Below are 70,960 nucleotides of genomic sequence, written 5' to 3'. Positions count from 1 at the left end.
AGACTTAACCATAAGACTTATCCTCAAGATTGTACTCTAAGACTTAACCCTAAGACTTAAGATGAAGACTTAACCCTAAGACTCAATCTATGAGATGTAAACTTAAGACTTAATTAACCCTAAGGCTCAATCTATGAGATGTAAACTTAAGACTTAACCTTTAGGAATTAACCCTGACACTTAACCTTAAGGCTTAACCCTAAGACTTAAGCTTAAGGTTTAAACTTAAGACTTATCCCTAAGACATAAGCCTGAGACTTAACCCTAAGACTTAACCTCAAGTTTAACTTCAAAACTTAACCCTAAGACTGAATCCTAAGACACAACCTTACCACGTAACCCTGAGACTTAACCTTGAGACTTTGCCTTGAAATTTAACCCTGGGATTTAACCCTAAGTCTTAATGCTAAGACTTAACTTTAAGATGTACCATTAAGACTTAACCTTAAAGCGTAACCTTAAGATTTACACTCAATACTTAACCCTAAGACTTAACCCTATGATTTAAACTTAAGGTTAAACCTTAAGACAAAACTTGAAGACTTAATTCAAAGACTTATCCCTAAGACTCAACACTGAGACTTAAACCTAAGATTTAAGACTTAACCCTAAGACTTAGCCCCAAGACTTAAGTCTAAGACTTAAACTTATGAATTAAACTTTAGACTTAACCCTAAGACTCAAGCCAATAAGACTTCACCTTAAGACTTAACTCGAAGACTTAACCTTAAAATTTAACCCTAAAACTGAACCCTAAAATATAACTTTTAAGACTTAACAATAAGACTGAACATTAAGACACAACCTTACGACTTCTACCCTGAGACCTAACCTTGAGACTTAACACTGAGATTTAACCCTAAGACTTAACTTTAAGATGTAACATTCGGACTTAACCTTAAAACTTAACCCTAAGCCTCAACCTTAAGAAGTAACTTGAAGACTTAACCCTGAGAATGAACTCTAAGACTTCAACTTAATAATTAACGCTCAGATATAACCCTCAGACTTAAACTTAAGAAATAACCCTAAGACTTAACCTTAATATTTAACTTGAAGATGTAACCTTAAGGCTTAACCCTAAACTTAACCCTAAGAGTTAACCTTAAGTGTTGACCTTACAGATTTAACCCTAAGAGTTAACCTTAGGACTGAAACGTTAAGACTTAACCCTAAGACTTATCCCCAAGACGTAACTCTAAAGAGTTAACCCTAAGACTTCAACTTGTGATTTAAACTTTAGACTGAACGCTAAGACTTAAAATTACGATTTAACATTAAGATTTAACCATAAGACTTAACCCTAAGACTTCAGGTTAAGTTTTAACCTTAAGACTCAACCCTGAGACTTAGTCGTGAAATTTATCCATAAGACTTATCCCTAAAACTGAAAACTGAGACTTAAATCTAAGATTTAACCTGAAGACTTAACCCTAAAACGTAGCCCTGAGACTTATCCTTGAGCTTTAACCTTGATACTTAATCCTGAGACTTAGCCCTAAGACTTATCCCCAAGACATAACTCTAAGGCTTAACCCTAAGACTTAACCTTAAGGCTCAACCTTAAGACTTAACATTAAGACTTAACCCTGAGACTTAACCATAAGACTTATCCTCAAGATTGTACTCTAAGACTTAACCCTAAGACTTAAGATGCAGACTTAACCCTAAGACTCAATCTATGAGATGTAAACTTAAGACTTAATTAATCCCAAGGCTCAATCTATGAGATGTAAACTTAAGACTTAACCTTTAGGAATTAACCCTGACACTTAACCTTAAGGCTTAACCCTAAGACTTAAGCTTAAGGTTTAAACTTAAGACTTATCCCTAAGACATAAGCCTGAGACTTAACCCTAAGACTTAACCTCAAGTTTAACTTCAAAACTTAACCCTAAGACTGAATCCTAAGACACAACCTTACCACGTAACCCTGAGACTTAACCTTGAGACTTTACCTTGAAATTTAACCCTGGGATTTAACCCTAAGTCTTAATGCTAAGACTTAACTTTAAGATGTACCATTAAGACTTAACCTTAAAGCGTAACCTTAAGATTTACACTCAATACTTAACCCTAAGACTTAACCCTATGACTTAAACTTAAGGTTAAACCTTAAGACAAAACTTGAAGACTTAATTCAAAGACTTATCCCTAAGACTCAACACTGAGACTTAAACCTAAGATTTAAGACTTAACCCTAAGACTTAGCCCCAAGACTTAAGTCTAAGACTTAAACTTATGAATTAAACTTTAGACTTAACCCTAAGACTCAAGCCATAAGACTTCACCTTAAGACTTAACCTGAAGACTTAACCTTAAAATTTAACCCTAAGACTGAACCCTAAAATATAACTTTTAAGACTTAACAATAAGCCTGAACATTAAGACACAACCTTACGACTTCTACCCTGAGACCTAACCTTGAGACTTAACACTGAGATTTAACCCTAAGACTTAACTTTAAGATGTAACATTCGGACTTAACCTTAAAACTTAACCCTAAGCCTCAACCTTAAGAAGTAACTTGAAGACTTAACCCTGAGAATGAACTCTAAGACTTCAACTTAATAATTAACGCTCAGATATAACCCTCAGACTTAAACTTAAGAAATAGCCCTAAGACTTAACCTTAATATTTAACTTGAAGATGTAACCTTAAGGCTTAACCCTAAACTTAACCCTAAGAGTTCACCTTAAGTGTTGACCTTACAGATTTAACCCTAAGAGTTAACCTTAGGACTGAAACGTTAAGACTTAACCCTAAGACTTATCCCCAAGACTTAACTCTAAAGAGTTAACCCTAAGACTTCAACTTGTGATTTAAACTTTAGACTGAACGCTAAGACTTAAAATTACGATTTAACATTAAGATTTAACCATAAGACTTAACCCTAAAACTTCAGGTTAAGTTTTAACCTTAAGACTCAACCCTGAGACTTAGTCGTGAAATTTATCCATAAGACTTATCCCTAAAACTGAAAACTGAGACTTAAACCTAAGATTTAACCTGAAGACTTAACCCTAAAACGTAGCCCTGAGACTTATCCTTGAGCTTTAACCTTGATACTTAATCCTGAGACTTAGCCCTAAGACTTATCCCCAAGGCATAACTCTAAGGCTTAACCCTAAGACTTAACCTTAAGGCTCAACCTTAAGACTTAACATTAAGACTTAACCCTGAGACTTAACCATAAGACTTATCCTCAAGATTGTACTCTAAGACTTAACCCTAAGACTTAAGATGAAGACTTAACCCTAAGACTCAATCTATGAGATGTAAACTTAAGACTTAATTAACCCTAAGACGCAATCTATGAGATGTAAACTTAAGACTTAACCTTTAGGAATTAACCCTGACACTTAACCTTAAGGCTTAACCCTAAGACTTAAGCTTAAGGTTTAAACTTAAGACTTATCCCTAAGACATAAGCCTGAGACTTAACCCTAAGACTTAACCTCACGTTTAACTTCAAAACTTAACCCTAAGACTGAATCCTAAGACACAACTTGACCACGTAACCCTGAGACTTAACCTTGAGACTTTACCTTGAAATTTAACCCTGGGATTTAACCCTAAGTCTTAATGCTAAGACTTAACTTTAAGATGTACCATTAAGACTTAACCTTAAAGCGTAACCTTAAGATTTACACTCAATACTTAACCCTAAGACTTAACCCTATGACTTAAACTTAAGGTTAAACCTTAAGACAAAACTTGAAGACTTAATTCAAAGACTTATCCCTAAGACTCAACACTGAGACTTAAACCTAAGATTTAAGACTTAACCCTAAGACTTAGCCCCAAGACTTAAGTCTAAGACTTAAACTTATGAATTAAACTTTAGACTTAACCCTAAGACTCAAGCCATAAGACTTCACCTTAAGACTTAACCTGAAGACTTAACCTTAAAATTTAACCCTAAGACTGAACCCTAAAATATAACTTTTAAGACTTAACAATAAGCCTGAACATTAAGACACAACCTTACGACTTCTACCCTGAGACCTAACCTTGAGACTTAACACTGAGATTTAACCCTAAGACTTAACTTTAAGATGTAACATTCGGACGTAACCTTAAAACTTAACCCTAAGCCTCAACCTTAAGAAGTAACTTGAAGACTTAACCCTGAGAATGAACTCTAAGACTTCAACTTAATAATTAACGCTCAGATATAACCCTCAGACTTAAACTTAAGAAATAGCCCTAAGACTTAACCTTAATATTTAACTTTAAGATGTAACCTTAAGGCTTAACCCTAAACTTAACCCTAAGAGTTAACCTTAAGTGTTGACCTTACAGATTTAACCCTAAGAGTTAACCTTAGGACTGAAACGTTAAGACTTAACCCTAAGACTTATCCCCAAGACGTAACTCTAAAGAGTTAACCCTAAGACTTCAACTTGTGATTTAAACTTTAGACTGAACGCTAAGACTTAAAATTACGATTTAACATTAAGATTTAACCATAAGACTTAACCCTAAGACTTCAGGTTAAGCTTTAACCTTAAGACTCAACCCTGAGACTTAGTCATGAAATTTATCCATAAGACTTATCCCTAAAACTGAAAACTGAGACTTAAACCTAAGATTTAACCTGAAGACTTAACCCTAAAACGTAGCCCTGAGACTTATCCTTGAGCTTTAACCTTGATACTTAATCCTGAGACTTAGCCCTAAGACTTATCCCCAAGACATAACTCTAAGGCTTAACCCTAAGACTTAACCTTAAGGCTCAACCTTAAGACTTAACATTAAGACTTAACCCTGAGACTTAACCATAAGACTTATCCTCAAGATTGTACTCTAAGACTTAACCCTAAGACTTAAGATGCAGACTTAACCCTAAGACTCAATCTATGAGATGTAAACTTAAGACTTAATTAACCCCAAGACTCAATCTATGAGATGTAAACTTAAGACTTAACCTTTAGGAATTAACCCTGACACTTAACCTTAAGGCTTAACCCTAAGACTTAAGCTTAAGGTTTAAACTTAAGACTTATCCCTAAGACATAATCCTGAGACTTAACCCTAAGACTTAACCTCAATTTAACTTCAAAACTTAACCCTAAGACTGAATCCTAAGACACAACCTTACCACGTAACCCTGAGACTTAACCTTGAGACTTTACCTTGAAATTTAACCCTGGGATTTAACCCTAAGTCTTAATGCTAAGACTTAACTTTAAGATGTACCATTAAGACTTAACCTTAAAGCGTAACCTTAAGATTTACACTCAATACTTAACCCTAAGACTTAACCCTATGACTTAAACTTAAGGTTAAACCTTAAGACAAAACTTGAAGACTTAATTCAAAGACTTATCCCTAAGACTCAACACTGAGACTTAAACCTAAGATTTAAGACTTAACCCTAAGACTTAGCCCCAAGACTTAAGTCTAAGACTTAAACTTATGAATTAAACTTTAGACTTAACCCTAAGACTCAAGCCATAAGACTTCACCTTAAGACTTAACCCTAAGACTTAACCTTAACATTTAACCCTAAGACTGAACCCTAAAATATAACTTTTAAGACTTAACAATAAGCCTGAACATTAAGACACAACCTTACGACTTCTACCCTGAGACCTAACCTTGAGACTTAACACTGAGATTTGACCCTAAGACTTAACTTTAAGATGTAACATTCGGACTTAACCTTAAAACTTAACCCTAAGCCTCAACCTTAAGAAGTAACTTGAAGACTTAACCCTGAGAATGAACTCTAAGACTTCAACTTAATAATTAACGCTCAGATATAACCCTCAGACTTAAACTTAAGAAATAGCCCTAAGACTTAACCTTAATATTTAACTTGAAGATGTAACCTTAAGGCTTAACCCTAAACTTAACCCTAAGAGTTAACCTTAAGTGTTGACCTTACAGATTTAACCCTAAGAGTTAACCTTAGGACTGAAACGTTAAGACTTAACCCTAAGACTTATCCCCAAGACTTAACTCTAAAGAGTTAACACTAAGACTTAACCTTAAGACATATCGTACAACTTAACCTTAAGTTTTAACCCTAAGACTTAAATTTAAGACTTAATCTTAGAGACTTAACCCTTAGACTTAACCTTAAGACTTAACGCTAACACTTATAATTAAGACTTGAGCTTAAGACTTAACCTTGTGACTCAACCTTAAAAACCGAACCTGAGACTTAACCCCATAGACTTAACATTAAGACATAACCTTAAGACTTAACCGTAAGAGTTAACTCTTAAGATTAACCTTTATTCTTAACCTTAAAACTTAACCCTAAGACTGAACTCTAAGACTTAAGCCTTACACTTAAACTTAAAACTTTATCTTAAGTCTTTACCCTAAGGCTTAACCCTAAGACTTCATCCTATCTTAAGACTTAACCTTAAGACTTACCCCTGAGACTTAAAGTTAAGACTTAACCCTGAGACTTAAAGATTTTAACACTTAGAATTGACCCTAGGTCTTAAATTTAAGACTTCACATTAAGACTTAACCTTAAAACTTAACCCTGAGACCTAACCCTAAGACTTAACATTAAGACTTAACCTTAAGACTTAACCTAAAGATTTAACCTTAATAATCAACCCTTAGACTCAACCTTAATACTCAACATTAAGAGTTAACCCTTAAGAAGTAACCCTAGGACTTAACCCTGAAACTTAACCTTAAAACTTTAACACTAAAATTTAAGACTTAACCTTAAGACTTAACCCTGAGATTTAACCTTGTAAGATTTAACCCCAGGACTTAAATTTTAGACTTCACCCGAAGACTTAACCCTAAAAGTTAACCTTAAGACTGAACCCAAAGACACAACCCTGATACTTAATTTAAGACTTCACCTTAAAACTTACCCCTAAGACTTAACCCTGAGACTTAATCTTAAAGATTTTAACCCTAATAATTAACACTAGGTCTTAAATTTAAGACTTAACCCTAAGACTTAAACATAAGACTTAACCCTAAGACATAACCCTGAGACTTAACCCTAAGACTGAACCCTAAGACTTAACCTTTAAAGATTTTAACCCTAAGAATTAACCCTGAGATTAACCTTGAGACTTAACCTTAAGACTTATCCCCAAGACTTAAAATTAAGACTTAAACTTATGACTTAACCATAAGACCTAACCCTGAGATTAAATCTTAAGACTTTAACCCTAAGACTTAATACTTAACCGTAAGACAAAACCCTAAGACTTAACCCTAAGACATAAACCTAAGACGTAAACTTAAAGACGTAACTATAAGTCTTATCCTTAAGACTTAACCCTAAGACATAACTCTAAGACTTAATCTTAAGTCTTAACCCTAAAACTTAACCCTAAGACTTAACCCTAAGATTTAACCATAAGACTTCACCTTAAGACTTAACCTTAAGACTTAACCCTAAGACATAACCCTGAGACTTAACATTGAAACTTAGCCTTGAAACTTAACCCTGAGACTTAACCCTAAGAATTATCCCCAAGACTTAACCCTAAGACTTAAACTACAGACTTAACCTTTAAGACCTAATCCTGACTCAAATTCAACCTTAAGTCTTAACCCTGAGATTAACCTTGAGACTTAAACCTGAGATTAAGCCGTAAGACTTTAACCCTAAGTCTTAAACTTAAGACTTTAACTTAAGACTTAACCCTGAGATTTAATCTTAAAACTTTAACCCTAGGACTTAACCCTAAAACTTAACCCTGTGTTCCCCTGTAGGACAAGGCCTCAAGGACAGGAGTCCAAGTACTGATAGCCTGATGAATAGAGACTTGTTAGAACTTGCAGGGTACAAGCCCTGGGAGCCAAGGAACAAGCTAACTGCAGACCCCTGAGCCGTTACAGCTGAGGAGGCAGCCAGGCGGACAGAGAAACAAGTAGCCAGATAAGGGAACGGATGGCGCCGATATGTAACTTTGTTAATCAAGAAAGCCGCCTGGAAAGAAACCTCCTAATTTGGGAATAGAAATTGTTGCTATGTCAAGGTAAACTAATAAGTTCCTATTGTTTTAACGGTGTGCCTTAAATATCAACCAATCCGTGTTTTTTACGCTTAAGATTTAACCAATCGGTGTGTAATATGTAGAAGGTAGACATGTATACAAGTGTGAGAAAATCACTAATAAACCGACAACTTGCTTGCATCAAGCTGCGTCCTGTCTCTTCATTTGCCGCACTTCACCTTAAAATTTAAACCTAAGCCTGAACCCTAAGACTTAACCTTAAGACTTAACCTTAAAACTTTACCTTAAGACTTAACCCTAAGACATAACCTTGAGTCTTAACCCTAAGACTTAACTCTAAGACTGAACCTTAAGACTAAACCTTAAGACATATCCCTGAGGCTTAACATTGAGCCTTATACTTGAGACTTCACCCTAAGACTTAACCCTGAGATTTAATCTTAAGACTTTAACCTTAAGACATAACCCTAAGACTTAACCCTGTCTTAACCTTAAAACTTAACCCTAGGGCTTCACCCTAAAACTTAACCCTAAGACTTAAACCTTAAGATTTAACCTTAAGTCTTAACCCTAAGACATATGCCCTATAGAATAGTTTTTGTATTTGATGGGTTTTATATAAATATTGCACTGATGACATGAATGAGAGTGGTATAAAAACAGGAACGGTCCAATACACGAGGGCTGAGAAATGAAGATGCAGACAAGTGAAGTGGTTGGGGTTGGATTTATATGAAGCTTCTACAGAGGGGAAAAAATAGTTTCTTGTTGGAAGAAGGGTTCGCTGGGGTCAAGAAGATGCTCAATATGAGTTATGCATCTTGCTCAACTTTATTAGTTTCTAACACTACTTATATAGAACCGATACACATGCACATTCGTAAAGCAGAAATATAATTGGTTAGTAGTCTCTAAATGCGCGCGGTTCTCACACCCCTAATTATCATGACTAAAATAAGCATTCTATCCATGTAGCTAATTGTGTTGCTGTGCTTCAGCCTTGTAGTTTGTTACTCCCTATTTTCCCATACCGCTCCCTCTCTTTCTTGGCCCTGCACCTGCTTTCCCAGCAGCTGTAGCTTGTTACAGCCACGGCCTGTTGGCACAACATAATTACTTGGTCTCAGGATTCAAGAATAGCTCAAGGCTACCTTTCTTGTTAACTTCAGCACAGCAACTTCAGCACAGTTCTGATTACAGGCCAATTCTAATACCAGGCCTGGATTGTGCAGATCTTCAGAGATTCTAAGGCCACGCTTCTGCAGCCATTCTTCTACAGTTTCTCTTTTAGTTGCTATCTAGATTGAAGAGTATTAGTAATGTCCAGCTGTTGATTTCTGTATGTGTTTTGAGGATTCTGAGGGGCCTGCCTGTTCCTCAAAGTTCATGTCAGACAGTGACCTTAAGCTTTCCCTTCTCTTTTATGATATGTAGCCACGCTCCAGCAGTACTGTCAATCATTTTAATCTGTGACTTGCTTTGTATTCTTACTACCAAAATAACAGGCTCCTTTTGAAGATCGTGTGTGTGTGTGTGTGTATATATATATATATGAGCTATCCAGAATTTTGTAAACCTAATCTATCAGTATAAAGGCAGTTGTTATTCTAAAACGAGCTCAGTAAGAAGACTACAAGAGGATGTGATTCAACATACTCTTAAAGTGTATCTCAAAAGAGCTTTCAGATATTTGTATTCATTTAATTGTATTTGTATAGTGAAGAAACAGAACAAAGAACAATCTAATACGAAGTCCTGTCTTCAGTCACCAGAGTAATATTTGCAGTCATACTATGGCTCTTAGATCACAACAGATTTCTTTGGGTTTTGTTAGAAAAAAATACCTGATTGCAGTGTGTGCTTGTGTATTGTTCAAGGAAGAACAATACCTGAGCCTTTTTTATGTGTTAGGAAACAGAAATCCTCATGAACAGCTGCTGATAGTTGAAGGTGCTCAGCTGAGAAAGATGACAAGAGGTTCATCATCTGCGCAGATGCCTGCTGGTGGCAGGCAAAATTTCATACCTTTGGGTTCAATCTAAAGACGGGCCTAATTGTATAATAAAATAAGTTAAAGGCGTATTTCATGTTCTTAGAACTTTCTTCATGCTAATTTAACTGTTTCTTTAGGGCATGGTTGGACAACTGCAGCAGGAGCTTGCTGATGCACCTAAAAAGCAATCTATGCCAGAAGCTTCACTTGAAGTTACTACACGCTACCACAGTGACCTGGAGAGAGACAAGCTGCACTTGCAAAAGGAGTTGGAAAAAAAGTTGAAAACTAAGGTACTTAATGTCTGTAACTATATGAAGAAATCTGACTGTAGCTGCTGAAAGTAGGAGCAAATGTTGTACTTTTGCACCACGTTTTGCAGTGTTCTTACGAAAACTGAAGTATAGAGGGAACCAGAGGAGCTTTGCAGGAAAGCTGTAGGGTGATTTTGTGTGTGTGTGTGCATGTCATCTTATCCCCCAAAGTTGTAACCTCATCCTGTCACTTCTAGAGTATTCCTTCTTCCCACCAGCTCCAGCTGCTGTTCTTGGTTATGGTTCCTAAGGTGTGTTTTACACTCCACATCAACCTTGGCCATAGGTCTTGGATGGGTGGAGGAGAGCTTAGGCCTGTTTCTGTGTGAGTTACTGCATTCTCCTGCGCTCTTGTCTTTTCCGGCCACCTTGCTTTTTCTTCTGCCACTGTTGCTTTCACAGATGCAGAAGCAGAACATGCTGGCTCTGACATCCAAGGACTTGCACAGCACGTGGGAGGAGCACTTGAAGTCACGATCCCACCTTGGAAGAGCACATTGCTCATCTTGACGAGGAAAAGGCTGAACTGCTGGAACAGGTGAGCCCAGAAAATTCTCTGGGCACCGAGCCAATACCCAGGAGAACCACATGCACCTTCTGGTCAGGTTCTTACATACTCATTGTTTTCTGTTATCCCTGCCATTCAGGCTGCGAGTACCTTATCGTTTGGGGGTCACGGAGGAAGCAAATAAAAGCTAGATGGGTATCTTTGTGTAAGTTCTGGAGTGGCTCTGTTGGGAAGAGTTCCCAGTTACTCCCTCTCGGAAGAGAGGGGAGTAACGCAACCATCACTTGGAACAACTCTATGAAGTTGGCCTTGCCCAAGGTCACCCCCTGAAGCCTGTCTCAGGCTCAGGAGTTGAGCAGGAGGCAGTTGGGGGTTTGCTTTTCGGAATGGTGTCTTTGCTTCCCAGGGCACAATGCAGTGTGAGGTGATGCAGAAAAAATGAATGCAGTAACTAATTGCTTACTAGTAGCTGACTCAGTCCGTCTTTCCTGGTCTTGGAGACCCAGAAGCAGAGTTCCCAGAAGTGCTTTTGAGGTTGCTCTGGGTGATAGATTCTAGTTTTTAGTTTTGCATCCTTTCTGGCTAATAATAAACAAATAGTGCCCGTTGTGCCCGTAATACTATATCCACAGGACCCATCAGCACCCTCTTATCTTCAAAGCCTGAAACTGAATTTCAGCCCAGCCAGCTACCAAGTCCCTGCCAACTAAAACTGGGTAATCACGGGGGGGAGGGTAATACCATTCTGAAACATTTAATATTGCACAGGAACTGTAGAGTCTCCTGGTCTTGGCTGGGGAGTGACCTGTAATAAACCCAAGTTTTTGTGGCTGAGCATGCATGCACTTGAAAAAACACTGGAGAAGAAATACTTCCTCCTGGAAAGAGCAGAGATGGATTGTGTTTACTGTGTATTGCCACCTTGTAAATAAAATCCTGCCTTTCTTCTAATGTCTGGAAGAAAACAAATACACTCAATTAAAAAATGCATTTTGCTCTCCATTCCCCCATTAAATGGTCAGACTGATTACAGAGGTACTCTTCAAATGGCTGCTGCTCATAGCCATTTCCCAAAACTCATAGAATTCAGGTTTTGCAACCTGAATTTACTTGGATGTGTTTTCAGCAAAAGTCTTTTTTCAGTCTTTAAAAAAAAAAAAATATTATTATAATTATTATAGTTCTTCCTTCTAGAGATCACGTCTGCAATAACGGAATGCTGCTAATACACTGAGGATCAGCTAAGGAAAGTGACTGTACATCAGCCACTTTGGTCGGCGAGAACACTGCCAGAGCGAACAGGCTTGATAAAGCTGTGAAGGCTCATTCCAGAAAGGAAAATGAAGGTTCTAGGAGCTGTACCATTATTAGCGATGAAGAAAAAGAAGGTGTTTCAAAGGGCTGAATCTCCTCCCTAAAAAGTGGTACTAGATTCCTGTCCTGTTGTAATCAATATTTTCAGCGCTAATCACAGTGAAGTGTGTCCCTCTCTCTGATTGAGGTTTTCTTTGCCATCTCTCCCATGTTTCACAAACTCATTGGCAAGAGGCAGTTTCTAATAGGAAGTAGTGTGCTGGCAAGGTGTTCCATGAGTCAAACCATCTAGGGTATACTGGCCTGTGACATCACCCCAAAACCATATGGTACTTATAGTAAGGTTTCACCACGCTGAACTACTTAGTGCCATCACCGCAGCAGTACAATACGGAGGATGGTTCCCAACTTATCTATACCAAAGGCACGACCTGTCTTTTGATTTCTGGACCACGTTTCCATACCCTCAGTGCGCGTTTGTGTTCTTTTGTGGCAGTGCCAGCTCAGCCACATTTACTGGAAAGTAACTTTCTGACCCTGTCCTGGCAAGGCAGGTAACTAGATGATGCCTACAGGCCCCCCCCGCCCCCCTCCCGCTATATTAACCCTTGCTGTTCGTTCCTTTGGCATCCATTTGCCCAGGGCTAACGATGGCACACAAGCAGGACTGCTCAACAAACTAGGAGGCGAATTGCTCGCAGAGCTGTTTTGGCCATAACTCCCTGACGAGATGCCCTTGCCCTGAACGACAAGCGCTTTCCCAGTTTGAGCCATTTTCTTTTAAAACCAACTAGACCGAGCCCCCCAGCGTGCTCGCAGCGCGGGCCCCGCCGGGGCCAGCGGGGAGCTGCTGCTGCCCGGTACGCCGGCACCCCCCCGGGCTTCCCGACAGCGGCCCGAGTGCTCTGCGGGGGGCGCAGCGCCGCCGCCACCCGCCGGGCCTCTCGCTGCCCCCGGCCCCGCTCGGCAGCGCCGCGGCCGGGCACCGCGCGGGAGCCGCCGGGCACCGCGGGGCAGGAAGTGACGTCACTCGCGCTGGACACGCGCCGGAGCAGACCCCGCCCCCGCCAGCAGAGCCCGCGCTGAGGGAGGCGCTGTCCGCCGCTGCCGCGCTGAGGAGCAGCCTGTGCGCTCGGCTTCCCGCCCTCTGGTGGTTCGCTCTGTAGACAGCCGTACCGGGCCGCTGCCCGGGGCCCCGATCCCCCGTCCCTGCCCCGGGGGCCCCCCGATCCCCCGATGCCCAGCCCCGGGACCCCCGATCCCCCGGTTCTGCCTGGGGCCTGCCGCAGCCCGCCGCGTGCCTCCCGCCGTCTCTTCCCTGAGGCGGGACCGTGCCGCGGGATGAAGAGGTTTTTCGGGTTCGGGAGGAAGAAGAAGGGGCGGCCGGCAGCGGCCGGCAGCTCCGCCAAGCCCTTCCCCACCGGTGCCTACGAGCTCTCGCTGAAGGACCTGGGCAAGCTGCACCGTGCGGCCGCCCGCGGCGACCTGGGTCAGGTGCGGCAGAGACTGAAGAAATACGGCATCGACGAGCGGGACACGGCGGAGCGGTAAGCGGCGGGGGGCAGCAGCGCCGGGCGGTGCTGGGGCGGGGTGTGGGGGGGTTGCGGGCAGCGCCGGCACCCGCAGGTGCAGCTGCAGCCACCGGCAGCTCAAGGGCGCTGGGAGCCAACAGCAGCATCGCTGCGGGGAGCCTCAGCCTGGGCGGGGAGCCAGGGCTGTGCTGCCAGGAGCCCTTGGAGTCGGCCGAGCATCCCCCGTCTTGTCCCGGTCTTGCCCCGGCCCCCTCCGTGCCCTCGTTCCCGGGGGTGTTGCCTTGCCTGGGGGCGCAGGAGCGGCAGGGGGCCGGCAGCAGCCTGGCCAGGGCGGGTTGCAGAAGGAGCCTCAGGGCCATTCTCCAGGCAGGCTTGGAAGGCAGAGTGCATGCACCTCGGAGGCCTCAGCGTGTGGGGTTAGTAGTTGAGCTGAGCAAGCTGCACTGCATCAGCTGGGAGTAAAAGAGGGGTAAGCACTGCGTTTAGGAAAGGGTAAATGTGGTGTGTATTGGTGCTGTGTGGACGGTTGCCCGATGTGCCTCTTGTGACTGTGATGTTGCAGCCAAAGCAACATCAGTCTGATTTTAGGTGGCAGTTACTTTGCTGTTTGCTCTGTGGCCTTGGTACAGCTAATTAGTGCCTTGGATTGGAAAATCTGGGCAGTGCCATGCAGAGGAAGCTGCTGCTTCTGGCAGGTGTTAGGATGTGTGCTTTTGAGTCGAGCACAGCAAGTACTTGGCAGTTGTATCTTAGGGAGAAGCCGTGGGCTGCAGCATAGCTCCTCATGATCCACCGTAAGCCTAAGGGAATCAGCTGAAGGTTTTGGGTCTTGTATGTGTTGAGCTGTTAATGCCTTTTCTGAAAAGACTCTGAGTCAAAACATCCATGACATTCAGAGGAGATGCTGGTTTAATCAGAGTACTTCAGCATCCTGGGCTGTCTTTTCTGAAGACTGGACTTTTGCCAGCCAGCTAGCTTATTGCCCTGAAAACACCTGGAACTGTCTAGATTTGTAGGAAAAGCAATGAAGAATGCAGTCCGTCAGCACGTGGGCTGTGTGCCTGAGTGTTGCCAGCCAGTATTAGTTTATGCAGCTGGAGGGTGGGTGATGCTGGCTAAGGTGGCTCGAGTGCACTTTTGTGCATACTTAAGCTGCCAGAGTCAAGGTGCTCGATGGCATTTATGGAAATAGTTCTGAAAGTCTCTCTCTTTTTCTTCTTACTGCCTTCCCATTCACTGTGGCTGATTCAGTCATCAGTCAGTCACCAGCTCTTAGCAGACCCTGGTATGAAATTGAGCTAGTTTTTGTGTTTCAAGCTCATCTTGTCTAGAAAGCTTTGTTTCCTCTGGAAAGGTTTCCTTCTGTGTGCCAGGCTATTGTCAGTGTTATAACAGGACAAATAAAGTCACAAACGGTAAAAAAAAACAAGCCAGGGCCGGGGGGGGGGGGGGGGGGGGGGGGGGGGAGGGGAGAAAAGGCAGTGTACTATGATGAGCACTGTGGTGGTTTTGCCATGATAATGCCCAGTGCTGAAAAGCTGCTGAAAAGCGCGGCTGAGAGCAATTCAGTGGACAGAGCCTGCCTGCTTGCTGCAGCCACTGCCCTCTGTACCAGCCATGGGGGTTGCAAGGCCACCTGTGCCCTCTTAGTGCTTGTGGGTGTGATGTGTGTTGTGAGTGACCACTGGATACAGCTGCATTTCAGGGCTTCATCGTGTTGGAAGACTTGATATCATTGGAAGTAGAGGTGAAGAATAGGAAATAATGCAAAGTAACGGCAAAAATGTGTGCATTGGTTGTATGACTATCTCAGGTTTGCTCCTCAGGATTTCCAAAAGCAAAATCTTGCACCAGGAACATGGCAAGTATCACACATACAAGTTCCTTCCATAAAGTGGGTCCTGTAGCCCATAAGACCTCCCGAAAGTGTGCTTGATGCAGCATCAGTTAGGAGCAGGCAGCTTTCAGAGGTGGTCTAGCAAAACCTTCAGCCTCACTGACAGAGACGGGCAAAAGTCAGCACAGAGTTGGAAGCACTGCAGGCACAATGCCAGCTAGTCATGGATCCTGGATCAGAGCTCATCGCTAAGGGAGATTTACCCTGTCAGCTGCCTGTCAGACTGAACTCCAGCGCTTTCATTGCTTGGCTTGTAGCTGCTGGGTTGTCGGCTCAAGGGCCATTCAAAGTGCATACTGCCAACCTGCTGTTTCCCAGTGGGGTTGCTTCGTGGCTGCTCAGCATCAGCAGTTCTCTTCTACTCTGTAGGTGATCAGCGTAGCAGCAGCAGGAGCAGGAACAGAATCTGGGCAGTGTCCCCAGGGTTGGGTGGCAAAAGAAGTTCGGTGTTACTGGAGGCCTCTTGCAGGGACAGGCAACCCTGAACACCGGTGTTCTCTGCCAGCCTGTTCCCTGAGTGGATCTTCTGTGGAGCACAGCAGGCCTTGCTCCAAGCAGAGCCGTCTCCTGTTGACAGACTGAGAGGCTTGGTTGAGGAGGACAGCAACAAGTCCACAAGTTTTCTGAAGGCTTTTCTGTTTGCAGAGCTGATAGTGACTACTTCACGTCTGTCATGCTTCCTAGTGGTTGGTAGTAGCAGCTTTCAGATGATTGTGGACTCCTTCATAACCAGTCCTGGTTAGCTTTCAGATAATCTCAGCCAGTCATTTCTTCAGAGATGAAGGATCCTGCATGTTTACATGGGAATTTCTCAAAAGTGGTGGTAGTTGCTCTTGAGCTACTCCTCTGTCAGTGCTCCAGTCTGTTCCCTGTCTGTAGCAAGACATTACAAGTGCTTTGAAGTTTTATGTATTTCTCTCATCCTCATCTTTGTTGCAGTGGAGGAGGCTTGTCAGCTGCCCTGTAACAAGTATCTGTGTTACAGATTACTGTGTTTCTGCATCACCTGCCACTGCATTTGTGTACCTCTCCCTTTCCATTCCCCCGTAGCCAGGGAGCTGTTGTGCTTCTGCCTCAGCAAGGTTGGTTGAGCTTTCCTAAATACAAGAAGGACCTACCCACAGTGATGTGGTTCAGAGCCAGTGCTGGTGTTCCCCTCAGTTCTTGAGGAACTGTGGGATTGTTACTGCATCACCTTCAAGGGAGGAAGGTCCCAGCTGTTTTCTAGCTTGTCTTCTGCTCTGTTGGGACAGGTGTCCTGCAGAGCAGCAGGTGCTTTGCCTTTGCACAGCGTGAAGCTTGTGCTGATTTGTGCCTCTGACTTAGGGGGAAACACATGCAAGGACTTTCTGGGCAATTTCTTTCAATATAAGTAGGCTGGTTAATTGACATCAGACCCAAGATGTTCTGTGGTTTGAAGGAGTCCTTTTCTTTCTGGCAAGGCTTTAACTTGAAGAAAAGAGTTTCATTTTCTTATGCTGGTCATGTATTATGGAAACACAGTATTCCCTCCCTGGAGAGGACTTCCTCTGTAGTAGGCTTATTATGACTATTGTAGTTATACATATCTGAAGGATCAGGTATTACTTTCCTGTACTCAGGATTACAGTGTTCTGTCTGGTTTGCTGCATGTTATGGGGGGCACTTTGGTGCAAGTGAGTACTTGGTTTTGTTGCAGTAGTAAGCAAGCTAGAGAAAAAGCAGAAATTCTTGAAGTGCAGGGAAACGCTAATACTCTTTATATAAAGCCCATCTACATCTCTGATACTTCTGGCACATGAATAATTACAGAACTTAGAGGGTTGCTTGCCATAGTTCTCAGATTCCCAAACTTTGGTCTTTTTTGCTGCACTACAGGTGTAGTCCTGCTGGAGGCAGTGACCAACACCTGGGCACAGGAATCTGTGCAGATTAAGTTCTAGAGTGAAGGAAATGGCACCTTACTAAGCAGATGCTGCGGAGGGGTTTTGCTGGCCAGTCTCGGGTGTTTGGTGCGCAACTGCTGTTACTGGTAACGGAATGAGAAATCATTTCTTAAGCTTGCTTTGTGCAAAGTGAAACTTGTGGTCATATCAATTTATCAGAGCCTGAAATTATTTCTCTAGTTGTCTGTTTGTGCTAATTTAATATGTTTAATTTTTAGGACACCTCTGCATCTTGCTTCTGCGAATGGCCATGTGAATGTTGTTACATATCTCGTAGAAAACAAGTGTAAACTAAATCTTACTGACAGTGATAACAGATCGCCGCTGATGAAGGTATTTGGAATATGTTATGCTCTTTCAAGTGGGGCTTGCCAACTAAATGAGAGGTGGCTGGTAGGATTCTTTACACAGCTCAGCGTAGAAGCATGCATCTGGTAATCAGCGTGGAATAGGCATATGTTAGCTCAGCTTTGTAGGTGCTCTTATTTTCCAGCATTGGGAAGCTGGGGCAATTGTAACAGAGTGCTGGCAGTTCTTCCTTTTTTGTGTGTTGTTCCCAGGCAGTACAGTGCCAGCAAGAAGAATGTGTAGCTATTCTGCTAGAGCACGGTGCCAACCCACATCTGGCAGATGCTGACGGCAACACTGCCCTTCACCTTGCTGTCCGATCTCCTAATACAGCTGTAGTGGGGCTGTTACTTGAGCATAATGCCAATATTGATGCTCGGAATAAGGTAAATTTTTGTATTTGTTGAAGAAGTTCTTTCAAAAAGTTGTACTAGTATTTCTCTTGTAGGGTTGTTTTTTTTACTTTTATTTTTAAATGTATTTATCTGTCCTTTCAGGAGGGAAACACTCCGCTTATTCTTGCTATCTCTGAACGTCATGAAGATATAGCAGAGTTTCTTCTGCAGAGAGGAGCTGATGTGCATGCTCGAGATCACTGTGAAAGGTGAGTGGTTTGTCAAAACTCTGCATGGGTCTCTTCAGTATTCTTTAGGTTGGATTAATCGGAGGCCTGAGAATGAGCTCTGAAAAAAAAAACAACCCAGGGAGCCACATAGCAGCTATTTCTGTGTGACTTGTGAAAGAACATCTGCACTTGGCTGTTGTCATACCTCGGTGGGTGCTTTCCTCATTGAGGATTACAAGAAGGCATTGTCTGTGGTGGCCCTTCTGGCAGGAAACATGCTGTTAACTCAGCAGCACTGCCTCGGTTTGAAAAGACATCTCCTGCATAGTGGCATAGTTTGTATGTGAGTGTTGTCTATGTGGAAGCTTTGTCTGAAGATTGAACGTTTGGTTGTTTTGACTCCCTCTTGCATTTTATGGTTGCTGTTAATATTTAATGAAAACTGCGTTTTCTTTTGCTCATTCAGTAATGAGGACAGTAGTTTTTGAGAGCAAATAGGAATAAAAATAATTACAGTGTCTGTGTCAAATGATCTACTTCATAACATATTTTTGGTGTTTCAGAACCCCACTTATGACTGCAGCATCTAGTGGACAGCTTAATTTAATAAAAGTTCTTCTTCGATATGGTGCTGATCTTTTCCATAAAGACACTAATGGATGGACAGCTGAGGATTATGCTGTTATTCATGGATATTCTAGGTAAATTTTTGACTTTATTGTTAGAATAGGTTGTCAGTTGTCAGTGTGGCTTTTGAATGTTTTCAGTAATAGCAGCACGGTTTAATGGTGTGTTGAAAGCTGTCCTGAAGCTGTGCTCAGTGGCGTCTTCTGATACATATCGTTCCCTGTGTCTAGTATTAATCTGGATGTTGAAGAAAATTTCCGCCCTGAATCGTCTGTAGATTTTAAGTTTTGACGCTAAGCTTGCACCTGCCCAATACAAACTCTAAAACATGTCTGTATCCTACAGTTACCCAGAGGTAGAACGTGGCAAACTGAAATGCATGTCAGTCCTCTCCTCAGACCAGCACCATTGTCCTTACTGACTTCCACTACAATGAGCAGGAACTACCAGCCTTTTGTTTCAGAGATCTAACATATCCCTTTTGTTAAAGTCTTAAGCAGTTTCACCCCTCTTATGGATAGCTTTGTACCTGTGCGTATCCCTTCTCTAAGGTGGTTATGTGTGCTTAACAGCTAAGCTGAAAATACTGTGCCGAGCGGGAGCTAATAGCTTCGTAGGTGTGGATATGCACCTCTAGAGTGAACATGACTGTAGTGAATATTGAAGTAGGTAGTAGTCGTGCAGTAAGTTCTGTGTGTATTACTCTCAGTGAATGCATACAAGTATATGAATTCATATGGCTGTGAATACGTGTAGGGTGGATAAGTGGCTGTTAACTGTTCTATTAAACTGTATAAGCAAGTATGTGGTTGTTTTTACCAAATATGTTTCTTCTCTTTCCCTATATAGTCTTTGTAAACAACTGGTGGAATACGCATTCTGGGGAGACAGAGACGAAGGTGGTGCACAAGGCGACACAGTACCTGGCATTCCTCACCGGGCCAGAGCTGCTGGCTTGACGTTGGGTGCACCTGCTGTGGACAGAGGAGGTAGGATCTTTAATCACGCAGGAGCTCACGAGGAAAATCACTGTGGCCTTTTCTTTAGGGGGTTTGTGTTGTCAGCGCTCACTGTGTTTGCCGTTGACTTTAGTGGAGGCATCAGGTGGGGTAGCGCAAGAAGCTTTGTGAATATGCTGACTTGTTGCTGGTTGGAGGTGCTTCTTGTCAGGGGTGAAGGCAGCTGCGGTTTGTGTGCTACGGGCCCACTTACCGGGCTGTTGCGTTCTGCCTGCCAGATTGCCCATCTGTATAGGTTTTCATACAGAGAGAGAAGGGGGACAGGGAAGGAACTAGGTGAGAGTGGTTTTGGTTTTGGGGTGTGTACTTGTACCTGTAGATGGCCATTCAGATTGTGAAAATGAATTGCAAAAGCAATAGGTTCGTCCTGAGTAGTTGTTCATCTTCCTGTAGCTGGGAAGCAACAGATGAGTTAGCAGGACCGTACATGTCTTGTTGATTTCCACTGAGTTTGTGCGGTGGTGTTTTAATATTAATAGTTTCACCTGCACTAAGCTGCCTTTAGTGAGTTGTCTTATTTCTCAGCATCAGTTACGATTGTTGCTGTGTAGGTGCTGTAGAGACATACTTAGGAAAAATTGTCTTGGAAAAGTCACTTTGTTAGAAACAATAATGCAACTTCTGTGTGTACTGTATCTTCATGGACATAGTTTGATTCCAGTAAAAATAAAAACCACTTCTACTTCCAGTAATTTTATGAAATAAACATTAAAAAGTCCATATTAACTTGTGATCCAGAAAAACAATTGAATTGCCTTGTTATCAAAAAATTAGCTCCTTCAGTGAGTTCATTTTAAATTAAAAAAACCAACTCCTTAATTTTTAAGATCCAGTCTATGCTTACGAGCTCATATAGCCCTAGAGGAATCTTAGAAAACTAATCTTTTAATATAGTACAAGACAGTTTGATCTTTACCTCTCAGGCCCTACAGTGGGAAGTTCTATCCTTTCTGGTTTTTTTAAGGGTGTTACATCAGAACTTTGTGGCAAATGGGCAGCAGACAGTGTTCAAACACAGTTTATTACTCCTTTTTTAAATATGTCATGAAATATGAGCAAAACATGGGATATTTTTTCCGAATTCACTTTTCCCAGATAGGGGAGTTTAATTTAGAGCCAAACTTTGTTCCTTTGACTTGGAATAGTTGCTTTGATCTAGTCAGAGATTTGTAAAGTTTCTTGATAGATTGAAGGAAGATGTAGAGGGTTTTTTTTTTTTATTTATTTTGTTTTTGGAAAGCGCATGGTACAGGTAGTTTAATCAAGAAAATGTTGCTTTTACCCAAACAGCACTCTGTGGCTGCCTCCTGTGCACGTAGATAATTGCTGTGGTACCACATTGTGATGACTGACAGGCCTGGGTTATGTTAAAGTATGTGGCTTGAAGAATAATACTGTTGTATATTCATTTTGGAATCACACCCTCAGGGAAATATGGCTTCTTGAACCAAGTAATTTGCTCGGTTCCTTGAAAACAGTAATACTACTAGCATAAGTCAACAATGTTACGGGAAATCCTCACTTGAAGAGGCCTAGTAAGTGTGAAGAGCATATTTATGTGGGTTAAGGACTTGGGAGGAGAAAGAGTGCACTGTGGTCTCAGACTGTTTATAGTAGGGCTTGTTTTTCTTGAGTAGTACGAATCTTTTTCTCCTTGTGCTCAGTCTCCTAGAAAATGACCCCGGCCTGTTGAGTGAGAGGGATTAGTAGCATGCAGGGAACACTTGGTGGCATTGATTCTGCAGTCTCTTGCTTGCACACACAAAGCACAGGTCCTGCATCCTGAGTCCCTTTGATAGGCTGCAGTAAAAGCTTTGAAGCCCCTGTTAGAGGAGAAGCTAGACTGATCTTGAGACAACGCAGGAATACCCACTTTGAATTCTTTGTTTTAATCTTGCTCTTCATTCCTGTTTTTCTGGGATCTTCAATGTAGTCCTTATTCCTTTTGCACTTGTTGAACATTCTTCAAAATACTCGCTTCTAGTGAGCAAGTCGGTATATTTAAGAGGTTGGCTCATGCTTATTTGAGTGTTTACTTTTTGTCAGAACATGAACCTTTTCGTTGATTACAGACAGACTTGCAAAAACCTCCAAATGAATGGCTTCCACCTCTAGCATATCGAATTTGAAGCTGGAATTTCTTTGGCAAAAAGTAATTATGCATTTTTTCTAAAAGCGAAGGTTCAGATTTCTAGTATGTCTTCAGTGGCAGCTTTTTTTAGCTGCCACACTGCATATTGGTGTATTGTTCCTTCAGCGTTTCCCTGAGTCCCTACAGAAACCATTGGTTTTTCATCATAGAGCTCTTGGAAAAGAAACAAGTGCTTCAGTGTGTTTCACATTGCTTCTTCATTTCTCGATTTTTGTAAAAAGTGATACAGGAGATATAAATCAATCTTGAGGTCCTTTTTTTAACTCTTACATGTGTATTTTCGATAGGAGTCCTCTTGCCACATCCATTCCATGTATTTGTGGTAACATCAATATAAGCAGGACTCCCTGTTGCTCTGAGGCAAATGTTATGGCCTTGTCACAAAGACATTTGGGTTGGGTAGCTGCAATAACAGAACCACACCATTCATTGACATAAAATTTTACTAAGTAGGATGGGTAGAGCAGGTGCATGGTGATTTATATTCTAAAGCTTCTGTTCCACAACATAGACACGCGTACACACACAAGCACACATGCATGACACTCACACCAGTCAGTGCACCCGTTCTGGCCCAGTTGTGGCCTGCCCTATAGCCCTGGGGGAACAGGATATTCACTCTGACTGCTTGTCATGCCTGCGTTCTGGCTGGTGGCATAGCTTCTCTATGTGAACAGTTCAGCATGGTCAAATCAATATATGCAGGGCTTTTACCTTCAGACTGAGGTAGGAGGGGGCTGTGTTTGCTTCAGGCACCATCTGACACAACTGGCTAGCATATCTCCAAAGTTTGTTGGCACCTACAGATTTTTGGGATGCTTAGAGGGATTTTAAGTGTGCCGTATGTATAAAACACTCTACAAATACGAAGGAATTGCGTTGGCAGTCAGTGCTGGGCAAGGACCAGTCAAGCTGAGAGAAATTCAAAGTTGGCAGTACAGTAAACTGCCAAGAATCTGTTTCAGTGTTTCAAAATATTGGAATATAGGTATACTACAATGGAGCAAGTAAATTAAGTTACACTGTTTGACACTGTCCCTTAAGAGTAGAGTTCTGTAGGTTGTGATAGGTTTTGCTTCTACTTCTTGTAACTGTAGAGTAGGCTGATGGTCACAGTACATTCTCCCATTGCTACAGCTTTGTTAGTGTACTGGTTAGGTTTTCCAAATTTCTGGGAATTCACATTTATTCTGGTGTCCTTGTTTGGTCTGTCCTTGACACGCCTTTCCCTAAACGGATATAGGAATGCCACAATCTCCTAGCCAGACATCAAGAACAGGAAAACCAAAGAAAGGTATTCTATACAGTAGCATTTCAACTGTGAAACATGTTATGTGATGTACAAATACTAACACACCTGTGATGTTTATTATCTTGGAGGTCTCTATTCTGATGGTTTTGGTTTTATAAATCAGGTTTGAGAGCAGGGTTTGGGCGCTTTTTGTTTGCGTGTTTTGCACGGGTCCTTTACTACTGAATTGAGTGATTGCTTTGTGTCATTAGTGATAGTAAATAATATTATTTTAAAAAAAAAAGCTCTTCTGTTACTCCAAAATTAAAATGGACTTCAATTAAAGTAGAAACAAGTGATCCCCAGATACTGCTTTTCTAGATACCATTTCTACTGTAGGGCATCAAGATCTGTCTGAAAACTATCTCATAGACTTTCTCTCTTGCTTTCCAAAGAACAATGGGAACTGTTTTTGGTCATTGCTTAAAGTTACTATACATGGAAAGCAAAAGTTCAGGTAACTTACTCAACATGATATGCCCTTTGTTTTCTTTTCCTTTTAATGATTTTGTCCAAGACCTCGGTTTGGCTGTCATCATACAAATTTATGGAAGGCCACCAATCTCCTATTTATAAGCAAGTTCGTTTTGTGATGATAGTTAACAAGAACTAATTATCGAGGAATTGAGGAATGCTGAAATGGATACGATGTGGAGGTTCTATTTGTTGTTTTTTTTCCTTTCTGTCCTGGGAATTGAAGAGGCCTTTTATTTCATCTTAGTTGTTGGTAATTGAGAGGTTTTCGCACTCTTCAGGCTGGATTCCTAGAGTTCAGATTTCTTTAGTACATCAGTGGTGTGCTAGAGTGCGCTGTCGTTGAGTTTGCAACATGTGCATCTGGGCCACGCTGCCATTCGGAGGGATCTTGACAAGCTGGGTAAATGGACTGTCAGGCCTGTCTTAACAGAATTCAACAAGGGCAGATGCGAAGTCCTGCACATGGAAAGGAACAACCGTTTGCTACAGCAGGTGCTGGAGCTGCCTGGCTGGAGAGCTGCTTTGCTGGGAATAGCCAGAGGGTCTTGGCAGAAAGTGAGCTGAGAATGAGCCAGCAGGGTGCCCTGCCGGCTGAGAAGGTTAACGGTGTCCTGGGCTGTATGAAGAGCAGCATAGCCAGGGGACTGAGGAAGGGGATTGTACGCTGCTACCTGGCAGTCCCTGGGTTGTGTCCAGCTCCCTGGGTATAATTTTGAGGCCCCAGTGCAAGAGAGAGTGGTCTTTCATCCGTGAGCGAGTTCAGTGGAGGGCCATCAAACTTTGCCAGGAGCAGGACTACTTGCCTTTTGGGAAGAGACTGGGGGAACTGGGCTTGTTCAGTGTAGAGAGGAGATGACTTTGAAGGGGACCCAGTGGCAGCTTCTAGCACGTATAAGGAGAAGACAGAGACAGGTGCCTCCCAGTGGTGGGTGACAGGAAGCAAAGGTACAAGAGGCATAAATGGAAACAAGAGGATTTCTAATGGAATGTGGGCAGCTTCACCATGGTGAGAACAGTAAAACAGAGAGGTTGTGCAGTCTCCCTCCTTGAATGGTTCAAGATCAGAGTGGAAAAAGCCCTATGCAGCCTCATCTGACCTCAGAGCTGAGTCCGCTTTGAGGAGGCGGTTGGCTGAGAGACTTGCTGAGGTCCCTTGTGACCTGATTTATCCTGTGATCCTGTGTGCAAGTTGCTTTCTTAATTGATGGAAGCTTGGAGCGTAGTATAGATTGTCCTGGTTACGCCTGTCTTGCCTGTTGACTGTCCTTTTTGGTGCAGCATAGAGAACTGCTGGGGATTTTTCTGCCTGAGGATAGGCATTAGATCTTGGTTATGCTTTTTGATGTTTTTTACCTTTTCAGGATAACCTGTAAGTGGGTAGAGCACCAGCTAGTATAGTATATAAACCAGTAAAATCTCTGTCAACAGTGTGTGCTTGTGTGTGCAGTAGGAGTACTTCAGCAGTTCATTTATTTACTGTCTTGCTAAAGCACCAGTATTTTGTTAACTGTTTATTAACGTAGCATATTCATGCTATGCTGGGCTTTTTTTAGTTTAGAGATAGTTCTTAAACTTTTAGGTATAAAAGTTCAAAGGAGATATAACTCTAGTCTTTTTTGTTTTGTCAATTCAGTGTGACTTGAAAAAGCAGTTGTTTGGAAATGCATGCATTCATTCATGCTGTCTTACATAAAGTTGACTCCCCAAAGTTTCATTCTGCTATGACATGTAGAGTTGTCCAGGTTAAATGTTTGTATGTGCTGGTTGATTTTTGGCATGCCAAATCTAATTTCAACATGTCAATTAATGTTTGAACAGCAATAGACGACTTGTCGCAAGGAGACTCAATCAGGTAAGACTTTAAACATACCCAGCACATACCTGAGGAATGATTGGAGAGACACAGTACTCATTTTGCTTTACTTTTTAAGAAGCTTGGAGAAGGAGGGGAGCGATGTCAGTTGGCATGCTTCTGAGGAAGAACTCGATTTTTCTCCCAAGGTATGGTGTACTTACAGTAAATGTCCTGTAAAAATAAGTGATCTGAAGGCAAGTTTTCTGGGGGGTTGAAAGAAACTACAGTTCTAGCCAATATTGTTTTCTCCTTAGAAGCAGTCTCTGACCTGCCAGCCTTTTTTTGTGCTGTGAGTTTTTCCTAAAAGACCTGTAGCTGTGGCAGAGCATGCAGTAGATTTGTGGTTTGAGGCAAAAGAGCCATAGGCGACGAGATAAACCACCACAGTTTTGTTTGTTCTTGGTCATTTGAGTCAGATTTTCAGTTTATAAGTTACTGATATAACCTGTTCTGTTCTTCCCCAAACACTGTTAATGTTTCCTGTAGATTTCGTGATAGAATCCTAACTGATAACGGGCACTTTTTAATGAAGATGTACTGAAAGCCTTCATCACCTCGTTCTCCTTTCCTCCTCATCAGGTTACTCAAGAGTGCTCAGCGGATGAGTTACTCAAATGGGTCATCTTTTTTTCTTCTATTGAGATAGCATTCTGTGCTTGCACGTAATCTCACACTGCATGTTTTCCCTCTTTTTTTTTTTTTTTAATGCTTAGGCAGTATTCTTTTTGTCAGCTACAAGCTCTCAGGCCTGCTTTTTTTGCTAGTGTTCTGAAGAACTATTAACTTCTGCAGTGATGTCTGGAGCATCTGTTCTGTTGCTCTGGGATTCTGCAGCGATGAGGAACCGGTGTTCTAGTTCAACCTACTCTGCAATACTGGAGATGCAAGCATGTTTAGTTTTAACATGATTTCATTTTCTTGCACTGATTTAAATTATGCATTTTTTGGCATGTTTTTGAAATGTAAGGATATTCTGGTAAGTGTACTTGCAGGGACTAATTAATGCATTAAGTCTAGGGTTCTTAACAGTTACTTCCCTTGTGCACACTTGCAAGTAAGCATCCAGAAGCTGCGATCTTAAATATAACTGAATTTAGGGAAGTACTACAAATACTAAACCCAGATTTTTTAGAACTGCTATGCATGTAACCATAGTTGTGGAAACAATTTTCAGAAGGGTGCCTGCACGGTATTTTGGGGGTGAAATACTCACTGAATTGCATATGTGAGGAGTGTTTTTGTACTTAGAAGTACGGGATGGAGCCAGCACCTGACCATTATCAAAAGGACAGCCTGATTACATTTAGCGTTCAAGATTTGATGTGAACAAAAGATTTGTTGTTGTCGTTAGTGTTTTTTTTAAAAAAAGTAATCGTTTTTGGCTTCTTTATTTACAGAAGCTGCAGAAGCCAAACTTGACATTCTTAATGAATGTTTCCCAGCAGTTCAGGAAAAACAGTAAGCTATTTGGAAAAGATTGCATAGTATACTAATATATAAATAAGATGATTTGCTAAGTAGTTTTTTTAACATTTCTTTTCCTATAGTAAATGAGAAAAGTAGCATTTTGAAAACACAGCACTTGGTCACTTCAGAAAACATAAGTCATGTTGTTAAAATGAAGCTATTAATCCCCTCCTAAGCCTTTGTCCCTGGCCAAGTCCTTCCTCCATCCTGCCCATCCTTGACTTGGTTCCTTTTCCAGACGTTCCCAGATTACTCCATTAATCTGGTAACATGCCTGTTGCCATTTCCATAACTCCTTTTGTTGTTTTGACATAACTGCCATGTCTCCAAAGACGGTGAATAATGAAGTATCTTGCAAGTCGGTACCAAAGCAAACTGTCTTTCAAAATCTAAATAATTTGCAAGATAAACAAGAAAGTTGGAACAAGAAAAGCATGATTGGGGTGAAGTTTCACAGAAATGATGACTCCCTTTTTGCAGAATCTAAGATGACAAACTGGAAAAAAGAGACACCTCAGCTTCTCTCAGATAGTTGTGGTCTTAAGGAGAAAAAGTCAAGCTTCAGTAATGGCTTTGAAAGTGATAATAGTTCTTTGTCAGCAGGAAAAAACCCAAGGCTTGAAAGTCAAAGACCAAACTTTGACTTTCTTGAACATGTGGATGATGAAGATACAGAAGAAGAGCAATATGAAGTAGATAATAAAGTCTGTGAAGCACTGAAACAAGAAGGTGAAAACTTGTGCTTGAATAGGCATGAAGAAAATGTAAGAGCAGCATTTCACTCAAGCACCAAAGTAAGTTATATAAGGATGATTCAATCACAAAGGTATTTTCTAAGGGTAATAAAGGTAAGAACCAAAAGGTAAACTGGATTTCTGTTAATACTTCACGTATATCCATCTTTTGATCTTCCTTTTTTTATATTAGAAAATGCCTTTACTCCTAGCCAAAGCAGTTTCTTAGGTATAAGAATAGTGTTGGGCAGTATTTTCAATATTTTTTTTATTGGTTGCAGTGGTTTTGCAGGAAAACAAATAGGCAGTATAATTTTTCTGAAATAAATTCATTTTTTCTCAGTTGTATGTACAGTTTTTATCTGTCAAGATTTATTGCCATTTAGTAAAATACCTGGTGTGATGGCTGAAAGTGAGGAACCAAAAAGTTTGAGTAAGATTGAGAGCAGGAAGTTAGTGATTTTCCTGGAGCAAAGTAGAGGAAGAAGAGCGTGTTCCGGTACGATGTACTGAAATGAAAGCTAGAGTTAGGCTGACATGAAGAATTGCTTCTCCGGAGCTTTGCAGAACCAGGGGTGAGACTTAGGGCTAATGTCATTGCTGTCTACTCATAGAGTCCCATGGAAAAACTGAAGGCATTGTAAAACAAAGCTCAACAAAGTTTCCCTGTTGTCTTACACAGGAAAAGCATTTTTAAAGTTGTCGATGGATGGCTAAGAAGGTGCTTGTTTCTGCTATTTCCAGCTGTTTGGTCAATATCTTTTAGGAAAAATCACCTGAACGGGAAGAAGAGGAGAAGGAGCAGGAAAAGGAAAACACTGGTGAAGAGCTACGAACTGCAGTTGTTGAGGGTGTGAAAAACTCTATTTGTAATGATAGCCATCAAATCCACAGTGCTTCCAAAGACGACACTGGTGAGAGGAGTTAGTGAATACTGATCCCAGTTCTTCCTCTATAAATATTAATGCACAGTAAATGAACTGAAATGGTGATTGACTTCTGAAACAGTAAGTTTTTCCCTTGCCTGTGAACCTTAGTGAGCATTGGCAAGGAGGAAAGTAGCTTTTGTTCCTTTTCATTCATTCCTGAAGAACAAATTGTGGCCTTGGATTCCAAACGATGCTACATGGAGCAGGTGTCATTCTTGGTTTTGTTGCTGTGTTCTCCCTGAAGCGATCAGAACAAAACGCACAGTTGAAAAAGAGGAGGATTAGAGAGTCTTGGGTGTGACAGTAGTATTCCCCTTTCTGGCCGGTACTGTCAGACTGAAAAGTTGTGATTGCTCTTGGCTGAAGCCTGGGAAAGATTTGAGTCCATCTGAGAGAAAGCTGTTCTGTTCCAGTGCCTCACCTTGTCCAGTTTTAAAACGTAGAAAGTCTCTCCAGTGCCACGCTTGAGTGTGCTCGAAAGCATTGCCCTGTCAGTCAGGGCTGAGCACTCTGGTACTCACCTCAGGTCTTGGAGCAGGAGGAGAAGGCACACTTTCCACTGTGTGTCTCCAGAGAGTAGAGTGGTGTGGTAGATGTTACCAGAGCGTGTGTAGCTGCTGATCAAATGCTACAGAGCGGGCCTGGCAGAACCTGCTGTATTCCAGGTGTTGTGCCTATACATGCTCTTCTGTCTGTGCATTTTGCCATAAGCCTGCATTTGGCACAGTGTGAGTAGTCCTAGCTGAGGCTGGAACCAGCAGTTCCCCTCTGCTAGGACGGGTGCCCTCACTGGTCTCTAGCTCCTTTCCCGGTTTTTGTGTGCATGTCTCCACAAGAGCGAATCCTGAATCAGTTTTACCTAACGGACTAGCTTAAAAGAGAGAAATGAAGATAGTTTAATCTGGCCAGGAACCTACTGAGACTGAGCCTTGCGTGTGCCTAGTAGAGAAGAGATTCGGATGTTAGCCCCCTGAGATAGAGACAAGTTGTGTGTTTGGGGTGAGATTTTGGGAGGTGAGCCTCTCCTCTTTTTCAATGGCAAAGCTTAGGTGTCTACCTTCTGGGAAGGTGCAGGGTAAAAACTGCTAGTCAAGGAAGGTCTTTTCTGGTAGTGCTACAAAAGGAGCATTGTTTCTTGGTGATTTTAGCGTGAAGATGTGTCGGGTAGTGTTTCTATGGTACTTCTTGTACAGTGGATAGTGGTAGTCAGTGGAAAATTCTGGAGCTGTGGATTGGAGAGCAGGTGACCTAGAACACTATGCCACAGGGCTGCAGCATGCTGGAGCCTCTTCCTGAGCGTGACACAACCCCGTGTTCAGTGCTGCTTGTAGCTGTGTCAGCTGTTGTGCATAGCCATCTCCTGCTGGAGAGGAGGCAAGAGAGGTGGCGATCCAAAGGAAGTACCGTGGTATGTTGTGTGCTGGGTGTGAAGAAACCCTTGAATTCAACACTCACTGCTTAGTTTGTCCTCAGCAACAGAACCGCTGTGCATCTTTTGGGCGCAGGGGTGATGGGGAAAAGCAGAGTGAAATAGAAGGGCTCAGTGTCTCACCTCTTACTGCCTTTGTAGGTGCCCTGACTGCGGTGGGAGCAGAGGAAGAGGAAGGTGCTGAATCTCCCTGGGATTCTGAGGTATTTCCCGTGAAGGACACCGGGGTTCCCAGTGGGGCGGGGGTGGGGAGCGAGATCCAGAAGCACTCGGAGCTTGGGCCCTGCCGCGGCTGAGGCTTATTTCCCCTTCTCCTGGTTCTGCTGTATGTTTGTAACTGGGGGCCCTTGAAATACTTGTGCTGTGTGCTAGCTGTTCAGCGAGGCTTGGGGTGAAGGTAGGTCGAGCTAATGATTTGGGTCTCATGGCAGCTGGCCCTTGGAGTTGGGTTTCTGGTACAGTATTGCGGCAGTGAAGTTTCTTGCTGCTTAAAATAGTCTGAGCTCCTCACGGGGGCTGGCGGGATTGTTGCTTTTTCACCACACAACTCTATTCCGCTGACGTGTTCAGTGGTTGCCCTTAGGGTCTGCAGCCTAGATGATGAGCTGCTTTGGGAAAGAGCCTTTCTACCGTTTTGGCCCTTTTTGAGAGTAGCGTTCAACAGAAATACCACACGTGCTGGCTGTGTTTGCCCTTTTAGTTCTTCCTGTCTGTGGGAATGGGTTAGAAGAAAGCGGGCAGAGTCTGTAGCTTACGCCCTCTGACTTCTCTTGTGAGGAAGAAGGAACTCTTCCCCACCCGCTTCTTAAAAATACAAGGCTAAAACGCTGCTGGGTTGTTTTGGGTTTGTTTTTTTTTTGTAGCCTTGGTTTCTGTAAGCTTTGTCTTGCTTGTCTTTGTTCAGCCCAAAAAGTCTTTGTTCAGCCCTTGCAACTGGGAGTAGCAATGTGTTCGCTCCCCACTGCAGGACGTGTGCCTGGGGAACGTCAGCACAAATTTGAGTATCGGGTACCAGTTCAGTCCGAAAGTTGGGTCCCCCCCAGACCTGCAGTTACGGGTTGGCAACCCACAACTCGAGTTACCGTGTTAATTCTCCCTTGCGGCTGTGCAGTTTGCCAGCGTGACAGACTAGTTTAGATGAGTTGTGAGGTTTTTGCCTAAGATCTGAAAACACACAAGTCTGCTGTGATTTTCCAATATACTGTGTCTTGACGTGCCCTTTCCAAGGGGCTGATCAAAGGCTTTTGTGATTCTGTGCTGTGCAAGTTGGCTTAGCAGGAACATTTTGCGTAGAAATGAGTTGAGAATTTGTACCGATGCTCACGCCCGTGTTTTATGCTCTACAGACGGATTCTGAAAGTCCGGAAGAAGGATCACCTGGTGTGTTGCTTCCAGCTGCAGACAGACACGGAGCGCGCTCACGGATTGTTTCAGGGGAGCGCCACACCGGTAACTTCCTGGTGGACTAAATGTTTGTCTGTAAACACGTACAGGCTGAAGTGAGCTTTTATCGATGTCTGCCTTAGGAATGCACTTACGGTGTGGGTGCGCGCTATAGCAATGAAGTGCTTAGTATTTGTTAATTAACACCAGCTGTCACGGCGCTTGCTGGCAAGTTGTAAAGGAAGTTACCTTGTTTGCGTTACGTGTGCCCTTTGGATGTGTTTGTATCTCTTTGGGTTCGGGTTCTTGTGGCATAGTGCTGAAAGTGTATGTGGTTTAGGGCTGACCTGTCTGAACACCTGGACATTCTTGGATGATAACGTAGCAGAAGAAAGCTATGATCTGGCCAAGCACTTTTCCCCCGTCTTAATTTTTGATACCTTACTGTTACGCTTTGCCTAGGAGCTAAAACGTGACTGAAAGTTCAGGGTTTGTTGTGAAGGGCTTCTGCCTGTAGTTTGCGACGCTGTCTCTTGAGCATCTGGAGTGTAGAATGGCAGGGAAGTTTTGCTGTTGGCGTAGAACTCTCATCTGAAGGATTTCTCCTTTACTAAACGGTCAGTCCTGCTTGTAGTGTAAGTACAATAGAATAGCTGAAGAAGCGAATCCAGTTTTAGTTTAGTAAGCTGGAAGCAAAACTTTAAAAGCTCCTGGGAGCTTGTAAATCCCCTTGCTGAGTAGTTGTCGTGCTTTGTATGATTCTACTGAGAGAAGTTTAAAATCGGTGTAAAAAGGAGGTAAAAGGTGATTACGCTAATCTTTCTAAGGTTTTTCTATACTGCTAGACCACCAAGTTTACTGAAATCAAATGCTGTTTGCTTTTTAACCGTTTTTGTAAACATGAAAATAATGCTGTGGAGCCATTCTTAGTAACATTTCATGCACTTCTTTCATGAGAGGACTCAAACTGTAAGATGACTAAAGCAGAGGACTTGAGAAATATAGGTGGGCCAGTAGATTGTGTGGGTTTGTAAATGATTTCCATGTTGGACAAAAATTTTTTAAAAATTACATATTTGGAACTGTGCTATAAATGCAGATTACAACCAATTGTAATGGGTTGTTTTTTTTCCTTTCCACACAAGCTGGACCCGAACAACCTGATAAGAACTAGTTTGCTTCTACCTCATTGAATGATGTGTATGAGGTGTCTGTGTCTGCACCCACGTTTCCTCTGTCCCATCGATGGAAAGGAAAACACTCCTCAACATTAAACACTTGTAGGATAATCGCAGTCGTAGTGCTGCTGGACTGTTTTACGGTAGTTCGTTACAGCAGACCAGCTTTGGCTTTTGAAATAATCTTTGTAGAAGGCAGGGTTCAGCTCCTCAAAAGAAGTATTTTGATCTTGTTGTGCTAACAAGCATGTCCTTACTGCTTCCTATGGCTTGTCCTAGTTCTGTGAGTATTGTTTCTTAAATCCAAGGCGCACGATGGGAAGCGTGCATTGTCCATTTCTTGTATACTGATACAAATGCTGGATGTTGAAGTAGATTGAATGTTAAGTATCGCAGTCTCGATGGAATAAAGCTTGCGAGTAATACTTAGTTGTAGAAACTGCTGATGTTGAATGGAGTGAAAGGTGCCTTCAATTAAATGAAATAACACTTTCCAAAACATTTTTTACCTCCAGGCATTTTGGAGAACCCCGACAATTCCCAGGTAAGTATTTGTTCGTGTCAGACTGACTACTTGTCCTGCTCGTTAAATATTATGTAGTTACTTCAAGTCTGAATTTTTTTTTTCTTTTTTTTTTTTTTTTTTTTTTTTTTTTTGTCATTGGATTGTCTTTCATAGCTGAAGACCCCTGAATCTGTTTTGGAAATGAATGAAACCTCTCCTAAAAAAATGCAGCAGAAATCAGGTAATGTTCACGGCATGTAGTTCTGGGTTTAGCTTTGTAATCTTTCTAGATGGGAGTATTTAATAAAGCATCTGATTGATTTGTTTTGCGGATCTGTTGGAGGAATTTGGTTTAGGACACGCAGAAGATATTGAAGGTGTTCATAACAATCTCTTTGTAGTGTTCTTTTATGAACAGACCCATTGTACTTGCAATTTTCTTTCTAATACGAAATGAATGGCTCTAGCAAGGCATCCCGGGAGCAGAAGGTGTACTGAAATAATCCTCGGTGTATGTGTTTGCTCCCTCCTCTAGTCTGCTGTTCAGCACTGTCCATACCCTTCCGTGATGTACGCTTCCTACACCGTACTTGCTGTCATCTCCCCTTTTCAGGCAGTCCTGAAGTCTGCTTTTCTTTCCGTGGCTCACACACCCCCCCCCTTCCTGATTGTCTTGGTCCTTTGAGCATGTGCTGTGGCTGATTCCAGGCTAGGGATCTGTAGGCTAGGCTGTCCAGGAGCTGCCCGTGAGCCACAAAGGGTAATTCTTGGGCTCGTGCCGTAGCTGTAGTTTTCAGGAAATATTACTTGCCTGGCTTTATCTCTACCTGCCTGGCAGTTGTTTTGAAACATGTACAAACACGTTCCTCTGAGGCTTCCCTCTCTTGTTTCATGGAAAATGACCAGCAGGCTCAGAGGCAGGGGAGGGAGGTGAGGAAGAGAGACAAGATGGGAGGAAATTAGTGTCAGCGTGTTGTCAGGAATTCTTTTTTCTTTGGAAACAAGGCTAAAGTTGAGGCGGCTAGCTGGTCGGCTATGTATTGGAGAGAGGATATGTAACCTTAATGGGTTTTTTTTGTTTCTTTGTTCTGAGGTTTATTGATTTGTATAGTTGATAATTTGTGTTGTATTTTGTATTAATCACACTTGTTAATCGGATGAGAAACAATTTGCCATTCAGGTTTTAGAGTTTCTACAACTGTCTATTGACAATATAAACCAGAGAGAGGTGAACAGATATGCAGAAAAGTAAGCGGACTTGGAACTATTTGTGTTCTATACTTAGAAGTTACAAGTTCTTTGGCATCTTTGCTTTAGGCGAAGAAAAAAAACAGTATTGTTGTTCTTTTGACAATAATAGAGATGAAACTTCTCTCTAGGAGATGTATCTTCCTCCTTCTCCTCTCGCTCTTCTCCCTCTCCTGTATTTGCAATGGGTAAGCAACAGGTCCTCTCTTGCCCTTTATTTTGCAGTGACAGTGTTCTGGTAAGACACACAAATACTTGTTAGAGGTTGTTCGGTTAAAACTTGAGTTTTGGTTATGTCTGTATTCCACGGTAATGTGAAGTGTAGCCCCACAACGGACCAGTATGTTACGATATTACAAACACAGAAAGGTTGCCTTTTCGTGGCTCATTTCATGTCGGCTGTTTTTCCTGTGTGGCTTTATTCACCTGCGTCATGCTGGTTTTTAGCCATATGTTACCTTGAAGGTCGGGTGCTAAGAAGTAGGTGTAGATGTAAAAATTTCTTTCTTTCAAACAGTTTATGTTTGGATTTGGGTTTAAGGAATTTAGGTTGCTTCAGCAAAGCATCATGATTCCTGCAGCGCAAATATTTCTGACTCTAAAAGGGTTGAAATGCCATCCTTGACAACTTGATTTCATAAATCTGGAGAACAGGTACAGTATCTTTCACAATTAAATGTTCAGTGAGAGCTGGAATTTCCCATCCTATTTACTTTGTTACTGTTGCATAGTAATACATCCTTAAAATCTATTTTTGAGGCAAAGTAGTGGTGTTCTCGTGTTTTCTGCATAGAAGAGTAGCTGCTGTCCACTGCAATCTGCCAAAAGTCATTATGTAAGACAATTTATGAGGAGGGAAGTCTCAGAATAGAGTGGAGAGGTGAGGACTAATTGGAAAGAACTAAGATGACCAGAAGTCATTTTTCAATGCTAGCTAGAGAGCAGACCAGAGTAAAAGGTGGGGGATTTGCATCTTTTTGTATGCGCTGCACTGCTGGCATCCGTTAATAAAAATGCATGGTAGCAATAAATGACAGGCAAAAATACTGGAATCTGGTTTACCCTGTGAATTTTTTATATACGTTTTTTTGAATGGTGGGCTCTTCAGAAGCCTTGGAGTAGGGTTCTGCCAGTGTTTTAACTAAGACTTTCTCCCTGTGCTAAAAGTGAAGAACTCTTGACAGTGAGGAGTCCTCCTCTTTCACAGTGTTGACAGAAGCCAATAGAAGCCAGTGTTGGCAGAAAATAGACTCGTGAATTACTGCTCCAAGGAAAGAAGAAATTTTACTTGCAACAGCTAATGGGAGAAGTCCTTATCTTTTTAGTTTATGTTTTTGAGTTATTTTTCCAGTGGTTGGAAAAATAATTAACTGACTAGGGTTACCGACACGATGAGAACTGGAATTTTGCAGATAGAAGAACACTGTAGCCTTTCATCTTTCCTGCTTCTTCCTTGTTCTGTACCCATCATACAGAAATGTCAAGATTGATTAAACCCTGTGGAAAAGGATTCTTAGGGGCTCCAATGTTGTTAAAATCTTACCTAAAAAGGGAGACTTCAGGCTCAAATAGCTGCTGCTGAACACTTTCCTGTTGACCGTGACGGGCAAGGCTGAAGAGGAGTTAAGGGTTGCTTTTCATTCTAGCAGCATGGCGCCTAATTTTGAAGTGACTGCACTCTGAAACAGAATCCAGAAGACGAAGACACCTACGTACTCTGAACAGAGAATGTGACTTGCATCCTTAGAAGGCCCGTACAAAACAAAACCCTGGGTGCTCGCAGGTCTGCTTTTATCCAGCTTTCAGGCAGATACAGTTGACCAGAAAAGCTGGTCATTCAGCCTGTGCTGTGCACAGGGGAGGTGTCACAGCTCTCCTGCATCCACATCTAAGTCTTATCTTCTAAGCAAAATTGTGGTGTCCATGTTACATGATGGGAGTGATGGCGCGTATCAAATTGCATGGTAGGAAGCTGCCTGCATTTTTCTGTTTGTGACCTGAGTGAACATTGGTGAAGTGACAGAAGAAGTCTGGTAAGCGTACCTTCATGGAAGGAGAGTAGGAGCAGCCCCGTCTGTCTGACCGACTGACCACCCGCTGCTGTACGTGGGTGGAGAGGCTTCTAGGAGTAGCACGTAGACAATGAAAGTTTGTAAAAGGAGTCGCCTACAGGAGAAAATGCCAAAAGCGAGGCTGGCCCTGTGATTCATCAATAGTAGACCCTTTTGTATTTTTATGATGTTCCGGATTTTCTTCCTGTCTTGCTCGCTTTTCTTGTGCGAAGAATGTTGCGTCCCTCTCTAGCAGCAAAGCTTTGTGCATAGCCATCTCCTGCTGGAGAGGAGGCAAGAGAGGTGGCGATCCAAAGGAAGTACCGTGGTCTGTTGTGTGCTGGGTGTGAAGAAACCCTTGAATTCAACACTCACTGCTTAGTTTTTCCTCAGCAACAGAACCGCTGTGCATCTTTTGGGCGCAGGGGTGATGGGGAAAAGCAGAGTGAAATAGAAGGGCTCAGTGTCTCACCTCTTACTGCCTTTGTAGGTGCCCTGACTGCGGTGGGAGCAGAGGAAGAGGAAGGTGCTGAATCTCCCTGGGATTCTGAGGTATTTCCCGTGAAGGACACCGGGGTTCCCAGTGGGGCGGGGGTGGGGAGCGAGATCCAGAAGCACTCGGAGCTTGGGCCCTGCCGCGGCTGAGGCTTATTTCCCCTTCTCCTGGTTCTGCTGTATGTTTGTAACTGGGGGCCCTTGAAATACTTGTGCTGTGTGCTAGCTGTTCAGCGAGGCTTGGGGTGAAGGTAGGTCGAGCTAATGATTTGGGTCTCATGGCAGCTGGCCCTTGGAGTTGGGTTTCTGGTACAGTATTGCGGCAGTGAAGTTTCTTGCTGCTTAAAATAGTCTGAGCTCCTCACGGGGGCTGGCGGGATTGTTGCTTTTTCACCACACAACTCTATTCCGCTGACGTGTTCAGTGGTTGCCCTTAGGGTCTGCAGCCTAGATGATGAGCTGCTTTGGGAAAGAGCCTTTCTACCGTTTTGGCCCTTTTTGAGAGTAGCGTTCAACAGAAATACCACACGTGCTGGCTGTGTTTGCCCTTTTAGTTCTTCCTGTCTGTGGGAATGGGTTAGAAGAAAGCGGGCAGAGTCTGTAGCTTACGCCCTCTGACTTCTCTTGTGAGGAAGAAGGAACTCTTCCCCACCCGCTTCTTAAAAATACAAGGCTAAAACGCTGCTGGGTTGTTTTGGGTTTGTTTTTTTTTTGTAGCCTTGGTTTCTGTAAGCTTTGTCTTGCTTGTCTTTGTTCAGCCCAAAAAGTCTTTGTTCAGCCCTTGCAACTGGGAGTAGCAATGTGTTCGCTCCCCACTGCAGGACGTGTGCCTGGGGAACGTCAGCACAAATTTGAGTATCGGGTACCAGTTCAGTCCGAAAGTTGGGTCCCCCCCAGACCTGCAGTTACGGGTTGGCAACCCACAACTCGAGTTACCGTGTTAATTCTCCCTTGCGGCTGTGCAGTTTGCCAGCGTGACAGACTAGTTTAGATGAGTTGTGAGGTTTTTGCCTAAGATCTGAAAACACACAAGTCTGCTGTGATTTTCCAATATACTGTGTCTTGACGTGCCCTTTCCAAGGGGCTGATCAAAGGCTTTTGTGATTCTGTGCTGTGCAAGTTGGCTTAGCAGGAACATTTTGCGTAGAAATGAGTTGAGAATTTGTACCGATGCTCACGCCCGTGTTTTATGCTCTACAGACGGATTCTGAAAGTCCGGAAGAAGGATCACCTGGTGTGTTGCTTCCAGCTGCAGACAGACACGGAGCGCGCTCACGGATTGTTTCAGGGGAGCGCCACACCGGTAACTTCCTGGTGGACTAAATGTTTGTCTGTAAACACGTACAGGCTGAAGTGAGCTTTTATCGATGTCTGCCTTAGGAATGCACTTACGGTGTGGGTGCGCGCTATAGCAATGAAGTGCTTAGTATTTGTTAATTAACACCAGCTGTCACGGCGCTTGCTGGCAAGTTGTAAAGGAAGTTACCTTGTTTGCGTTACGTGTGCCCTTTGGATGTGTTTGTATCTCTTTGGGTTCGGGTTCTTGTGGCATAGTGCTGAAAGTGTATGTGGTTTAGGGCTGACCTGTCTGAACACCTGGACATTCTTGGATGATAACGTAGCAGAAGAAAGCTATGATCTGGCCAAGCACTTTTCCCCCCGTCTTAATTTTTGATACCTTACTGTTACACTTTGCCTAGGAGCTAAAATGTGACTGAAAGTTCAGGGTTTGTTGTGAAGGGCTTCTGCCTGTAGTTTGCGACGCTGTCTCTTGAGCATCTGGAGTGTAGAATGGCAGGGAAGTTTTGCTGTTGGCGTAGAACTCTCATCTGAAGCATTTCTCCTTTACTAAATGGTCAGTCCTGCACGTAGTATTTTTTTTTATTTTGTGTTAAGTTTTTTGTCACAAGTAGGATGATTCAGGATGCACTCTAGGTGTAAATAAGTAATATGAAGTCTTGATGGTTATAAAAATGTGTGGTTTTTCACTGCAGGTGAGAACTCGGGATCTACCTTTCATATGTCATCATCAGCTGAAAAGGAAGACATGAAAGATGGCATTGAATATTATGGTGTGCGGGTATGTAAACCCAAATATTTTGGATTGCAGTCTGATTCAGTAGGCTGTATTATACACTAAGGTAAAGAAAACTTACCAGTCAATGAATAATGCAGAATGGACGTCCTGTAGGTGAAGGCTGTGTTTACCGTCTGAAATAAAGTTGGATACAGTCTTCTTATGGTGGGGTTAAATCCTTGTCACTATGTCGGATGCTTGTTGTTTTCAGTTGGTTTGCTTAAATTTTGAGCGGTGTTTCTCCTCTTGTGCACTGCTGAGAAACAGTGCCACCAAATGTGGGTTTTATTGCCTGTGCAAAATGCACGTTCAAGTGAAGAGGGAGATTTGTCTATAATATGCTGATCTGTTTGATGAAACATGCCGGTCTTCCTCTTTGTAAGACAAAGATCAAAGAGAACACCTTGAAATATCGCGACCTTTCTGATGCTTCCCCAGCCTCTGCAAAATACGCTCTTGTTTGGCCACGTGAAGTGTTTGAAAAGGGTTTTCTCAGAGGGTATCCTAGAGGGGAATAAGGCAGGCGTCCTGCTTGTGGCGGGTGTGCGGGGCAGGGCTGCACAGCGGGGTCTGGCGTCCTCTGGAACGAACACCCGAAGGGACAGCGTAGCAAATGATTTCCACCCCACAGCCGGGCGTCACGAGAGAGGGACGTGCCTAATTCCAACAGGCAAAGCGCAGGACTTAAGCCTGTTGCAAGGTGGTAGTAGTTGGCCAGTGAGCTTGGGAAGGGGGAGGGTGAGACAGGTGGTGTCTGGCTGAGGTGCTCCTTCCCTCTTGTGAGCGGAGGGGTCTTTGCCGCGGGAGAACAGGGCCTGGCTGACGAGAGGAGCGTGAGGAGCGTGACGGTCTCAGCCCGCTGGGACACCAAGGCTGCAGGCCCTCTTCAGGAGGCACCACGAGGGAAAGGGGCATGTGGGCAGGACTGTGACACGGGGCAGAAGCCGTCGGAGCTGTTGAGAAACAGAGCGTGGGGACAGGGACTTGAGGGGGCTGGGTAGGGTTAAGGCGTGGTGCGGTTTTCCTGCGAGCTTGGGTTCCTGATTTCTGGGATGAGGGCAGGAGCAGGCAGGTTCCCCTAATAAATCCTTTCCTTTGCACCTTGGAGTGGAATTCATTATTTCTGAAGCTTGGGTGAAGAAATAATCCTCCCTTAGCCAGTTCTCCGTGTGGTGAACAGTAAGAAGCTTGTCATGTTCATTCTTGTTGGGTTAGCTTAGGTGGCCGGGGACTGTACAATGCCAGACGGTAGAGCGCGATGGAGGGAGGAGGGTAGGTGAGGAAAATGTTGGCAGTTTTAATGAAAAATGGTATTAAAGCAATAAAACATGAAAAATAAACATGCTCTGTGACAAATGCCGGCAGTTACAGCAAGCAAGCAGGCTAAAAGGTAAAAGCAACCCTAATGCCTAGGCAAACCTAACCCAAGAAACCGCTGTCTCTGAGTCCTTCTCTTGTTAAGAAGATGGTGTGCAGTGAACCTTTCATTTAGTGTCCCTTGATTTTTTTAATGAAAATGGCTTTCAAAATGCCTTATTTCTATTATAGGATGAGTTTGCAACAGAAATTGCATAGATTAACTGTAGTAATTTTTCTTGATAATCTTTCTGTCTGTACCTGTTTACTTAAGGATAAATATATTTTAGAAACTACCAACTTGATAGAAAAAAACAGCACATGAAAATCACACTGGTAAGGCAGAAGTTTTACATCAGAAATTTCACAGCAGAAAATGAGGAATTGCACAGTGCTGACAAGCAGTTAAGTCCAAGACCTTGGAAAGAAAGATATGCAAGAATGTGGGTTGAAAATGAGAAAAGGGAATTGAAAACAAATTGTAAAAATGTTACAGCAGAGCTAAAGCAGCTGCTTGGTGAAATTAATGAAACTGGGAGAACTACTTCCCTTGTGGAAGAAATGTCAGAAGATGGCTTCAGTGCTGAATTGAAGAGTTCTCATGTTGTTTCATCTCATGCAACGGAATCAAGTAACAGCTTAGAAAGTAAAGTGAATTTGGAGATATTAAACTTATGCTAGGTGGAAAAGTACCCAAAATGGAAACTGTATTCCGAGTCTTGGTGTCCTTTCTGATCAAGATAACTGAAACGCAAACATGGAAGATACCTGGAGTACAGATGAAGAAGATTGCACAAACAATATCGATGATACAAAGATGCCTCTAGCAGAAGGAGAGAGAGAGAAAGAGAGAGAAAAAAATGCCTTCTATGGAAATGGAAGAGAATGAAACTGAAAGTAGTTGAAATGCAGTGGGAAGTCCTGAATACTCCCTGAGATACAGCTTTAAAACAAGTCTTTTGGATGACATTTCTAATATTATTCCTAAAATAAGACCAGTTTCTACATGTGATGAAAATGCACTTTTTGTAACAGAGGAAACTTGGAAAAGACTCTGGATTTAGTGATGATTTTCCCAGGGACTGCTTTATTAACAACAAAATAGGAGAAACAGAAATGGAAAGTCTTTTTGCAAATGCTCAGCAATCATACGTCGTGCTGAAAAGGAATCTTGATGAAGAACTAAAACAAGATACGGGAAGATTTAAGGGTAGGGTAGGAATGCTGCAAATAGTATTCCTGGCTTTGGAGAAAGAGAAGGTACAGCTGCTAAAAGAGGTAGTTCACCTGCTACTCTTTATTCTTTAATCTCGCTCCAGATCAACGGTCCTGTTCACTTTAGCTATTCATCATTAAAGGAGGATGCTTCCTACAAATTGGGGTTTGTTCTAATTAAATTGGTGACTGGTGAATAAAGAGAGCAGTAGAGAGTTGTCTTTTTTCCCCATTTTTGGAAAACGGAATGCATTATTGTTCCAGTTTAACAATAGGTGGCACTTGGTTCCAGTGCAAGTAGTTATCTCTTCATTGCCATAAAAAGAAATCCAGGTTCTGATTCTGAATCAAAGAATGAAAATAGCTTCTGAACAGGGTCCTGACTAATAATTCATGTGCTGTGATATCTGCGTGGTGTGTCTTCATTGCCTTTCACTAAAATTCCTCTTTCCTGTGAAACCAGTTGTGTTTGTGGGTTTGGGATCTTTTTTTCTTTCCTCCCCTTGTTCGCAGTTCCACTTGATTTTTTTCTGGTGGTGTTACAACGAACATTGTGCAGTCCTCCTAACGCTTTGTCCATCAGTACTGTTTTCACTTTTTTCTTGTTCATGTTTTAAGAGACACTATTGTTTTCTTTCTAAGGGCTGTATTTTTGTTATGTCTTGCATCATGAGTGAATTCAAAGTACTTTCAATGGCATAATACACCTTGTAGTGTAGTTTTGTGAAAATGCTTCTCTATGAATTAAAAAAAGATCATTTTATATTATTTCAGGGGTAAACTCTGAATTAATCAATCTTGGATGTGGTGTTTCTGTCTTCTAGAAATACGTGAAGCTTAACTTTGTTTTTATAGGTTAAGAAGGAAAAAAACAAACAAAGATGTTCAAAAGTGCAGGCCGTGGCAAAACAGGAATGTGTGGATAAATTAAATAACATCACTAATCGGCAAATGAAACAAAAGATTACTGTAAGGAAGAATGACTGTTTGAAAATGGAGAATGAAAACACGATAGAAGAAAAAGACAAAAAGAGTTTTTCATCTGGGGAGAGCTCAAAATTGATTAAAATGCCAATGAAAGGGTAAGCTAAGGAAATAATCTCTAGCTCTTATTTGTAGTACTATGTAAGTGTCTTAGGTTTTCTGATACTGTGGTAGTTGAAGTAGTTTCCTTAGTGGTGAAAGCCATAGTGAGTAGTCCACTGCTTCTCAAAAAATGAAGAAAAATTCTTTTTAGACAAAATGAAGCGCACGATGGAGGTTCAAATTTATTGCCTGCTCTAAAAAAAGAAAAGGGGAAAACAAAAGAAAACGCCCACCTAAATTCCTGTGATTTCCATGTCAACACTGAGGTAAAATGCATCTTCAAAACCAGAACTGAAGACTGGAAAAAGCAGTTATTTTTGTAGGAAATGGCCACCTAGAAAAGAAAAGTAGGAACTTGGGGTTTGCTACTACTCCCTTTTCTAGGTGATTTTAGTGATCTCCGTGCAGTTGGTGTTTTCCTTTTCATTAAGTTAATGTGCCCTTTGTCGGGAGAGGGAAAAAGATGATATTACCAAACCAATCTCAAAAGTCTAAAGAAGGCACACGTATTTTTATGCAGACCTAAGCAGGAGCTTTTTCTGTCTGTCCTTCAAAGGAATCTCTGCTCTAGATGCTTTCTGTAACGTGGCTGTTGGATATAGTCCAGCTTAACCTGGATCCAGCTCAGATTCCACGTGTCCCCCTCACTCTAGGGGAAGGGTTTTAAATACTTGGGCATATTCCACGATCTTTACAGTCAAGTCTGTGATTTTATCATAGCTATTTTTTGTCTCGGTTGTTTCTGGACATCATCTTAAGTATGTATGTTTCACAGAAATATTTTTTTATAAACCTACTCACTTGGTGTTTTGTTTTTTTTTCTTTCTTTCTGTGTAATGCAGTAAAATTGCCCTGAATGCCAAAGGTGCAAAGGAAAGTAAAAGACAGCCTTCAAAGCAGAAGGCTCATCAGCAGATGAGCTCTTCCAGTGGCAATCATGGTCAAGTACCGGATGATAGCACTTCCAGTGAAACATCTGAGGATGAAGGAAGGTATGCATATAAGGAATGTTGAAAATAAAACTCACTTAATGATAAAAATTGGCCTGAGAGCTAGAGGCAAGTTTGGGTTTTTGTTGTGTGTTTAAGGTTTTTTGTAAACCTGATGCATATGAAGATTCTTGTTCTTTCGTGTGACCACCTGATGTTCTTTCTTGTTCTTTCTTGTTCTTTCCTGTGACTACCTGATGCGCTTTGTGTTGACAAACACTTCACTTCTGTTTAGAGTGCTTTTGAACATGCTGGCCAAGTCAACAATAAGGTCACGTGCACGAATTCTGATTAATTACATGAGTGTGTGTGCACAGGCATAGAAGTATTTCATGTGTTTAAAAAGGGTGAGGTATCTCAGTTTTTTCACTGCAGGTATCTCAGGATTTTTTGCCCTGCTCCCTGCTCCACCTTTTCTCTTGCAGCTGTGTACCCTCCTGACTTCTTGCCCACCCTGAACTTACTTGTGTGGGTTGTGGCAAAGTGAGAAAGAGAAGTTGTTGACACTGTTCAGCCCTAGCTAAAAATCTGGTGTGTTATCAACACTGTTTTGGTCAGAAATCTAACACACAGCCCTGTGTGGGCTGCTGTGAAGAAAATAAACTGCGTCCCAGCCAGACCCAGGACACCAGAGAATCCAAAATTACAGTTCTTTGACCTGTAGGAGAAGGATTCTCGGTACTGAAGAGAGCTAAACCCCTGGTATTAAACAGGGAATGCACGTAAGCGTATAGCTATATGTCTGTAGCTGTAAGATTTCTGTCACTTTGCGTGAAGTTTAGGGAACAGTTATTTCAACTATTTGCTTAATATCTTGCGGAAAAATTAGCCTTCCAGTAGACGTTAATAGCACACAATAATTGTTTCAGTCTTGAACTATATCTAGCAAAGTTACTATACCAGATTTTAGTTTAATTCAGTTCTGCAATTAAGTTTTCAAAGCAACTGTAGGTATTATTCGTAATGCAAAGTAAGCATTTCAGTACTGAAATATATTTCTTGTTTTCTAGACCTGCAGCAACAACCAGGAGTGAAAGGAACGAGGTACTGTAAAACTAGTTTCTTGATAAACAGTCTCTATCAGCTTTTAATCACTTAGGTGGGAGCAGTGTTTATGTAGTGATCAACCAGATGTACAAATTGCTGCTGGTATGCAGCTTGATTGTATTTGAGACAAATCTGTGGGCTGTGAAGGAGAGAATGAATCATTCCTGCATTTGTAATGGTCTGTAATACTGGACAGTGGAATTACAGAAAGTACTGTATTTTTTGTAGGTCAGCATACCAGTGGAAGTAACTGATGACCCTGGTTTAACTCACTCATCTGACCCACCTTCAGAGGATGTCCGGTTACAAGCTTCAACCTACAAGGAGACTATGCTGCTGTTGGAAGAGCTTAGTTTGGTTCATATGGGTATGTTTTCAAGTCTCTGCCTTCAGCTGTTACAAGTTCCCCTTAAAACATGATTTCTTTGTATGCACTCCTAAGTATGTTAATTTCATATTTTGATATAGTATCTCTTTGTGACTAGAGATCCCCCTCAAAAGCTGTGAAACTGTCACTTAACCTGAGATGTTGCCTGCATTGCCAGCCGATGTGCCTTACGTTATCATTGGTTCTCTGTCTAGTCAGAGCTGGAGAAGCAGTTTCTTGCAAAGTACAGTTCAGCTCCTTCTAATGCGGTCATCAAAAGTCAGCAAGAGCTTTTTCTTCTTTATATCCCCCTGATGTGGTTTAAGCCCAGCCACACCTAAACACCTAAGCACCACACAGCCACTCACTTGTTCCACCCCAGTGGGGTGGGGGAGAGCATCGGAAAGGGAAAAGTGAGAAAACTCATGGGTCGGCATGAAAACAGTTTAATAGCAAAAGCCACGCACGCAAGCAAAGCAAAGCAAGGAATTCATCCAGCACGTCCCATGGGCAGGCGGGTGTTCAGCCATCTCCAGGACAGCAGGGCTCCGTCACGCATAACAAATACTTGGGAAGACAAAGTGCCATCGCTCTGGATGTCCCTCCCTTCCTTCGTCCTCCCCCAGCTTTATATGCTGAGCATGATGCCGCGTGGCATGGCACGTCCCTTGGGTCAGCTGGGGTCAGCTGTCCCAGCTGTGTCCCGGCCCGGCTCCTTGCGTACCCCCAGCCTGCTGGCTGGTGGGGTGGGGTGAGGAGCAGAAAAGGCCTTGGCTCTGTGTGAGCGCTGCTGGGCCATAAGGAACACATCCCCGTGCTACCAACCCTGTTTGCGGCACAGCTGTAAAACATGGCCCTGTACCAGCGACTGTGAAGAAAATTAACACTATCCCAGCCACAACCAGCACACCCCTCAACAGCTAATGACAAAGAGTACAGCAAAATAATGGCTTTGCTTAAAAATAATAAGTACATATATATAACAAATTTCAACTGTCATAAGATGCTTGCATATATGCACAAGGCATTATATAAACATAAGCATCACTTACTAGGGCTCTTAAACTATGCTAAAATTTCATTAGGCAAGTGTTAACCTTGGCTGAAGGCCAAACTCCCCGCCCAGTGCTGCCACTGCCCCTCATTGACGAAACGGGGTGAAAAAGCTTGTGGGTCAGTGTGAAGGCAGGGCTGTCACTTCCCAGTGACTGTCACTGGCAAAACAGACTCCACCGATTAAAATACATTTGGATAGTGAGAAACAAAGACCCAAAACCTGAGAAGGACACGTCGGCACCCCCCCTGCTCAAGCTCTGCTGCGCTCCTTCCCCGCCACCTCCCCAGGCAGCACGGGGAGGCTGCGGTCTGCAGTCGGGACGTAGCAGTTTCTCTCTGCTGCTCCTTCCTCGTCCCTTTTCCCTGCTCCAGTGTGAGTCCTGCCCCGGGCTGCAGTCCTTTGGGGAAAATCTCCTCCAGCCTGGGCCCTCCATGGGTCGCAGGTCCTTCGGGAAGGATCCGCCTGCTCTGGCACGGGGTCCTGCGCAGCACTGCGCTGTGGGTATCTGCTCCAGCATGGTTCTCTCAGGGGCTGCAGGGGAATCTCTGCTCTGGCACCTGGAGCAGCACCTCTCCCTCCTCCTTCGCTGACCTGGGTGTTCGTTTGTGGGGCTGGTTTTCACATGCTTTTCCCCTTCTCTGCCCGTGTGGTGGTTTCACCCTTTCCTACGTTTGTTTTTCCTGAGGAGCTGCCAGCACGGCTGAGAGGCTCAGCTGTGCCCTGCGGTGGGTCCATCGAAACCGTCCATGTCCAGCACGGGACGACCCCTGGCTCCTTCTCACAGGGACCTTCCCGCTACCGAGACCTGCCACCTGCACCTAATGCAGCAAAGCATTGAACAGCTTATACATTGGGCAGTATTTGTGCAGCTTTGTGTCTTTTCTGTCTCAAAACAGGTTCTGCTACTTTGCTGAAAATGCAAAACATACTTCTTGAATATGAACAGAGAATAGAACGTCAGAAAAATCAGTATAAAGCGCTCTCAAGAGAAGTAAGGAAATTGGAAGATGAAAGGGAGGAGTCACAGTTCAGAGCGGAGAAGACTCAAGATTTGAAATCCGTATTGGCTCACCAAGCAGCAGAATGGAAAAGTGATATCCAAAGCCTTAAGTATGTAAATTGTGGTCTGATAATGTATTATCTTGTCAGTGGTTTTGTTCCGAAAGACACTGATGGTGCAGGCAACAGGATGAGAAGTTTCCAGTCTTTTGGGTTTGGGTTTTTTGAATCCCGTGGGCCAGTTATGCTATGAAGTAGATAATGGGAGAGGGGAAAAACGTCCGGATACCAGCTCCATGTACAGTCTTCTGGATGTTGTTCTAACTTTGTTTTCTAGCAAGAAAAGAGCAAGAGAGTGTGTATGGGGAAATCAGATTTATAAGAGAGATTTGAGAGATGGTTGGGTGGTGTTTTTTTTTTTTCATTTTGTCCTTGCAGCTTCAGTGGGCCTATAATACTAGGATTTCTGGTAACTCCACCCAGTGCAAGTCAAACCAGAGCTTAGAGCATTTGTTTGCTTACCTGTTTATTTGTTGGAAAGGTCAAGTTTGGGATTGCCCCTTTCTCCACACTCCTGAGCTAGACCCGGAGGCGTGAGGTTTCTCATCGCTGTTGACATCACGCCAGACAGGGGTGGCCAGCAGGCACCGTAGGCAGTTCAGCAAGGACAACTGCAGAGCCCTGGCCTGGGAGGGGAGATCTCCTTGTGGTGATCCCCGGTGGGACGGCGTGGCTGGGGAGCGGCCCAGGCAGAGAGCGAGCTCAGCAGGAGCCACCGTGAGCTGGCAGCTGGGGCGGCCCGCAGCGGCCTGGGCTGTATGGAGGGCAGCAGTGCCAGGGCCCTGGGGGCAGTGAGTGCCCACCCCTCCGCAGGGCTTGCTGAGCTGTGTCTCGAGCCCGGGGCCCGGTGTTTGGCCGCCCAGCCCAGGAGATCTTGCCCAGTCCGTGTGAGGTCGGCAGGGAGATGCCGGGCTGGCCCGGGGGCAGGAGCACCAGCCCTGTGAGGGGAGGCTGCGGGAGCTGGGCCTGGGGGAGTTGGGCCTCCCAGCGCGGGGGAGGGGGGTACGAGGAAGAGAGGCCGGTCCCAGCTTGGCCTGGGTTTGACTTCAGCAGGTGTTCAAAATCCTCAAACATCTGTCAAGTATAAAGAAGTAGTATTTTCATTCTAAGTGAATTCTCCAAGCAGCGTTAAATTTATACTTTCAAAAGTTACACTTTTTGCGAAATTACACTAGAAATTACATGTAAAGCTTTCTCCTTGCAATATACGCCATTCAAATACAAATGTTTCTGTCAGTCTTTCAAGTGATTTTAGTGGTGGTTGATTCTTGTTTTGCGGAATTTCTAAAGCAGGCTTTCAATTGGCAGTTCTTCCCTTAGGTTGACACTTGATTTTTTTTAATTTTTTTTTTTTTGTCCACTATTGTGAGTATATGGGAAAAAATAGTCAAAATAATGATCAAACGCAAAGCTGCTTTCTTGTTTGGGTACCGTGGGCACACCATGGTCCGTTTTTTACCATGTCAGTGCTCATTGCTGATTGTTTCAGTTGGTAAAGAAGCTGACCTTCCATAAGGCTTTCCTTGTAAGTCAGCTTCAAAATGAAATTGCTGTAGTTTCTCCCAGAGGTAGATCCAACTGAGGTTTAAAACTGTTTTTAATCGTATTCAGCTTAAACCCCATGCATTTCTGAATCTGGTTTTGAACACTGACATCCTTCTTGAGTAAACAGAAGCTGCTTGTTCTGTCTGTGGTCAGCAGTTGTTTTAGACTTACAGAAGGCTTGCTGAAAAATTGTCGGGTCTGCCATAGGTAAGTGGCGTGCTGATTCACCAGTATTACTTCTGGTCACTGAATCCGTAATATGTAGGCAATGCTCAGTATACTAAGAAAATGTATACTAACCATAGTAAAAGTTTACGATGCTTTGATCTGATAAGACAACAAACTCCTTTTTCAACAAAATGGCTGTAATATGAAGATGGGTTTTTTTAATTTTATTATTATAGTGTGCACACTGGTGTGTGTTTCCCTATACAAACTTACAAATAACGGATAAATCACTCAAAGTTTTTTTTCTCTATCTTGTACAACTGATACCATGCACAACGGAATGAAGTTAGAATTCTTTAAAAAGTTGAAAAGTACAGTAAAAATATGAACTCTGAAAACATTTAACATTTTTTATGGTTTGAGTTGTCTCTGCAAGTTCATCATGTGGAATATCTACTTTTATATCAGTGCTTTTGTTTCTCAAATCCTCCGTTAAATCCCAGATGTTCTTTGAAACAACAAGAAGAAAAGAGGCTCAGAGTAGAAGTGCTGTGTGAGAAAATGAGAGAAGACCTCCGAAGGAAAGAAGATCAATATTGTAAAGAGATGGAGGAGAAACAGAAACTTGAGTTGCACTCTAGGAATTTAGAAATGGAGTTAAGAACACTGAGAAAGCTCTTGAAACAGGTATATTAAATAATGAATTAAAGTCTTTGTCTTATTTTCTGCTTCTTTTCAATTGTATTCCAGTATGCCTAGAGAAGGAGGCGCTTTGTTCACGGAAGAGGCGTTGGATAACAATTGTCAGATTTTGAGAACAGTAGAGTACAGTTGGTTCACAATTGGGCTGTTCTTTTTTTTTTTTTTTTTTCCTTTGCAGTTTATTATTCCTTTTTTCTTTTTTCAAAATTGAGGTTTCATTTGTGTTTCAGGCAAAGCCTTACGTTTTTTTGAATTACTACAAAACATCCTGTATTTTGCCTTCTTAAATTTTCATAAGAAAATTTAAATTTATTTATTTATAGGTGGATTATCATAACGGTGGGGAATCAAAAATGTTTTCAAGTATGCAGGGGAGAATGGGAAGATGTATTGCTAGCTCTGTTTTTTCTTCAGATGCAAGCAGTTTTATTGTATTACTGTAGGTTGAAGAGGAACGTGATGAAACACAGAGACAGCTCTCTCAGGAAAAGAGGGCCAGAGCCCTTCAAGAAGGAATTTTGAACAACCACCTTGGGAGACAAATGGAACTAGAAGAAGGGACAAGAAGATCTATAGGAAAAAAATCAGAGGTAAGCAGATTTTTTTTTCTAATAAATTAAATTTCACCATGTTTGTTTTAAAGTCATAATAAATCTTACATAACTTTTTCTGTTTCTTGATGGTTTATTTACTGTTTACCAGTGTAACTTATCTGGGTAAATACCTTTCTTGTTTTCTCTTATGTCTAAAAGTTCTGGAAAGCAGCATCACTCCTGTATGTACCTGAATTACTTGTGCAAGTAGGAAACTAATAGAAGACACTGTTTACACCGTTTCTTAACCTATCTGTTATTTGTCATTTCACAGACATTTCGTCATCACTTTTTAGGCTTTCTAGCAGTGAAACACCTAGCTACCTATGGCAAGGTTGACCAGGAAGAAAGTTGTTTGACAGTGTTTGTGTTTCCATTGCTTTTTTTTTTTTTTTTTAAATTAGTTATTCCCTTATTGAACTTACTTCAAGTATGCCTTTCTTTTCCACCTCCACATAACTAAAATTTTATGATCGAATATCAGCAATGAATTCAACTCTCTGTAAGAGTTAGAGTAACTGGAGGAGAAAAAGCAATCATAAACACTGTATTAAAAAAGATCTTGAAAAGAGTTTACTGAATTTCCTAAAGAATGTGCAGTGCCTGGAAGCCTTTTTGTTCTTGGCTGTGCTGCCCAGTAAATGTAGGGTGAATGTGTTTAAGTGGAAAAAAGTTATACATACAATAAAGAGGAAATATACAGGACTATTGCATTCCGGGGGTGATTGAGTTTTATAGCTAACTTCCAGTAACACAAAAGGATAAGTGTTCAGAAGACATTTGAGAAGGAAAATACCCTTTCTGGCCTTGTGTTTACCAGATCTGTAGCACACCTAATTCAACCTTAAAGGCAGTATTATAAAGGCATGCACATACAAGAAAGCGCTGTCATTTTAAAAGCTTTGGTTGCTGGTTTAAGGGGGGAAAAAAACGTAACTGTATATTTGGGATGTTCATTTAGGTTTTAAGGATATGTTGCACTTCCGTTGTGTACGTACATTGTACATGTGCATGGGTTCACAGAGTAGCTTATTGCCTGAAACTTCATCTTTGAAGTCATGCTTTAGTACTAGAAATGTTAAAATGCAGTTTATTGCTGCAGGTTTTTTGTAGATTCATTTCCCAATTGGCTCTTTATTCATGTTCCCTGTCCTTCAGGAATCCAGCACTGACAGAGAACAGGATCTGTTGTACAAGAATCAGTTACTACAAGATGAGATTGCTATGCTAAGGCTAGAACTCACTCAAGTAAGACTTAGGCACCAGGAGGAAGAAGGAAAATATTTAAAGGAAAATGAGACCTTGAAAGAAAAAAATGAAGCTCTCAAAAAGGAACTTAAACTGAACAAGGAAGCGTTAAGACAAATGTTTTTTCAGTTCAACACGGAGCTGGACTTACTAAAGACAGAATCTGCAGTGCTGACTTCCAAACTTGAGCAGACAAACAAAAGCAAAGACAGACTAGAGACAGAAATTGAATCATTTCGTTCCTCCCTGAACGCTGCAGTTCAAGAACTTGAACTTCATTTGTCATCAAAAAGCAATGCTGAACGAAGATTTCACAGAGAACGTGATGAATGCCTTTGCTTGCAAGTCGAGCTCCATCGTGACCTCTCTGGCGTGCAAGAAACCAACAAGAGCTTGTCTCTGCAGCTGTGTAAAGCTAAAAGCAAAGCTAATAGGCTAGAAAATGAGCTTCACCAGTTGAAGCAAATGCTCAGAGAAAAAGCTTTGCTTTTAGAAATGGCAAAAAAGAATTAAGTCAAGGCCAGTGTCGGGCAAAGGAATGTGATCATGCTCGACAACTTGAGAAAGATCCAGTAAGCAAACTTGTAATAAAACAGGAGTCCTTGCAGGAGCGATTGGCCCAGCTCCAGAGTGAAAACCTTTTTACTCCATCAGCAATGGGAAGAGATGCAGAACAAGAGGATCATGAAAGAAAAAATAGTGGATTATGTGCAGCACTGTTTTAATGACATTTTCAGCAAACTTAGAGCTGATACAGAAAAGCAAGTTTATCTAATAGAAGAGCGAAACAAGGATTTAAATGCCAAGTGTACTGATTTAAGGGAACAAGTCTTTAAATATGAGACTGACGTAGTAGAAAGACAGGTAAAGTATATGCATAGAAAGAACAATTTAAAGTTTGTCCATTCTTGAAATTAGTTTGTTCCTACAATGTATCCGGTGTAAGTTCCATGCATGGGACCAAAGAATACTGATTTGTTCTGGTTTGTTATGTTTCTCTCGGAATTGCGGAAAGTTTTGGCAACGGGGATATTAGTCCTCAGATCTAAGCAGAGAACAGAAAAAAGGTATCCAAGTCTAAGCTTTGATCAAGAAAGGTGATTCTTCTCTAGAACTTTTTTTCATCTATTTTCCTTAGTCCATGTTATGCCCTATAGAATAGTCTTAAGTATTTGATGGTGTTGATGTAAGTATTGCACTGATGACATGAATGAGAGTGGTATAAAAGGAGGAACCATCCAATACACGAGGGCTGAGAAATGAAGGTACAGAGAAGTGAAGTGGTTGGGGATAGATTTATATGAAGCTTCTATAGAGGGGAAAAAATAGGTTCTCTGTAAGCTGCTATCAAGATTGAAGAGTATTAGTAATGTCCAGCTGTTGATTTCTGTATGTGTTTTGAGGGTTCTGAGGGGCCTGCCTGTTCCTCAAAGTTCATGTCAGACGGTGACCTTAAGCTTTCTCTTTTATGATGTGTAGCCACACTCCAGCAGTACTGTCAATCATTGTAAACTGTGACTTGCTTTGTATTCTTACTACCAAAATAATGGGTTCCTTTTGAAGATCATGTGAGAGAGTGTGTGTATATGGATATAGCTATATATATATATGAGCTATGCAGATTTTTGTAAACCTAATCTATCAGTACTTCTAAAACGAGCTGAGTAAGAAGACTACAAGAGGATGTGATTCAACATACCCTTAAAGTGTATCTCAAAGGAGCTTTCAGATATTTGTATTCATTTAATTGTATTTGTATAGTGAAGAAACAGAAGAAAGAACAATCTAACACAAAGTCCTGCCTTCAGTCACCAGAGTAATATTTGCAGTCAAACTGTGGCTCTTAGATCACAACAGATTTCTTTGGGTTTTGTTAGGAAAAAAATACCTGATTGCAGTGTGTTCCTGTGTATTGTTCAAGGAAGAACAATACCTGAGCCTTTTTTATGTGTTAGGAAACAGAAATCCTCGTGAACAGCTGCTGATAGTCAAAGGTTCTCAGCTGAGAAAGATGACGAGAGGTCATCATCCATGCAGATGCCTGCTGCTGGCAGGCAAAATTTCATACTTTTGGGTTCAATCTAGACAGGTCTAATTGTATAATAAAATAAGTTAAAGGCGTATTTCATGTTCTTAGAACTTTCTTCATGCTAATTTAACTGTTTTGTTAGGGCATGTTTGGACAACTGCAGCAGGAGCTTGCTGATGCACCTAAAAAGCAATCTATGCCAGAAGCTTCACTTGAAGTTACTACACGCTACCACAGTGACCTGGAGAGAGACAAGCTGCGCTTGCAAAAGGAGTTGGAAAGAAAGTTGAAAATTAAGGTACTTAATGTATTTAACTATATGAAGAAATCTGAGTGTAGCTGTTGAAAGTAGGAGCGAATGTTGTCCTTTTGCACCACCTTTTGCAGTGTTCTTACGAAAACTGAAGTATAGAGGGAACCAGAGGAGCTTTGCAGGAAAGCTGTAGGGTGATTTTGTGTGTGTGTGTGTGCATGTCATCTTATCCCCCAAAGTTGTAACCTCATCCTGTCGCTTCTAGAGTATTCCTTCTTCCCACCAGCTCCAGCTGCTGTTCTTGGTTATGGTTCCTAAGGTGTGTTTTACACTCCACATCAACCTTGGCCATAGGTCTTGGATGGGTGGAGGAGAGCTTAGGCCTGTTTCTGTGTGAGTTACTGCATTCTCCTGCGCTCTTGTCTTTTCCGGCCACCTTGCTTTTTCTTCTGCCACTGTTGCTTTCACAGACGCAGAAGCAGAACATGCTGGCTCTGACATCCAAGGACTTGCACAGCACGTGGGAGGAGCACTTGAAGTCAAGATCCCACCTTGAAGAGCGCGTTGCTCAGCCGGACGAGGAGAAGGCTGAACTGTTGCAACAGGTGAGCCCAGAAAATTCTCCGGGCACCGAGGCAATACCCAGGAGAACCACATGCACCTTCTGGTCAGGTTCTTACATATCATTGCTTTCTGTTATCCCTGCCATTCAGGCTGCGAGTACCTTATTGTTTGGGGGTCACGGAGGAAGCAAATAAAAGCTAGATGGGTATCTTTGTGTAAGCTCTGGAGTGGCTCTGTTGGGAAGAGTTCCCAGTGTGGTTTGCTATCAGTTGAGCACATTGAGCAAGGCCACAGTTCCCAGTTCTTCCTTGGATTTTGTGTGGTCATCTTCTGACCCCTTGGTTTCTAGGCAGGTTTAAAATGCTTGATGTTTCCAGTGCGTGTATGGAGGAGCTGCTGTATGTTTTCAGCATAGCGGGAGCTTAAAAGCCTTGCAGAAAAACATACTGAAGGAATGCTGGGTAAATGAACGAGTGCTTGGGAAACAAGCAGCGCCTGCCAGTTGCCAAGGGGCGGCCTTCCCCTTTTCTCCTTTTCTGTAGAGGGAAAATGGAAGTACAAAGTCAAAACAGCTGCCAGCTCTCCTCTGGTGTGGCTGAGAAAACACCAAGAGGAGGAAAACCAGCATGTGGCTAAGTAAATGCCCACACAGAAGAGGTGGAGGTAATGGCCGAGGGGAATAAAATGTTGAAGAACTCCAAAAGATCAGATTCCTCCACAAGCCCCTGCCTGCTGGTTGGTGGAAGATCCCATGAAAGCTTTGGATGGATCGATGTTCTCCCATGAAGTGCATACCTACATAATCCCTACTATGAGCAGAGGCACTGCCAAAAGTGTTCTCCAGCATCTTTTCCACCTGTTATGTCTAGAAGAGGATGGCCTTTGCTTCAGGCGAGGGCATCTGTTTCTGTAGTTACATATTGGTCTGTTTGATGTGAAACCTGAAGGGATGGATGGAATAGCCTCGGGAATTCCGTCCCATGGCATTCTGTGGAACGTGGCTAACGGATAGAGACGTCCGGCAGCTTCTCTGTGGAGAGCGCTAGATGCACAGACTGTACGTAGGTATTTTTCCTGTGCTCTGTGTGTGCGATACATCTTTCTTTTCTCTTTTGAAAGTGCGAGAGTGAAAGAAAGGAAGTGAAGAAGCTGGTAGAGTTGAAACGCCCAGTTGAACTACGTCTGGCCCAAGAAATGAAAAGAAACCTCGATCTGCAGAAAGACTGTAAGAGGTACGGCTTTTTAGCGTGGTGAAGAGGTATCCCTGCGTAGGAGTCATGTTTTATTAAACTTTAGTGTAAAAATAGGTGTACCTAACTGTGAGCAGATGCCAGCCTCGTGTTAGTTCTTGCAAGGTACTTCTGTACACCAGCCCCTGGTTTTCAATAGCTGCCAAAACAACTGCAGATGCAGGTTGCCCTGCAGTTCTCCTGGGAAAAAGGGAGTCTTTCATTCCTCTTTTCAGGTGAAATCTGGACTCTCCAAGTGTATGTGGCACAGGAATACTGTTTTTTCCTGGTAATTCCTGGTGCGTCAAGTACATTAAAGATAAAGCAAGCTGTGTCTGTGCTGTTTACATGAGAGTATGTGAAAAAGTCCAGTTTTGTTTCTTTTTGCTTCATTGTTTTCATGACTAGTTTGCTGTGCAGGTTGAAGAGGCTGCTGAGCAGAGCTACGAAGGAACTAAGGGTGTATGAGGCGAGAGGGGGACTGTCCCAGCTTAATTTGCAGGGAGAAGTGAAGAAAATGGTCAATGAAATTGGCAGATTAAGAACAAAGGTGAGCTTTATTTTGTTTGGGTTATTGTGGTGGTTTTTCTTTTGTAACCTTTATTCTTTCTTTATACTTCTTTTCATGTTGTTGATTTTGACTACTTTTTTCTTGGCTGTATTTCTGAAATTATTTGGCTGGTTTTTGATGTTCCTTCTATGGTCACAGTAGTAGGCGACTGTAATACTGATGTAGCTCTTAGGGGTAAAGATGGAAGTGTTACGTACACAGCAGTATCTGCGAGGGCGCATCAGGGGTAGGCTGTCCTGCAGAGGAAGGGCAAAGCAAGAGCCACAGCAAGGCTGGCAGGGTCTGTGACCACACAGGCCAGGGATCAGCCCCACAGGCCCTCACCAAGAAGAGCAGAAGAGTTCTGGGGACAGTTCTGGGGACAGTAAGCAGAGTCCTCCAAGAGTGCAGATCACCAGGCCGGTCCATAGGGATGGGCAGGTCTGCAGTCCTACTGGGACGTCACGTCCATGGGTGAGGGCCAGGGCTGAGAGCAGTGAAGGCCCAGCACAGGCCTGGCTGCAGCTTGAGGCCGTGGCAGCATCGTCGGGCTCCGACGGATGCATTCCCTCTCGGAAGAGAGGGGAGTAACGCCACCATCACTCGGAACAACTCTGTGCAGTTGGCCTTGCCCAAGGTCACCCCCTGAAGCCTGTCTCGGGCACGAGTTGAGCAGGAGGCAGGTGGGGGTTTGCTTTTCGGAATGGTGTCTTTGCTTCCCAGGGCACGATGCAGTGTGAGGTGATGCGGAAAAAACCCTGTAACTTGTTGCTTACTAGTAGCTGACTCAGTCCGTCTTCCCCTTGTCATGGAGACCCACAAATGCTTTTGAGGTTGCTCTGGCTGTTCGGTAGCATGGAACCTTTTAGCTGCTTCTCCGCTCATTACTGAGATAGCTGTGTTTCAAAGTTATGCTCCTTTTTAGAAGATATTATTGTAGAACGAGTCAACTGCCTTGACAGTGGCTCACTTGTAGTTCACAGGTTAGCAGCATATTTGTGTTCCTGTTGGAAGAGCTATTTTGAATGACAGGGAATGGAATTACGTTTGGGCAATTTTAAATTTTAAGTGTAAAGTTTCTACGTATTTTAGAGACTTTCAAGTGTTGACTCTGGTGGTTTCCCCCTCTTTTTTAAAAATAAAAGATGATGGGATATCATGTTTTATGGTTAATAGGTATAGACGATGGATGTTTCTGGAGGGGGAAAGAAGGGGATAGAAGCTGTAGTTGACCATTGGGACCTATGGGAACTCTGATATTTCCTGGAAATCTTTTGAAAACAAACTGTAGCTTTGACCTAAAGAGACTGTCTTCTGCCACCAGTGCTGTAAAAGCGGTGTTCTGAACCACTATTTCCAGATCTGTTAGCGTAATGGAAGGAAAGGGTATCCGTTTCTTGCCTTGTCAGTTCTGTGACGAAGCTTTGACCGTGTGACAGCATGTGACAGTTCCTCTGAAGCATGATACATGGTTTTTTTTCTGATGAAACCAGAATGTGGCTGTGATGTAACTGGGTATGGGTGTGTTTGATTTCCTATGATCGTATGAACATCTCGCAGAAGAATAGCCCTAGTGCTTTTCAGCCTAGCCCTGCGGGTGTAATGCTGCTGGTTTGGTACCTCTTGGTCTGTGACCCACTGCAGAACTGAGGAAGGATGGGAACCTGAGGAATGCTGTCAGAAATTATGTGAAAGCTGTTCTTGTTTTAAAAGAAGAGCCTGGTTTCACTTTTGTTTTAACACTGAATCAGCAGATGATAAATAGTCTTGATGGCCAACTCCTTTACCAATTTTCACAGATTTGACTAATTTTAGATCCCTCTGAGTTCCCTGTTTTTTTCCCCTTTCCTGTCTACAGGTTGATGAACTTTCCCAGCAGCTGGAGATAGAGTCTAAAAAAGGCATGCAGCTAGAAGCACAAAATCATGATTTGCGAGAGGAGTTGTCCACCATGCGTGGGAGCCATGAAAAACTGGAAAAGAGCAAAAGCCAGCTGAAAGAAGAGGTGGCTAATCTCAAACACCATATGGAGACTAACATGGTGGATCGCAGCCAAATAGAACAATACAAAAGAGAGGTGGAAGAGTGAGCTGAACAAGAAATAAGACAAAAACTGCAAGAAGTCAATCTGATTTTGCAGGTAAGTTAATTTCTTATGTGTGTCTGTTACAGACTTCTGTTTTGGTTGTCATTTTATAGGGGCGGGGGGTGGTGCCTGATTCCATGTGTTACGCTGTACTTCTGTTTTTCCTGAAGGGCAGTGGGAGAAGGGAATATGGTTGGGCAAGATGCTTTCATGTGCGTGCAGTGTGCCTGCAGGCCCTGAATCAAAAACTTGCCAAGGTAGGTTTTCATTTTGCAGTTCTTGGAGGGGTATCACTGTCCACTGGTCTGTTCTCATTGTTTATCCTTGAATGGGTATTGCAACTTAGAGTTGTCACAGCCAGGCATACACATCTTCCTTAGTCATTGCACAAGGGGCAACGCTCAGAAAAGAAGTCACCAAAGCTGCAGGGTGGGGGCTGGGGGTGCGGCATCTCCATGATTTCTTTGAGGAATGCTATGCCCTGTCCTACAGAGATAGTGTTCCTTCATCAGTAGCTTTGATGAGTAATAGTGCTAAGATGGGGGTTCTTTCTGAATGAAAAGAATCATTTAGTGTGGTAGTTCCAGGGTTGTGCCCTGGTCGCTGATGGCAGTGAGGAGGCACAGTTGCCTCGCTGAATAGAGCTGGGCCCTTGAAATTGGGTGCACGCAATTGACTGGCGAGGAGAGTTCTCTTTTTCTTTGCGGTGGTTGAAGGCGTGTATCTACTTCAGATGCAGGCAGCCTCCCAGGACAGATTAGAACAAATCAGAGCCAGTCGTCATGCTTTGCTGACAAACCAGCTAGACCACAGAATTGGAGACCTCGAACGTGAATTGGACAGGATAAAAAATACCCAACGAGACAGTATTTTTCAAAAAGAATCTGTACAGGCAGAAGCGGAAAAGTACAAAGACCTGTACCTGGAGGAAGTTAAAAATGGAAGATGCCTAGGAAATAAACTAGAAGGGTAAGTCCATGCATTTTTGGGGTGATAATAAGATACTACTTCTTCCTCAAGCAGTTTTCTTCGTTAAATACTTTTTCTACATCTGGTCAGCATTATGCATAAGATAGCATATTTGTGATGAAAGTACCTTAAGGGTCTCCCCTGTTCATTGGAACTATCTTCATTTCTCTTCAGTGTTCCAGCAGTAACACCACCGATCATGGGCATTAATAGGATATTTTTGAAGTTGAGTTTGTTTTAACAGGCAGCCTTTTTGCCAGTCTCTAATCTCCTCTTCTTACTCTAAGTATGGCAGAAAAGATAATGTCATGTCCTTTACTGCTTGAATAAGGATAGGCCCTTCAGAGAACGGCATTTGGTGCTGTGAAGAAGAACAACAAAAATCTTTTGGCTTCCATTTTAGCCACATGTCATAGGTTTCAGCTTTCTTTGGGAAAGGAAGGGTAGCCCAGAGTTCTTATGCAGGTGATGTACCTTTCAGGAAGAGCTATGTAAACACACGGTGTGCACAGACTGCTTTGAGGCCTTAATGCTGAGAAGTCCAAAGTATTGGTTAACTCTTGCTGCTTCTTGCAGGTAGTGTGGCTACCTAGAAATAGGCTCTTCAAAAAACCTCAGATCAAATTATGGACGTTTTTTTTGGACTCTCTTAATCCCTTCCACTTTGAGAAGTCAAATAATAGTCAAAGACCTGGAGGGTAACTTTGCGGAGGTGTTATTACCAAAGATAATTCTTTGTATGCTTCTGAATGTTTCAGAGCTAATGAGAGACGAGCAGAAGCCAATGCTAAGCTCCTTCAGGAGTGCCATAGAAGCAAACCTTTAATTGCAAGCAGCGCTGTCAGTGGTCCAGTTCTGTATTCAACTGAACTGGGACATACTAGCAACGATCTGGCACTGAATAGAAGTCTAAATCTAGGAGGAAGCTTCCTAACCCCAACCGTGAATACGTTACCATCAAGAAACAGAGTTGAAGCCTATGTGGCTAAGGTAAGCGTTTTTAAATACTGTTCTCAACTAGTGTTGAAGAGTATCTGTAAGCAAGGTTGTGCTTTTCAGTCTAAAGTCAGAATCCATTTCTAGTTCCAAACCATATGCTCTAATATGCTAAACCAAATTGCTCATCAAACCAGTATACAACTAGGTGGTAGAAATGAAGACTTCTGGTCATTAGGGTTATAAAATTTCCAGAAGCGCTCAAAGACCAAAAAATACTGAGTTCTAAATGATGAACTGCTTAACAGGTTTTTTTTGCAAGTTCTCTTTTGCAAGAGAAACTGTGATGAAGAATACTGTGGCATAGGAAGCTGCCAAAGAAGCTCTTCAGTAAAATTTAGTGCCGATGCCCCATCCCTGGCAGTGCTCAAGGCCAGGCTGGGTGGGGCTTGGAGCAACCCGGTCTAGTGGAAGGTGTCCTTGCCCATGGCAGGGGGGTTAGAACTGGATGATCTTTAAGGTCCCTTCCAACCCAAGCCATTCTGTGGATGACCTTGTTTAAAACAGCTAACTTTATGATGAGTGCAAAATCCCATCAGACATCTTTGTTTGAGACACCTTTTCCTCCTTCACTGATGTTCATGCTAGCAGTTTCTTCACTAGAACTTGTTTTAGTACAATACCAACAAAGGCATGCTTCAAAACTAGGATGGCATGAACAGGACACGTAACTTCTCACTTGAGTGTGGGACGTATGCTGTGCATAGGAGGCATTTGATTTTGTGGGTCCTGCTATGTGGTGTTATATGTAACTGCTCCTCAGGAAGTCTACAGAGCTTTCTGATTTTGTACAAAAGCTGCAACCTCTGCAATACCTCTGGTCAAAGTGTGCCCTGTAATTAGCAGTCAGCATGATAGCACATCCCTCACAGAATGGTAAACGTGATATCATGAGACTTGGAAACAGATGTCAGTCGTTGTAATCCGTTTCCCACCTAGCATAGGACTGAGGCATGGGCAAGCTTGCCTGTTCAGTCAGTGTCTGTCCCTCGCGTATTCTGTTGTTGAATGGATGTGAGAAGCATTCGCTCACTTTTAAGCCTTACCCTGGTTCACTGGTCCCACCTACACTGGGAAGAATCCATTTAAAATAACGTGTCTACATACTGCACCTGGTTTAAGAAAAAGAAAAAACCAAACCAAACAACAAAACAAAAATAGACAAAGCGGTGTGTAGGTAATGCGTAGCAGCGGCAGTTAAGAGATGAACTTTTCTGTATCATTGTGAATGTGTTTTTTGTGTCAGAGGGGCGGACAAAACACTACCTAAAGAATGTGGGAGGCAATTAGTACTGTACCACCTGCAGGGATTATTCTGCACGCAAGCAGCAGAAAGGAGGCGAAATTCAGGGATCCACTGCAAAACTGAAGTAAGGAGAAAGCCAGGACAAGGGAACAAGAGGGACAGGGAGCAGGGAGCACGTGAGGGCAGGGGAAAATGAGAGAGAGATGGGAGCGAGATGTTACAAGAAGAAAAAGGCAAAGGAGGAAACCATCCCACTTCTAGGAAAAAAGCTGTCCTAGTTTAAAAGAAAAGGATTTAACAGTTATGGTTTCTTTTTTTGAAGAAGAAACAGGAAAAAAAGAATAACCTCCCTGTTACTAAATCCAGCTGCACATCTCTTTATGATATTTCTTCCTGTAATCACCAGTTAGGGAACAACTGAGACTAATTGTAGTGGCACTGCCTGTAGCCTCAAGTCACCTGACGTTCAGTGTATTCAGGGAAGTCTTAAAACCTGATCTTCTCTGGAGTCCTTCAGAAGAAAGGAACTGAGTTCTCAGAGGTGCAGTAGTTGCTAGAGGACTAGGTGAGTATTTCACTTAGAACTGCGGGCTTAATTGTTCTCAGTCGGGTGCAGTATGTCATGTGCATAACATGCATCTGAGAAAAGAGGATTGAATTGGAACGTAAGACTTTGAAGTCAGGAAGTAACAAAAGGGAAAAACTGCATGTATCCCTCTGCATACAATAATGGGTGGCAAATCTCAATCAGTTTCCAAATGCAAAATCACCAGATGCACAGTCTGTGCTGTCATTTCTGCAGGAGTCCCGTGCCATTCAGGAGGCAAGTTGGAGCATGAGGGAAGAAATCAGAGATTATAGTTTTAGTCTGTTTTGAAATGCTTTGCTGGTTGTGCTGCCTGGTATTCTGTCTGTTCACCAGACTGTTTCAAAACAGAAGAATTTCTCTGACTCTAAGCCTTTTCTTCACTTCACTGTTTACTTCAGTTATGCCTCAGCTTTGTTTTCCCACTAACCTGGTTCCCTTCTACAGAATTTGCCTTGCCTTTAAATTCAGGATGCTGCCTTGGCTGGAGATGACAAATGCTTCTGCCACTGAAGCTCTAAATGACAGGGAGTTAAGAAGCTGAAATTGCAGTGTGCCTCAGGCAGTCCTTTGAGGCTTCTTTTTTTAGTCAAAGCTCTCTGCAGATTTGGTGTTCCTTGTAGTAGCTTCCTCAAGGTGAGAAAGGCTATTGGAAGTAGGGAACATGCCAGCCATTCTGAAGAGGAAGATGTTTGTGTAAATTTCGTTTGTGCAGAAGCTTTGAAATAGCTTCAGGGGCAAAGAGGTGAAAATAGTTCACACTGCTATTATTCAAAATGATGGTAATCGTTGGTCCTGCAGCTGTTGGAAAAAACCCTGGTAAATGATGCTGACAAGAGGAAGGAGTGCTCCACTAGCAAGTGGACACAGTTTCTTCTTTAGACTTAACTAAGGAATTTGGTGTTTAAAGGCTTGAAAGATTGCACCGTTTTCCTAAACATTAAGCATGACTATCAGTGATTACACATAGAGCCGTACATGTTGAAGATGGTCATATCACAAGTTCAGCAAAAAAATGAGCGTGTTATTCTTAAAAAAGCATAAAGAAATGTGTTCCATCACAGTATAGCCCCTTCCCCTTTATCAAATATATACGCTACAGAAATGAATAACCTTGAAGTGCAAAAGGATCTTTAAAAATACAAAAAAAGTTCATATTGGCACAAGCTTATTAACCAGTAGAATCCCAATCACATGCAATGTCTTCGGGTTTTTTTGGTGGTTTTTATTTGTATTAGAGCTTCAGTAATGTGGAATAAATTACAAGTACTTGACAAATTCTGTGCATGTAATTAGACAGTGACTGTAGCAACTAGCAATTCAGTATTTCAGACCTGCTCCCTTAGTCCATAGACTAAGGCAAGGAATGTCTCCTGCAAGTGCTGCAAGGAGGTTTTGGGACTGGAGTCCTGTTGTTAGGTTTAACAAATGTCAAGCTTAAATCCTCAGAGCTGTGCAAAGGCTGGTGAAAATGAACATGGGTGTCTTGACAGACAAGAACAGTGAACTCTGCAACCAGGGTGAATCAGTGGATAAATGAAACCAGTTTAATGTGGGAAGGGAAATGTCTGCTTCCTACTTCATCTTCCAATTTCTGTTCCATTTCTGATTTGGCTTTCTGCACTCTTGTAGCAGTCTTTGTTGTTAGCTTTTTTACTTGCTTCATTTACATGTAGGCCACGTTCTTGTTTCTCACTGAAGACCTGTGAACTTCAGGCCGTTTTTCTTTCTTCTTCAGCTCCTTCATCAAAAATCTGTCCGTCTCTCTTCTCTGCAGCCAGATACATGGCAAGGTTTGCAGCCAGCATTGTTTAATGTTGGGATGGTATTTTATACTGGAAATGTTGTTTATGCTGTTAGGTTTTGATTAAAACTTACTGATGTATTCACATTTTCCTAACACTGCACATATTTTGAACTTTAGTTTGTCCAAGTGAAAGAATGACTGCTGCAGGGGACTTCTCTGCTTTATGTATTTGTAATGCAATGGCTTCTGTGGTAGTTAACCATCTGTGAGATGTAATGCAATGGCTTCTGTGGTAGTTAACCATCTGTGAGATGATAGTCTATGGATTTAATCTGTTATAATGGAACTTTGAGCTCTAGGAGTAGGCTGGTTTACCCTCCTTGCCACTTCTGATATACAAAAAGTTCTTGGTGGTCGCAGCAGTTGTGTCTAGGAACTCAACTTCAGAACAGTACTGGTACTCCAGACTCGGAGCATCATCTCACGGAGTCTTACAGGATCCAGCTTACTCTGTGCTAAAGCAGCCTGTGTGGATAAGTAGTAAGTCAACACCACTTTCTGAAAAAGAACTGTTGAGAAGGTGCCTGCTGCAAATGAACACCTGGTGTGTTACCGCCTGAAGAGATGTGCAGTGAGGTGAGAAGTACCTGCTCAGGAGGTTTGGAACACTCAGCTGTGATGCCTTTCCCAGGGGTTTGGGGGGAAGGAGAAAAGTGGAGGCAAGTTAAGGTCCTCGGAGGTGTATTTTGCCTGGCTCTTCATTCATTCCCTTTTCAGAAATCAGTGTGTTGGCTTTATTTCCACCTATTTCTCTTCCCTCAGACATGGATGAGAATCACAAAGACATTGATGGAATGGATAAGAGGAAAACAAGACCTTTTTCTTCTCTTGATTGATTTGTACATGTTGCAGAGTAACATTTGTACATGTTACTTGGAATTATATTTTTAGGTTTTCTCTCATTATGTGTGGATTTTAAGAATGTTTTAGAAGTTTAATATTAGAAAAACGTAACTGTTAAAATATTAACTGTATTTTCTGTATAATTCTAGGTATGGCAGGAACTAGATGAAAAAATCGCTAAAGAACTTAAACAAGGTAATGTGTCACTATGTTAGGGGCATTTTTAAGGAAAAAGAGGAGTGTTCCTACTCTTGAACATAATGGCTTGAAAGCTGTGAAGTTCCTGTGCTAAGCACAGGGAGGTTTTTCTGCTAGCTTTCCAGTTTAGACTTGAATGTGAAAACTTCCAGCTTACCAAAAGATTGTGTAGAATGTTATGCAGTTGCCTGAAAAAGACAAGTGCAGAGAAAACTAACCCACTTCCTCTACACGGGTGCACTTGGCTTAAGCTGAAGTCACGTTTTTCTAGAGTGAATCCTTGAGCACAAACGTCAAACGTAAAAGAAGCCCCGAGAGAAGATGTTTATAGACTTCAGCCATCACTGCTTCTTCCATGTGCATCAGTTGCATTCCGCACTAAATCATACCGTGCACATTCTCTGCTGTTGGACCTTGGTTTTTTGCTATTTCTTATTCATTGCTTGTATTTGTAGCTTATGTTGCAGTCTTTTTTGAATAAGCAAGAAAAATATAATCAGTGATGAAAGATACCCTTTCTTTGGGAAAAAATGATTTAGTAGCACTTAGGCAAACATAAGATGAGTTGAATGCTTTTAACACATAGCATGAAACATGCTCTATAATATGAGGCCAGGTGTCCAAAGAGGAATTCCACCTGTTTCAGGGTAGTCGTTCCTCCAGAGTCACTGCTTTGCTTTGCAGTGACTGGTGCTATTTCAAAGCAGGTGGCCCCTGCGAGAATTTCCTTCTGTTCCTGCATGCTTTTGGTAATACAGAGAGTGTTCAGCTGTAGCTTCACAGCTCGTTCCGTGTGTCCGAATGGACACAAAGCCGTTGCATTTCATCCGTGTGCCTTTTGAACCTGACTGTGCATCTGCTAGGTGTCATAGAGTGCGTTTGGTTTCAGGACCTTGTCTGAAAAATGTGGCTGGAGAAGAACAGTAAAGGTGGGCTTGCTGTCATTGAGTATGTGTTTTTGTGGAGGAAAGAGGGTTTTGCCAGGGTGAGTTACAAAGACGCCCCTCAAAGAAAGTGCCAGGCTAGGAGACTTGTCCTGGCCTGACTGCACTGCAAAGGTGTTTGCGTTTTCACCGGCGGATTCTTTTTAAGTTTGTCACAGAGAAGGCAGAAGCTGGTTTTTAGGAGTAGAGTTCCAATAAATCACTGCTTTGAACATTCAAGGAAAACAGATACTGGAGGTTCGAGAGATCTGCAGGGGGGCTCAGTTTAGCACTGGTGTACGCCGGAGTCATTTGTGGATTCCCTGAAGACGTTCGCTGTGTAGCCTATAGAATTTCTTTCACTGGCTTTAGAAATACTGTTGACTGGTAAGCAAATGTGGAAAAAGATTGTTTCTTCCTTTGTGCGTAGCCCTTTGATTGTTACAATCCCTTGGAAGTTTTTAAATCTCTTTCTGGATTATAGTCTCTCCAGTTATCCATGATGTTTTCATAGTGACTGATTTGGCCCTGTCTAGTGTAAAAGCAACACCGGAATCTTGTTTCTCTTCTCCCTAGCCACTGCTGAACTTGAAGCTGGATCTGCTGGAGCTTCTCCCGTGGTATTTTCTGATGGATCTTCAAAAAGTATCCACGTTGACCAGGATCCCCTTTGCAGGGCAGTACAGGAGTACCGCGATGTTTTAACCAAAAATTACCTGATTTGAACAAAATGCTAGGAAAAAAGCTCCGGAAAGGATTTTGTTTACATAGCGCGTCTATAGTTTCTCATCCCACAGTTCAGATGTGCATATGTGTTTATTGCAGTCCAAATGTGAATTCTATTAAATGGATGTCAAGCACATTGCACTTGCCTGTTGGTTTATTGATGCATAGGTGTTTTATTTTGCACTCACCATAAGAAGCACACCTGTTTTTTTCTGACTAGCAGAATGACTCACCTTGATTCTTGAGCGTGACAGAATTGTCAGAATGTTTCTTATTAAGGTAGAAGCATTATTTTTTCTCCACTGATGTTCTGTGTTTTAACGAAAGCATTCCCTTTGTTCTGCTTAATCCTTTCACCCTATGTGTTTTTAATGTTTCCAGTGTTACTTTAATGCTTAGGACATTGTTTGATGTGATTTGAGCCTGCTGCTTCAGTCCAGATGCCGTGATTGTTTCTGCCGATAAAGTGAAATCTTTACCAGTGGTCATGCTGGAGGACAGGGCACTTTACGTTGCTGTCACCTTATGCGCCTTAGGTTTACCATTACTGTGAGTGTGTAGCAGTGCCAAGAGAGTTATGTGGTGGGTTTGGTATGTTTGTTTTGGATCACAGAACCACAGAACGGGTGAGGTTGGAAGGGACCTCTGGAGGTCATCCGTTCTAGCTCCCCTGCTCAGGGAAGACCACCCAGAGCTGGTTGCCCAGGACCGTGCTGGCTTTTGAGCATCTCCCAGGATGGAGCCTCCATGGGCAGCCTGTGCCAGTGCCCAGTCACCCTGATCGGAAAGAAGCATTTCCTGATGTTCAGCCCCGACCCTCTGTGTTTCAGTTTGTGCCCATGGCCCCTCACGGTATTCATCTTGGGGTTCGTATTAAAGGTCGCTGCAGCTGTAGACATTCCCAGTTACTACATCAGCAGCTGCGCTGTACCTGAAACACTTCATGTGCGGGAAAAATGAATGTTAAAATATTAACTTCCAGTCTCCTCAGTACTTTCCAAACCTTGTATGATAGGACAGCCAATCTTTTTGTTGCTGCTAGCAGCTGATGATGTGGTGGCTGTAGCCCAGATGGTAGCCAGTGTTCTGGGACATTCGTGTCAATAAAAGAAGCAGGTTTTCTTATTTCAGGGAGTTACCTGTTACTGAAGATCTACATTGTCATTTCCTGTCCACAGAAGTCAGTAGTGATCAGAAGATGATAGAACAAAGTCCCAGTTCTGGGAAAGGAAGAATGGTTGTTCCAAGATCAATTAAGACTGGAAAAATTTGGGGGTTTTACCCACTAATTCAAGGACTTGAATTAACAGGCAGTGAGGAAAGCAATGAATGTTGCTGTGACGCTGTTCCTTTTTATATGAATACATATTTTTGAAGGTAATATACTGTATTTAATTCCAGATATTCTGTTTGAAATTTAATAAACTTTGTCATCTAATATATGTCTTTGTTTTATCGTTTCCCTTCTTGACATCGCTTTCTACCCCTTTCCCTAACCGTACAGCTCTCCAGAGCGCTCTGCTCCTTTCAGCTCTGTTCACCGCTGCACCTTCAGCCTGTCCTGGAGGCCAGGCAAAAGGCCAGCATGTGTGTATGTCCTTTTCCACAATTGTGTTAAGATCAGTTCCCAGACTTTCCCTGTATTTTAGAGCAATCCTCCTTGTGGTTTGGGCAGAAGGTAGCAGGTGAGCTTCTGGTGGCCGTGAAACGCTGGGAAATCCCACAGGTTTTGATCCCCTGCAAAGGAAAAAGGTGTAACGAAATTTCTCCAGCCTGCACCAGAGTGGTCAAAGAGAAGTTCAGCTTTTGCTACTTTCTAGTGTCTCTGCACAGAGGAAGCAGGGACAGAACATCTTGACATTCACGTTGTGTTGTCAGTCACGGTGATAAACTCAGACGTGACCTGTGCTCAAGTTTCCTCACCGCTCTCTGCCGCCAGCTCTTAGTGAGAGGGGAGAGCTCTTGGCTGGTGGAGCAGCAGAACAGAAATTCGGTGTTGGCATCTGCCATAACCGGCATTGATAGCAGTTATGATGAGGTGTGAGGGGGTACAGAGAAGTCCAGGCAATTCCTGCGCTCGAAAGTCCATCCCCAGTGTCACTGTGGGGACACTCCTGATGAAGCAGGAGAGGGCATGGCACTTGGGGGAGGCTCTGAGGCCTGGAAGACAGGGAATGTCTGTCCCATCTTCAAGAAGGGCAAGACCGAGGAGCTGGGAACTGCAGCCTCACCGTGCTGCCTGGGAAGGTGGCGGAGCACGTACTCTGGGAGCCGTTTCCAAAGATGCTGGGGACAAGAAGTTGGTAGGGAGGAGTCAGCATGGGTTTGCAAAGGGTGAAATCATGCCGCACTGACCTGGTACCTTTCTAGCGATGTGTGAGTAACTGAGTGGACAGAGGAAGAGCAGTGCGTGTTGCTTACCTTGACTTTAGCAAGGCTTTCTCTGGCTTGTGCCCGAACAGTCAAGTTCAGGTTCAGGAACTTCCTGATCTCTTTCCAAAGAAGAAAGCAAGCGTGTTTCTTGATTTCTTTGCTCAGGTACATTAGAAACCCTTTGGGGTCAGTAGCTACAAGCAGGTTGCAGATCTTTGCAATCAGTTGTATGGAATAAACAACTCTGTTTCAGAAAATCTTATTATGCCAGTTGCTTTTTCCTCATGAGCAAATGTGTCAGGAGTTTCCCAGGTTTTGCTGTCTTCAAAATACCATGTTGAATTGTTGCTACAAAACATTAGTTTTTCAGTTACTCATTGGCAGAGTAGTGGTTGAGTAGTGCTGCTGCAGCACTAGTATGTCTTCCCAGTGAGTCCTGACCTCTGAAACATCCAGGCTTTTGCTTATAATTCATTGCTGATCGCTGCCACTCCGCTCCACTGATGCTCTGCAGAGGGAACATAACTCTGGTACCCTATAAGCACGCTGACCGCCTGTGTCCTGTTTTCATCCTGCCTTTACCTCAGAGGTACCCCTCGCCACACTTCCCTGGGTATAGAGATAAAGCACTTGTGACTAAAAACAAAGCAGCTGCACGTTCTGTGTGCCTAGAAAAGCCAGTGGTAAATGCTGCTTTACTGCTGGCTCCCAGCGAGAAGCGGAGGTTACTGGCTGCTGGGCAAACCAGCGTTAACATCGAGCACAGCAGCGAGGGAAAGCCCGGTCCAGTCATTCACTGCAGCGATGACGTGTCTGTTTTCTGGTTGCCAGTGAGAAACCTGCTCTCAAATGTGGGTGGCTGCTCCTTGCTGCTTGTTGGAAACAGCCCCCGCTACCCTGCAAGTGGTGCGGTGTCGTGGTTTAACCCCGGCTGGTAACCCAGTGCCACGCAGCCGCTCGCTCGCTCCCCCCTCAGCCAGAGGGATGGGGAGAGCTGGAAAGGAACGCAAAACTCAAAGGCTGAGGTAAGAACGATTTAATAATTGAAACAGAATAAAAATGGAAGAATAGCAACAACAGTGACAATAATAGTTATAATGAAAAGGGAGAGGGAAAGGAAGAAAGGAGCACGTGGTGCACAACGCAGCTGCTGGCCGCCCACCGGCTGATGGCCAGCCAGTCCCCAGGCAACAAGCCCCCTGCCCAGCCAGCCCCCAGGTACACAGAGAGCAGGCGTGCCGTCCCATGGCATGGAACACCTCTGCGGTTGGTTCGGGTCAGCGGACCTGGCAGTCTCCCCTCCCCAGCCCTTGCGCCCCTCCAGCCTTTTTGCTAGCGAGGCCTGAGGAACTGCAGTGCCTCACAACAAAGCCAAAAGACAGCACTGCGCTAGCCCCTAAGAAGGTAATTAACGCCATCCCAGCTGAAACCAGGACGTGCTGCTAACACATCTGGCGATACCCGAGCTCACTATGCTGAAGCAGAGCTGTATCCTGTTCCATAAAACAGGGAACTGATCTTCTGTGCAGGTGTCTATCTTCCATAATTTCTGTCTAAGCGTCTGGACCAGTTACCTAGCGTCGTAGTACCTGACCACGCGCTATTCGCACACAGCGAGGGCATGCTGAGGGCTGGTTGTTTTGGGTTTTTTTTCATTTTGTCTGTACAATGCAAACAGTGCAGGCAAATCGCATGTGACCAAGGGAATTTCAGCTTCTTCCTGCACCCCACTGCCAGTGTTCCTTGCACTCCAGAGCAAGGAGTTCAGACAAAGGATGCCTTTCTTAAGCAAGGCAGAAATGTATGAGACTTTGAACAACCAGCATGCCAAGAGATGTTTCCCACTACCAAACCACATCTCTTCAACTATGCCTATTAGTGGAG

General features: G+C 42.9%; 2 protein-coding genes across 2 annotated transcripts; both read left to right on the top strand.

Moving 5' to 3' along the window:
- The first annotated feature begins 19,264 nt into the window (after positions 1 to 19,264).
- Positions 19,265 to 27,606, top strand: LOC308057509 (uncharacterized protein). The gene is made up of 5 exons (XM_080411592.1): positions 19,265 to 19,965; positions 25,734 to 25,767; positions 25,847 to 25,916; positions 26,350 to 26,388; positions 27,168 to 27,606. Exons 1-5 carry the CDS (start codon positions 19,713 to 19,715, stop codon positions 27,261 to 27,263), a joined length of 492 nt encoding a protein of 163 aa, XP_080267718.1. The 5' UTR covers positions 19,265 to 19,712; the 3' UTR covers positions 27,264 to 27,606.
- LOC308057508 (uncharacterized protein) lies at positions 27,516 to 67,012 on the top strand (the record flags this gene model as incomplete). Its single annotated transcript, XM_080411591.1, is given in 26 exon segments — positions 27,516 to 28,099; positions 29,063 to 29,195; positions 31,676 to 31,778; positions 33,406 to 33,434; positions 38,390 to 38,492; positions 39,184 to 39,269; positions 40,759 to 40,932; positions 40,934 to 40,984; positions 40,986 to 41,271; positions 41,274 to 41,324; positions 41,327 to 41,367; positions 41,371 to 41,493; positions 41,495 to 41,524; positions 41,528 to 41,652; positions 41,654 to 41,927; positions 51,573 to 52,194; positions 52,197 to 52,339; positions 52,341 to 52,562; positions 53,870 to 54,025; positions 56,165 to 56,323; positions 58,182 to 58,409; positions 58,413 to 58,463; positions 59,143 to 59,378; positions 60,137 to 60,368; positions 65,006 to 65,051; positions 66,554 to 67,012. Coding segments are annotated over 26 exon segments (4,437 nt in total), but the record flags the coding sequence as incomplete, so codon positions are not given.
- Between the last annotated feature and the right edge of the window lie 3,948 nt (positions 67,013 to 70,960).

The sequence above is a fragment of the Falco punctatus genome (assembly GCF_963210335.1).
Source record: "Falco punctatus genome assembly, contig: scaffold_62, whole genome shotgun sequence".
NCBI classification, from domain to species: domain Eukaryota; kingdom Metazoa; phylum Chordata; class Aves; order Falconiformes; family Falconidae; genus Falco; species Falco punctatus.
This window is presented reverse-complemented; position numbering and strand designations above follow the sequence as displayed.

Bases quoted from the DNA above. Each gene is read 5' to 3' on its own strand.
- LOC308057509 (XM_080411592.1), top strand. From the start codon at position 19,713: ATGGCTGTGAATACGTGTAGGGTGGATAAGTGGCTGTTAACTGTTCTA. The intron at 19,966-25,733 runs GTAGGATCTTTA...ATGTTTGAACAG, and splicing joins ACCTGCTGTGGACAGAGGAG to CAATAGACGACTTGTCGCAA. The intron at 26,389-27,167 runs GTCATCTTTTTT...CTTTATTTACAG, and splicing joins CGGATGAGTTACTCAAATGG to AAGCTGCAGAAGCCAAACTT.